At 40.4% G+C, this 72,089-nt stretch overlaps 1 protein-coding gene, 1 long non-coding RNA gene and 1 pseudogene across 2 annotated transcripts; 2 read left to right on the forward strand and 1 right to left on the reverse strand.

The window, feature by feature from the left end:
* Window positions 1–10,702: 10,702 nt before the first annotated feature.
* LOC130459846 (uncharacterized) lies at window positions 10,703–12,141 on the forward strand. The gene is made up of 4 exons (XR_008919520.1): window positions 10,703–10,852; window positions 11,566–11,635; window positions 11,737–11,835; window positions 11,937–12,141. It is a non-coding gene; the product is annotated as an uncharacterized lncRNA (long non-coding RNA).
* Window positions 12,142–37,045: 24,904 nt separating this feature from the next.
* On the reverse strand, window positions 37,046–37,146 carry LOC130460406 (uncharacterized; annotated as a pseudogene).
* Window positions 37,147–38,607: 1,461 nt separating this feature from the next.
* LOC130471569 (uncharacterized) lies at window positions 38,608–39,533 on the forward strand. The gene is made up of 2 exons (XM_056841771.1): window positions 38,608–39,111; window positions 39,225–39,533. Exons 1-2 carry the CDS (start codon window positions 38,608–38,610, stop codon window positions 39,531–39,533), a joined length of 813 nt encoding a protein of 270 aa, XP_056697749.1.
* Window positions 39,534–72,089: the final 32,556 nt, after the last annotated feature.

A 72,089-nucleotide genomic window follows, 5' to 3' on the forward strand; every position in this document is an offset into this window, starting at 1 on the left:
ATTAAATTCCAGAATCGGAAAAACGTATCGGAAATAGGAAACGAGCGACGGACCATTGCATGAAGCATAGGCCCATCGCTCGATGAGCCAAGCGCAGCGCCAAGCACCAAGGCCCAGCGCCAACGCAAGCACACCAGGCACACAGACCCAGCGCGCCAGCGCCAGCACACAGGCCCAGCGTCCAGTGCGAAGCTGTGCTGGCCTTGTGCGGGCTGTGCGTTGCTTGGGCCATGGCTCCAAGATGCTTGGGCCATAAGGCTGCGTGCATACAAGACCTTGCTGGTCGGTTTGCTCGCCTTGGAAGCAGCCGTCTAGGCCTAGCATTTTCGAAAAATTGGTTTTTGGTATAGTTCCAAGACTTTCCTAAAATCGTTGTAGGGTTTTGGCTCTTAGGGGTTTTCCTATTTCCTATAAATACATGGCCTATGGGCATGAATAAACTCATCAATTGAAACACAATTCAATACTCTTTTCCTATCACCTAAAGTGAGATCCCGAAACCATAAAACTTTATATTATATCGTAGTTCGTACGATTTAAGGCGAATCCCAAAATACTGTGGACTATCTACGGAGGGAAGATGTTTGGCGTTCTAACTTTTTCTTGTTCAGTTCGGGAGCAGCAAGGGAAGACACACATCACAAAGTGTGTTCACTAAATTATGCTAAATGATTACGTGCATTTATTTTGGATTATGGAATTTATGGTTTTTCCGCATGACATTAGAGTGTTCATAACCTAACAGTTGTATCACGAGTCTCTAATTAATTGCATAATAATTTAAATTAATATGGATTAATATTATAAAATTTTAAAGAAATAAAGGGGTGAGTTAATTTGGTATAATTAATTGCAAATTCATGCGATTATTAATCAATATGTTCGCAGGATTTTCGGCAGTTTTGTCAATAATGCTCGGAATTTTATGTTTTTATAGCGAATTCTGCATGTAAACGACGTTTTAAAATTTTAACAAAAATCATGATTTTGTGCCGAACCCAGAATTCCCAAATGCGAAGCCTTACTATGACTTTTAGGAGGTTTTAGTTTTTCGGATGCATAATTATGATTTTAAAGATATTAAAAATTAATTTTTGTGAATCTTGTTTAATGATTTTGAGTTAATAGAAGACCAGCTGCATAAGATTAACAATTTTAAGTTTTAAATTCGTTAATTATGCTACCTAATTCGTAATTATAAATAATTTGTTGAATTTCAAATAATTCGGAATTTGTTTTGATTTTCATAATTAATTAGTAATTTAATTGGGATCTTAACACTAAAACACCACCTAAAATTTGTTAATGTTTGAATCTTTAAAATTTTATGAAACCTTATTTTAATCCCTAAAGTATATCGGAAATTATTTTAATTAATGCATTTTCGATTAATCACTTAAAATTTTATGAAATTAATACGATTTATTAATTGTAATAAAATTTCGAAATATATAAAATATTGATTTTATAGATGTTAACGAAATTGCACGCACGAAGCAATGGATAGCTTAATGTTACCCTTATGGGGTGTTGCAATGATACGGTCATGCGACTACAAGCAAAGGAGCTCTTCGCCCATGCGGTACCATAACAAAGAGCAAGGCACAAGCACGCACATGGGCTACGAGATGTGGGTGTGTGCGAGTGAACAAAGGCGAAAAAGCAACACGCACAGGGGTGAGCGAGCGACACGCTGAGCAAAGGAGCTCACATGTGCGCAGCGCCCAGCCCCTCTGACTGGCGCGCGAGCAAGCGAGCGCTGCTCCTTGCTTCGCTGCTGTGTCTGATGGATCAGCGCGGGCCAGCGAGCGCTGGGCGAGCCAGCGAGCGATCACTCGCTGCTGTCTGAGCTGTGCGCGTGTGGGCTTGGTGAGGCGTGGGATTCGTGCTCATGGCCTTGCCTTGGCCCAACGTTCGATTTAATTTTCGTTAAGCGACGAATTTAATTTTATTTAATTTCGTGCTTATAATTTTTTCTCGGAATTTAATTTTATTAGTTTAATTATTATAATTAATTTTATAATAATTATTTAATAAAATTAAAACTTTGAATAAATTATGATTAATTTATTTTAATCAACTAAAATTAGTCAAAAGCTATATAAAATATTAATATACGAGCTTTAAATTTTTAAATAAATATGTGGTTTCCGATTGGACATGGAAAGACATTTTTATGTTTAAAAATTAGTAAAGCATTTGATTTTTTGTTTGAGTGGGAGCTTTTATTCATGAATGGTTAAACTCTTAATTATGTCCTTGTTACCTTAGGATTAATAAACTCGATTAGAACTAATAAGGTCAAATAATTGGTAGATTTTTGAGCCTTAATTAGTTGTTGCAATTATTATGTGATGCATTTTTCTGCTAACTTGCTAAGTGGGCCATTCATTGTTAAATGAATGGGTGAATAGTATATTGTAAATATATTGTTTTGCAGGTTGCGAAAAGTGACTAGTATGGCCCAAATAGGATAGAAAATATGGTCTGCGTACAATTAATTTTGAATGTAAAATATGGTCAAAAGTACCATGGTTTTTATTTAAATATCGTCTGCGTACCATTAATTTGTTGTACATCCTATATGGTGAAAATGACGCCTCCCATAGTGAAATTCAAGGACGGAGTTTCCAATCCATTTTCAAGACGGAGTTTGAAGATTGAAGCTTCAAGATGAAGTTGGGCCATACTAGATCACAAATTTTATCTTATGCATGTTTTGAGATATTTATTGCTTTGCATATGTCTTAATATTTTACATGAGATTGTGATTTAGCTATGTTGCATGCTTAAGGATTTTAGTTCGCTTAAAATCTAACCAACATAGTAAAAGCCTTAAGTTCGAAAGTTTAAAATTGAGTTAAAAGGTGTCATTCCAAAATAACACTTACTTTCTCACCTTTATGTCAGGTTAGTGATAGTTTTCCGCTATAGCGAGGTGTCACTTCTTGATTTTATTGGGGTAAGGTACACATTAGTTGTGAGTACAAGTTGATTTTGGTTGAACTCAACGATATATATAAGGAGTCCTTTTATGTCGTGGAAAATGGGATAGGTTTTTCTAATAAGTACTTAGACGTACCTATCAAACAAGAATAGTTCCTAGACTATTAGCAATGGATTTGCTTACCTAAAAATTACTTAGAATTAAGACAAGAAAAGCATTATTAGTTCTTTAATGGTTTTGAGGATCTTGGATTCATTTTATTCTCACCTAACGGAACAAATACAATTGAATACAATGCTTAATAACTTTGAATTAGGCATGATTGATTGAATTTAATTTTATTAAGAGCATGTATTTATGGTTATTTACTTGTTTATTCTTTTTAATTGTAGTTTTTACTATGGCAAACAACAATTCATTCAACATTCGGTCAATACACGAAAAGGAGAAGTTAAACAGGAAAAACTTCCTTGATTGGCAAAGGAACTTGCAAATAGTTCTTATGCATGAAGGAAAGGAGTATGTCCTTGTAGACACCTAAATTGTGTCTCCCCTAATGGGATGATGACGATACTATTACCCTTGCTAGGTGGTTGGTGCAACTTTGTGCGGAAGTCCCAATTGCTATAGTATATTCCAAAATCGAAAATCCAAAGTCTAATTCCCGAGCCCATTCCCATTACGGAACTCGGTACAAAATTCAATTTCCGAAAATCAATTTCAAAATCCAAACACAATCTTACCTAATGGACCTCTCCATTGGTTTTACAAGGCCCTTTCCAGTCAAAATGACATTAAGCAATCCAAATTCGGGCGCCGACCCACAAAACCTAGCATGCTGGGCCCCGTCCCGTAAAACCGAGTTCAAACACAAAATCCAAATTCAAAATGGCTTGTTTTTAGACGCAAATCAAGCCTTAATCCCCAAGAAATCACTACGTGCCAAGGTCGTACAAACCGTACCAAGGCCACGTCACCTGCGCCAGTCGCAGCTGGCTTTTGGATTTTAGCCGCATAATCCCCTATTTAAACCCTCATTTCCCAAGAATTTGGGGAGGGAAGATTATCAACATATCGTCGTAATCTCAAAATTATCTCTCAAAATAAAAATACAAAATCAAGTTATAATCTACAATTTCCTTCACAATTCCAAACATTTAAGCAATTGGGAGCACTAATCGGAAAGCTAAATGTAGGCGGGTATTTTTCGTACGTTGCTTTCCCTTCCTACGGGGCGGTGTTAGGACCTTTTTATTTTTGTACTTTGAAGGAGTCGCCAACAAACATTGTTTAGGGTCTCGTTTGGAAAGACCAAAAAGATGACTCTATTAGGATAAGGCTTTGAATCTTCGAAACGGATGGGTGAGATCTGGGCAAGGTAATGAGATGCTTATTCCGCGAGCTTTAGAAATAATTCAAGTGCGTGACACAACATTTTCGAAAAATACCCTAGTTTAGACTATGTGGGTTTGAATTTAGAACAAATAGAATTTCTACTTTGTATTGTGGCCACTTTTCTTTAAAGTTAATTTAAGGGAACCTAAGATCGGTTTGTCCAAGAAATTATCTTTGTTAAGCGTGGTGTAGCCTTGTATTTTGTTGAATTTAGCATGTAAGGTGATGAAAGCGATAAGCAAGTAAAGCAACATCACAATTGAAAATAAGTGCGGAATTAGTAAAATACAAGACCTCCTAGAAATGGACTAGGAAGTAGAACCACATTGCCTAGAAGGACTAGGCAAGTAAAGTTGCATAATTGAAAGTGCGGATTTGAAATGCGGAATCGTAATTTCGTAATTGAAAGGTGCGGAATTGAAAGGTGCATAATTGAAATTGCGGAATTGAAATTGCAATATTGAAATTGAACTTAAGCACATGAGATCCGAACGCCAAACGTCTACTGAAAAATAAGTGCGTCCGACACGGATTCAAAGCTAAAAAATCTCAACTTAAGGATGGATTGTTCACCCAAAGTATCCTAGATTTTGCGCATAGAACATGAATGGTTTGAAACTTGAAATATTGAACTTGAAATGTTGAACTTTGAAATATTGAACTTGAACTTGAAACTTTGAATTTGAACTTGAAACTTTGAACTTAAGAGTTTTGAATCTCAAAGATCGGACCTTTTAATATTGAAAAGGCTTAATCTTTGATATGCTCTTACTTTGAAATAATCCTAATTTAGGGAAGTGATTATGAACAACCCTAAACATTATTGGATCTAGAAACTTGAACTTGAAATTTGAAAAGTGGAGTCTTGAATCTCAAAGACTAAACCTTTAAACATTAGAAAGGCATTATATTTGTTTACTCCATATTTTGAAGATGATTCTAGTTCAAGGAAGTGATTACAAACAACCATGAACATCATTGAATCTTGAAAGTTTGCATTTTGTGTCACATAAAGTTTGGATTTTGAAAGAAATGTATGATTGTTGTAAGTGACATTTTTAGGATTAAAAATGGTAACTTACTAATCACTTTTGAAAGAGAAAAAAAATCAAAGAAACATGATTGATTATGGTGGGATTCGGAATTACCTATTGAGGCTTAGGCAAGAATTCCGTTTAGAGATCCCAATTGCTTAGAACTTGAAATATTGGATGAGATTTTGAAGGTTTTTTGGATTTTGATTTGAGTTGAAATTTTTATATTACGACGTTGTGTTTTGATTTTTTCCTCCCCATAATGTTCACAATTAGGGGTTTTTATAGGAGGATTTGCTGCTAAACGCCAGCCAACGCCAGCGCAGCACCAGCGCTAGGCGCTGCTGACGTGGCGTAGATGCTGCCAAAACAAGGACGCGGGCTTCGTCCTTGCATTGTCTTGTCTTGATGTACCTTCGTACTATTTGTACGAAGTTGGCACGTAGTGTTGCTTGGGGATTAAGGCTTGGTTTGCGTCTAAAACCAAGCCGTTTCGGGTTTTTGAATTTCGGTTTTACGGGACGAGGCCCAGCTTGCTCGGTTTTGTAGGTCGGCGCCCGAATTTGGATTTCTTAATGTCATTTTGACGGGAAAAGGCCTTGTAAAACCAATGGGATAGTCCATTGGGTGAGATTGTACTTGGATTTTGAAATTGATTTTTGGAAATTGTATTTTGTACCGAGTTTCAGAATGGGAACGGCCTCAGGGATTGGATTTGGCTCTTGGATTTTGGAAATGTTCTTAGCAATTGGGACTTCCGCATGGATTTTTTCCATCCGCCTAATAAGGATAATGGTATCGTCTTCATCCCAATGTGGAGACACAAATTAGGTGTCTAAAGAAGCCCCCACTTTGACTGAGCGTTCAGTTAGGAAAGCGCAAGTCAAAGTACTTCGAAAGGCACGGAGGATGATCAAGATGTTCTGCAATCAAGACCATTCTTTGTACGCCGGTACCTGCACAAAATAGGTGTTAGAAAAAAGTATAGAGTCTACCTCCGTCGGTTATGACGACTCTGATTTGTACTTGTACTGCTCTTCCGTCTTTGGTCTAGGATGGAGCTTGGCATCGAAAATTTGGAATCTTGAATTTTTGAATCTTGATTTTTGAATTTTGAATACCCGGAATTGATCCGCTGGGGTTGCGCTTTACTGGGGATGAGAGCTTTTTGGCTCTCTTGATTTTGAAATTTCGGCCGACTTTCCTGGAGCTTGGGTCCGTTGGGAGTCGAACGCCTGAGTCGTTGTATTTTTTGGACTTTGTATTCTTGAAATTCTCATCTGTTTGTGCTTGGAGATACGGGTATATACCCGTATTTTCGAAGGATAGCATGATTTGACGTTTTGATGTGTGTTGCAGAAAACCGTAGCAGCAACTGACGTGCAATCAGCACGGGAGAGCGCGCGTTGAAGATTCCTGCGCATGCAGCAGGCAGCGCTGGGCGCTGTGCTCCGCGTTCGGCGCGGGGTTGTGCTATAAAAGTGTTGGAAATTCTCATTGGGAAACACAAAGGGAAAAAAGTGAGTGAAAATAAAGAGTTCCACATGGAAAAAACTCTTCATATTCTCCTTGTTTATTAATTGGGGAATGAGTGTAACTCTTGTTTAACAAAGTGTGAGGGTTGTATGGGTGGACACATCACACACACGTGCGCGCGCCGGGCCGGGCTCGGGCCTCGGGCCGTGGGCCGTAGGCCTTGGTACTAGGTACTTGGTACTTGAGCTCTTGGGAATGCTGTTCGCGGGCGTGGGGTGGGTTTTATGGGTCAACCCTATTCTTTTTGGTAACTGGACCGTTTTGGTTAAGTCACTGTTAGGGAATCTGTATTGATTACGTAACCGTTGGATTAATTACCATTAATTGCGTCAGTTACAACATTGATTAAATCTGACCGTTTTTGGCTGTTACAATCCTCATTGATTTCAGCCGTTTCTGTCTGTTGCCTTGCTTTGATTCTGATTACTTAAATCAGAATTTCGGAGTCTTTCAAAACACAGAAATTCATTCACACAAAATACGAAAATACATTTCTTCTCTCAAACAAAAAATTGCTCTCGGTTTTGGGCATATGTTATGACTCCATCCGGCTTTGTGAGTGCACACAACGTCGGAGTTGCGCTAATCCTGGAGGGCGACCGCATTCTGTTCTACTGCACCGGGAGGTAGCGCGGAATCGGCTTTTAGAACACTGGGTGTCCACGCCGCAACAATTGTTCTTCGTTCAGTTCATCGAATCAGATAAATTTGTTATAATTTTTGGTTTAATTGCAACAATCTAAAAGACGATTATTATGGCTTTGACTTCGAAATCCATGATTCCTGATATGTCTAAGTTAGAACCTCTTGATGGCAAGAATTATAAACGTTGGGCTGTTAGGATGCGATTCTATTTAGAACAAATTGAGATTGCTTATGTGCTTGATGATGTTGTCGAACCTGATGATGAAACTGAATTGCATGCTTTTGAGTTGAAATTTGCTAAAGATGATAGGACATGTAAGGGCATGTTGCTGCATCATATGTCGAATGCATTGCTTGATATCTATATGCACTAGTGCAAAAACGTTTAATTGCATCGCTGCATTTGCATCGCCAATCTAAACATGTGACGCAAATGACAAATTTTAGCATAAAATTTAGTCATTTGCGTCGCAGCTTTATTAAACAGCGAGGCAAATGACTCTAAAATGCTCACAGAGTCATTTGCGTCGCAGATTAGTAAAACAGCGACGCAATTTAATCAATCAAGTGCGTCGCAGTTTCATTAATCTGCGACGCAAATGACTCTGAGAACATCTTAGAGTCATTTGCCCCGTAGTTTAATAAAGCTGCGACGCACAGGTGTTTGTGAATTTAATTTTTTCTCAAATTCGCGCTCACCTTTTAATTGTTTTCTTCAATATTCTGACTTGCTCCAAATGACCTAAATCTATCCAAACCAGTTAAGCCCAAAACTTCCGTTCTCACCGGCTTCACCCTTTCGTTTACCAGCTTCACTGCCGTCGTCTTCCCTCCTTCTGCGTCGTTCTCTCCTTCCCCTGCGCCGTTCAACTTGCTGTTCGTCCTCCTCTTCAACCTGCTGCTCGTTCTCTTCTTCCCCTGCGTCGTTCAACTCAAACTAATCAGTGTCGCTGCTCCGTGTTAACGCCGCCTTCCATGGCAGCCGCCCACGCCGCCGCCCACTCCTCCGCTCCTGGTCACTGTCTTCTCTCCTCTCCTAGGTATATTTAAAGATTGAATTTTAATTTTGATATTAAGATTGAATTTTTGTGGATATTGAATTTTAATTGTTCATTTTAATTTTAATTGTGCATTGTCTCTTGACTGTTAAGGTTTTGAGTTCGTTTGATTTTTGACGGAAAAATGCGCTGATAATTCTTAGAATTTCGTTGTTTAGAATTTTACTTTTTTGGCATTGGACTGCTATTCTGTAGGTTTTAGGCACGGAATTGCTATTATTTTGTGAGATTTGGATGTATTTGGGAGAAATGTGTTATGATTTTGATTGTTGTTTAAATTAATTTTCAGCTTTACCCTTATATCCTTGTAGTATTGGTCTTCTGACTTGTATTGGTCTGGTTTCCTGAAAAAATCAAAATGTTGAGAGTGAAGTGCAATTTCTCTTGCTGCAATATATTTTTTATATCATCAAATGTATGGATAATATTAATGCAATTTGCCAAATTCTGTTGCTCTTATTTTTGTACTCCATGTTTTAATTGGGAACTTGTGAAGAAACCCTTTCGTTGGCAACTTGGCATTATTTTCTTTATTTTTCTTTCAGGTAAAGAGCTTCACTATTATTTTCCGTTATGTTAAATACTAGATGTTGTTAAGGTCTCGTAAGGATTTTCATGTTGTTGCCACAGAAGCTGTTTGGTAATATGTGCTTGAATATTACGTATACTACCTCCGTAGATGCTGAAGATAACATACAAGAGTTGTTTGTGTTAGGTGTAGAAGCAATCCCGGATTGACAGAGGTTTCCTCTAGTTCTGTTGGCTTCTCCTTTTTGTGTTCTTGTTTTATTTATTTTCTTCAAATTTTGTGAAGACTTAACAAAAGATAGTTGTCGAACACTTGCATATCATTGCATTGAACATGATCGAACACTGTAATTTTCAATTGCTGTTGGTAATTAGATCACGAAACTGGTGATTTGGCAATTAGACATGTAACCAATGTATAAATTTCGTAGTTATGAAGTGGACTCGGAGCAGTTGTCTTGGCATATGCTCTTTTTGGTGATTAAATTTTCTACACGACCTTTCTTTCTGTGGAAATTTGGAATTACTTATTAGTTACAATCGTTGTCAGAAACTCTGCGGAGTTGGATGTTTTAATAGTGATTTATCGCTTTTTAAATTGGAGTTCACTCTTCGAATAATCTATAATATGTAGACAGGGCAGTGACGTGTCTGTGAAGGATCTTGACTACCTTTTGTCTCTACTTGAGGAAAAGAAGAGAAAGATGGCCGGAGCAAGAAGAAGTTAGGGTTTGAAGCCAGTAAACTCGCTAAGAATACAAGGAAATGGTTAAGATTGAAGCCAGTAAACTCGCTAAGAAGCATCCACGATGTCTTGCAGATGGAATGAGCTACTAGGACGGTGGTTGACTGGTACTTTCATTCCGGCAGAAATATTAAAAGTACAAGAGGTTGTGTCAATGAGATCAATCAGTATATTTCGCAACATAATCAGCTTTTGTTGGATCACATAACTGACCTTACTTTGGAGCTCTCTGATGCCCAGTTTGTGTTCTATGATGTTTACCAAGGTTTCATGCGTATCTTGTCCAACCCTAAACACTATGGTAAGCACTTTCATTACATTACATTGGTGGAACTGTTTTTAACCTATGATCTTGTAACAATGCTGGTTATAATGTTGTACAATACTTAGTGTTACTTGTGCAGTTATATATGCATAATTATGTCTCTAAGCTGATTCTGTTGTGATGTTGGTAGTGATGGTATGTGACATATTTCATCCCTTGAGCGTCCGAGCACTGGTGAACATAACTTCAGCAGCAGCAGCAGCAGGTGTTCTGGCAACAACAGTTATCGATTACAAGCTAGAAGCAACAGCAGCTGTTCTGGCAGAAGTAGAAAGCAGCAATTCTGGCAGCAGCTGCAGTTGAAACCAGAACAAAACCAAGCCAGCCTAAAGAGTGTTTATTTTCACCAGTTGCTGGACTTTCTTGAAGTTCTCTGCCTGAACTGTGACTATCACCGTTTGTAATGCATCCCATCTTTGTATTGAAAGTCATATCTTTATTTGTCATAGATTTGATTTCTAACTTCTTCCATTTTTATATCCAGGATAGAGATCTTCTGTCATGATATCAGTGTGCATATTCCTCATCATATCTCTCCTAAAATTCTAAGTCACGCACACAATCAAAATATCTACAACTATGGCGAAACCAAGAAACACAAGCAGATCCACAGTCACTTTAATCTGGTCTTCTCATCTGGTAAGCTTCACTTCATCCCTTTTTCTTATTTTGATTTTCGTAATTTGTGCACAATTGTCAAATTAGAATGTGGATTTAATATTAATTGATTGGGTACAATATTCTGATACATAATTTGTAAAGAGCCTTAGAAAGTTGTAAATAAGCATATTAAACGTAGAATAAGTTTGAAAACATTCCTTAGGTTCTTTAGTTCAAAGTTGGGTTCGAAAACTTCATTTTTGGCTAAAAATGACCTAGAACGACCCAATTAGCCTTAAATGTGAAATAATAGATTGTAAAGAGCCTTAGAAAGTTATAACTATGCATATGAGACGTGTAATAAGTATGAAAACATTCCTTAGGCTCTTTGGTTCAAAGTTGGGTTCGAAAACATCATTTTTGCCTAAAAATGACCTAGAACGACCCAATTAGCCTTAAATGTGAAATAATAGATTGTAAAGAGCCTTAGAAAGTTATAACTATGCATATGAGACGTGTAATAAGTTTGAAAACATTCCTTAGGTTCTTTAGTTCAAAGTTGGGTTCGAAAACATCATTTTTGCCTAAAAATGACCTAGAACGACTCAATTAGCCTTAAATGTGGCTACTACGTATATAATTGCATTTACATGTGTAAACAAAGTATATAATTTCACTTACATGTAAAATATTCTTTGCATTTACATGTGTAAACAAAGTATATATACTTGCATATTTTATCGAATGTGTAGTGCTTTTCGGAGTTACAAGAGACTAGGTGGACAATCTAAGGGAACTAAATTAACATGGATTCCAGCACAGGTATAATTAGTTTATTATTTACCTAAGAAGCAAGTTTTTCAAAATTATAGCATACAATGTGATAGAAATTTTACTTGTGTTATTTATTTTAATGCATTTAGTGTGCTCAACAACCGGGATCACTAGATTGTGGCTACTACGTCATGCGTTTTATGTACGACATAATAATGAATCATGGTAATAGTCAAGATCTTACTAAGGTATGTTCTCATAAACTATGTACTTTATATAATAAATTGAAGTACACAAAACTATTATATTGATCGATCGTTGATAAATTGAATTATTTACACTTTTTTAGGATTTTTCAAGAACATTGCCTTATTCACCGGAGGAGATTAATGAGGTGAAAGATTTTTGGGCAGATTACTTCATGAACAATGTCGAATTTTTAGCTTAATTTTTAATATGAACTTGATCTCTAGCTAGCTACGTACCTTTGTTGTAATAATTTTATGTTTGTTGTAACATGTTGGTTGATCTATGAGGAATTTAATTGCCTTTTATTGGGAACGTTAATTACGTTGTAAACTTTTGTGACAGGTATTATTTATAAATGTATTCCCGGTATTGGGAATGAAGCGTCTAATTTCAAAGACGATCATGTCGGAATTTCCAACTACAATATTAAAAAACGAAAATTATTTTTTAAAAAAATAAGTCATTTGCCACGCACGTTAGCTTAATGTGCGAGGCACATTTGCCACGCACATTTGCTTATTGTGCGACGCAAATAAGGGTCATTTGCGTCGCACATTTAGCTAATGTGCGTGGCAAATGACTTTTCAACATGGTGCCTGAAAAGTCATCGATTTTTCGATTTTTCGATTTTGTTAATTTTTCATTAAAAATTAAAAGTATCGGACAGTAATTCAATTAAAAGGTCAACCTAAACTACTCGGAATTGCTTGAAATTTTGACACAATGTTTCTGGGTACATTCTTGATCTATGGTAAAATTCTCATATTTTTCCGATTAGTATAAACCCTAATTTTTCTTTTCCCCAATTCGTAAAATTTGCAACCCTAATTGAATTTTAATTAATTTTGATTTAATAATTCGGTTAATTGGGGAAGGGGGTATAATTTCATGGGTCAGTGGCAAATTTAAAAAATTATTGGATTAAAATTTTGAATGGTTTCGTTAATTTTAATCGCACTTAAACCAAATTATTAATAATCTGAAATTTAATTGTTTATGAACGATATAAAGTTTCGGATTTTATTAATTAAAATTTCAAACTTTAAAGTTGATTCGATCGTTCTTGAAAGTTTGAATATTGTTAGCCCTTGATTTATTAATTTTACGAAATTGGATTGTCGTTAAAGTTTATTAAATCGTTAAAAATCGTTGTTTTTCGAAAATAAAAATCGTAACTTTTTTGAAAAAAAAAATTAATGCAAGTTCGTGAATTAAATTTAATTTTAATTAAGTTGGTCCGTATTACGAACCAAAAACACGAACATGAGCATGGTGGAAGTATGGCTCGTCGAGCCATACGAGGCCATTGTGCTCGACCGAGCCATACGACACGGGCAGCAGCAGCGAATGCTGCGTGCCTCGTGCGCGCTAGGCGAGGAAGGGGCAGGCGAGGTAGCTTGCGGGGCTGCGACGAAGCGAGGCGCAAGCCTTGCGACGTCTAGCACACACGATGCACAACACACAGCGCAGGGGCAGCGATGCTGCGGGTACGCGCGCGCGCGTGAGCGATGGGGCGGGGTGCGCGAGCTCTGCTCGTGTGCTCTTGGGCCTCACGCGAGGCGGGGCTGGGCGCAAGCCTAGCCTGATTTAGCAATTGGACTTTTTTTTAAATCGTTTAATTCGTTGGGATTCGTATATTTGCATTAATTTTGGTTAACGGGATATTTAATTTAATATTTTATTTGCTTGGGCCGGGCCGCGAGTTTTAATTTAATATTTCATAATTAATTATCCGGAATTATTATTGGTTTGAGTGGGAGCCACTAAATGAAATTAAAATGAAATAATTATTTTAATTATTTTCGTAGGTCGCACTATTTTAATTAAATTCAATTTTAATTAGAATAAAGTCTAAGGATTAATAATTTGGAAATTGATTAATCTTTTAGGACGCGTTTATGTGAACGTGAATTTTAATTAATTCACGTAAATACTTGCATATTAACATGGGCCATTCGTTTTAGCACACGAATGGATGAATGCGTAGAATGTATATTTTATGCAATGCAGGTACTCCAAGTGACTAGTATGGCCAATTTAGGATAGTTAAATACGGTCTGTGTACCGTTCTATCTTTGAATGTAAAGTTTTAAATATGGTCTGCGTACCATGGAAATTTTGATGTAATTTATTATTTTCAAGTATTTCTAAGTTTAGAACTTTAAGTTAGCATTGAATGAAGATTCAAGACGATGCCAAGCTAGCAAGGAGGTGATGAAGATTGGATGCTTCAAGACAAGATGTTTTGGGCCATACTAGATCACCATTTATTTATGCAATTTAATATATATATATTATGCGTGAATGTATGAATGTATGAATGCTTTGCATGAACAGGTTGTTTCCTATGAATCGATTAGTTTTAAGTTCACTAAATAATCGAACCAACATAGAAACAACTAGGTCCAAGTAATATTGAGTTTAAAAATTGCCTTCCAAATCAACACTTACAAAAATCTAGGGATCGTAGGTTTACGTTAAAGGGAGGTGCTATTTTAGTTGACTTAGGTGGTAAGGCGTCCTAAAGGAGCACGTTGATTGTGGTTGCAACTCAAACAACAATGGCATTAAGTTGTGGCAATGGGATAAATTATGGCATTAATTTATTAACCAAGAGTAATTTGGAGATTACTAGCAATAGGTTTTGCTTACCTAAAATCTTAAACTACTTAAGACATGCTAAAGCTGCTTAAGGATTTAGGACTTTTGGGGTCTTGGAATCGTTTCATTCATTTTGGACCATGTTTTTGCTTTTTGCATGAATGAGATGTTTTTAATAGCTTTAATGATTGCATGTTTTTGCTTTTATTTCAAAGTTATTGAATTGTATGAATGGTTATTTATTGCATATTCTTTTCGATTGTAGTAATCAAAATGGTCGCAAACATAACAACAATCATATCAGCTGAAATTCTGGGTTTCGAGTTAGACTTAACTAATTTTCTTGAATGGAAAGAGAAACTTGTCGAAGTTTTGAAAGTTAATGGCATACACTATGTCATTGAACAACCTTTCCCTAGCTATGATGCGCGAGGCATGACTCCTGAAAGGTACAGAAGTTGGGCACTTCACAAGTACCTTGTCACGGAGTTCATCCTTAAATCTATCCCTGACAGTTGGAGAGGAAGGTTCATTACCTTTGAACCTCAAGCTCTCCTAAGTAGCCTCGAGGATAAATTTGCGGGTTTTCGACCCTTGTGCCAAACTTGTGGCAATGGGGTCGACGAATTGGCTAATTCGATGAGCCATCTCAAGCTCGTAACCCCACGCAAGTCGTGCCTAGAAATCCAACTTCTAGAGGCACAAAAGCGCATTTACTCTGTCAAGATGGACAAACACACATCAATTCGGTCTCATGTGGATGTGATGTCTGGATAATTTTTCACAATTGAGAGACTTGGTGGTTCCATCAAAGAGTCGATAGCTATTGCACTAGTGTTGAATTCTCTTCATAAGGATTATGAGGGTTTTAAGATGCACTATCTCTTTCATCAGAAAGAGAGCACATTCTGTGAACTTGTGGAATTGCTCGTGAAATTTGAGAGAATCCTTAAGTTCAATCAAGACCCTTTGAATGTGAGGTGCACTAAATTCAAGAAAATAGGCACGGGAAGAAAAGCAAGGCTACATCTTCGTCCACTCCCGAAGGGCATCTGGCGCCTTCCAAGAGCAAGATGAAGAGTGTTATTCCAGTAGGAACACGCACAAGAGGGGGGGGGGGGTGAATTGTAATTAGAACTTTGATAAAGTTTCTTTCGGAACTTAAGAAACAATCAAGGAACTGAGAATAGAGAAGACAATAACAACAATTGTGAAAACTTCTTGACACTAATCAAGAAGAGAATTCTTTTATTATAGTAATGCCTCGATTACAATAATCTCTCCAACACAAGTTCCTCTCAAACTTGTGTTCCTCACAGTAATCTACTCTGATTACAGCTCTTTCACTTCTCTCTCTCAGACTTAAACTCTAAGTCTCAACAAGATAACTCTATCCTTACTAATACCAAATACAATTCGTGTTTGGATAACTCTAGATATTAATGATGCTTTGGTGTATATATGTCACTTAGGAACTTAGGATTAACTAGGACACAAACTGTTTTTAGAAAAATCTTTGACAATGCGTTTTTAGGAAAGCAAGAACTCTTAGAAAGTTTGTGTGTTTTTTTCAGAAAACTTCTTGGCCTTATATAGAGTTTTGTCCTTAGGGTTTGTTACCTTCAAAAACTCAACTGCCAACAACTGACACTTTGATTTTCACGTCCCTAGACTTGAGGAACAAGGGGAGACCACTTCCCACACAACTTCCTCAACTGCTGGACGTGTTTAAGACTATGTCAATCACTGAAAAATGTTTATTTATTTTGTCAAAATATTTAGGAGAAGTTTTAGGAAGATAAAAACTGTTTTTATTTAAGTAACAGAATGTGATGAAAATCTTATTTTTATTAAACAGGAAAAGATATTTTATTTAAAGTATTTTCCTTAAAACTGTGTTGCTTGATATTTTGACAAAAACACACGAGTAATCCAAGTTCCTCTAGTTCCTTATATACTACTTAACATATTAACATATTACATATAATCTAAGCAAGATAAACTACCTAGACATATATGTCTTTCCTTTGGTGAGGCATTCAACTCTGAAGCTTCACTTGTTCCAGCTCAGGAACATTAATGAGTTCCTCTTATGTTTAAATAGGAACTCGTGGCCATGAGTCTGTAATAGTTCTTGTGAATATTCGGAACTCTTGTTATGTAACTGTGTTGCTCCTCTTGTAACTTCAAACTGGAACAAATACAACTTCCAGCTCTGGAACTCCAGTGACTGTTCCAAGTGTACATCAGGAACTTCACCATCTGATTCAAGTTCCTATCCTAATAGAAACTTGGGCATTTACCTGTTCAAAGTCATTTAGCAACCATAATCAGGAAGTTTGCAATATGTGTGTGTCATCAACCAAAACTTAGGAACAACAATATTCCCCCTTTTTGGTGATGACAACACTTGCAAACTTTTTACAAAGAGAGTAAGTACAAATAGGAACTTATACAGACTATTGTGAAACAGAACATAAAAATTGAAAAACAAAAGAGAAAGATTAAAGAGAAGAAAGAAAGAAAGAAAAATAAACTTACAGAGAGATTCAGAGAGATTGATGCAGGAACTGGGATTGAGTGTGCCTTGGAAGTTTGCACCCTTGACTTCCCCCTGTTGACATCAACAAAAAGCATAGCACGAAATATAGCCATTCCAAACACAGTGCCCCACGATCAACGTTTGGCAAGTTAAGCTAGCCTCAAAGTATTAAACCAACTCATACAATAAATTGAAAGCAAGAAGTAATGATCAAAACTAGAAAGCACAGATAGGTGTAACCAAGCAAGTCAAAATAAGATGGAACAAATACCCAAGTTTGAAAATTATACAAACCAAAAGCAAATTAAAAAGATTGTTCCATGGCAAAAGATAAAAGAAACATGGGATAGGGTGATTAGGCTTGGGATGGGGAACCAGAACCAGCAGTTTCTTCTATCACAGTCTCCTCAAAAGATTCCAGATTGTTGATCTTGGTGAGGATTGTGGCACGAGTTGCATTGGCTTGTTCTGAGTAGTGGTGAAGAGTGGTTTGGAGAGTCTTGACACTGGTAACCAATGCACCTATGTGGGCCTGCATTGAGCTAATCCTGTGATCTGTTCCCTCCTGCAGTTCCACCAGACGAGCAACTGTTGCCTTCAGCTCCAATATCTGATCATCCTTTGTGTTCCAGGCACCCCCATGATCTTGAACATGTTCCTGTTCAGATGGAACACGACGAGCTTTGGACTTTTTGGAGGATCTGGGTGTCCTTTTTCTTGGCCCAACAGTTTCAGGCAGTTCCTCTTGATTTAGTGGAACAACATCCTCCTCTATGGGCATCTCCTTGACATCCCCTTCCTCATTTATTTCCATGAAGACAGGCCCTCTTTTCTTGTTCTCCTTCATTGCCACCCTCAAGCTCTTTCTTTTTCCTTGGGATCCTACACTCTTCCTGTTCCCTCGAGATAAAGGGACCTCTATTTGTTCGAGTTCCTCCTCCTCCTCCACCTCTTCTTTAACTACAGTTCCTTCCTGATCTTCCTCATCTTGTTTCTCTTCCTTTCCAGCCCTAATGACTTTACCCTGAACCACTTTAAGATTGAATAGATGGAGCATTTCAAGTTGAAGGATTTGGGTGGATTTTAAGGGAATCACAAAGTATGGGCTAAGGTCAACTGAGAAGCTTTTGAAGATTTCTGTAAGAAGGGAGGAGTATGGAATTTTGAATTTGGGGATACAGGTGGATAAGTGTTTGATCATGATTGCAGGAAAGTTTATGGGAATTTTCCTTTCAAGACAATACATGAGACATGAATCAAACAGACTTGCTATGTTCCTTTTCTGAGTTCGAGGAACTACACCTCTCCACACAATATTAAACAGTAATTTTTGAAGAGGTGAAAAGCAGTTGTGTGAGGTGGAGGTGGATACTTTAGAATCTCCTCCAATGGAACCAACTATATCTTTCTCATCTACATTATCTATGGTCACTGTGATTTGACCTTTGAGCCACATATCAAAACCCCTATTGGGTGTACCAAACAGCTGTTCCAGATAAGAGGCATCAAATTCGATGCGAGTTCCATTCACTTTACTTGAACATACATTATCAACACATGCAAAGTTCTTGCAGAATTCTTTCATAGCTTCAGGAATTAAGGGGGATTTGGCATAGGTACTCAACAGACTTACCCATTTTTGTTGTTCAAGGATTTCCATCAACTCTTTAAATTTCGTGGCTTCACACCATGTTGAGTTGATTGCGAACCCCTCGAGCAGGTTGTTTTCCTTTGCAGTGAGTTTCTTGGACCCTTTTGCTCCCCCCTGAGTTTGAGCATTCTCCTCTGTTTCCTCGATGTTTTCACCAGAAGCTTCCACTCGTCGTTTTTTGGATTTTCTTGTGGAGGATCTAGGGTTTGAGATTGGGGATTTCATTTCGATGTCAGTGTCGGTTTGTTCCCCCTGAGTGATTGCGAGCATTGGATTGTGGGATCGAAGAGGAATTGGCGATTGAATGGGTGAGGTATCCATGGGAACTGGAGATGAAGGGTTTCTCTTTCGTTTGAGGGAAGTGAGATCAGTGTTGTTGCTTGTGAGAACCATGGTGAAGGTTTTTATAGGTGAAAGGAGAGGTGATGTCAGTGGAGAAGGCGTGTGGGAGAGAGAGAAAGGGGGTTGCATGGATTGAATGTGGAAAGGGAAGAGTTTCTCCTATTTATTGCCAATGGAACCGTTCCAAACATTCTTTGAATATGGGTATTCGGTTTTGAATTTTAAAAAATAAATAAATAAAAATAAAAGGAAAATGTAGAAAAAAAATTGTGTTTGACTTTGACTTGCTTAATTTCGTATCTCTGACTTAACTAGTTTGAAAGGAACTGCTTACCTTGCTCATTTGGAGTGTGAGTGAATTTGCCACGATGGTAAGCTTCAACTATGTTTTCACACAAGATTTTGTGTTTGTAATAGTCTATATGTACCATGATTTTTGCTTTTGCCTTAGAGGAACTTCAATTTAGCAATTACCTTAGCTTGATCATTCCGAGTTCCATTCTCATTTTCTCATGTTTCTCTCTGTTCAAAGGCTTAGTTAAAATATCAGCAATTTGGTGATCAGTTTGGCAAAAATCTAATTTGATCAAGCCTTTCTCAACATTATCTTTAAGGAAATGGTGTCTAATGTGGATGTGTTTGACCCGGGAATGATGAACCGGATCTTTTGAAATACAAATAGCACTAGTGTTATCACAATAGATAGGAACACAATCATAGATAATACCAAAATCTCTTAGCTGTTGTTTTATCCATAGAATTTGTGAGCAACAAGCTGCAGCAGCTACATACTCAGCTTCAGCTGTGGATAGAGCAACAGTGTTCTGTTTCTTGGAACCCCAAGAAACCATGCATGGACCTAGGAACTGTACCATACCTGATGTGCTTTTTCTATTCACTAAGTCACCTGCATAATCAGCATCCGCATATCCTCTTAGCTCGAAAGATCCACTTCTTGGATAGTATAGGCATAGGTCATCAGTTCCTTTGAGATATCTTAGTATTCTTTTCACCGCAGTTAGATGGGACTCCTTTGGATTTGATTGAAATCTTGCACATAGTCCTACACTAAAAGAAATGTCAGGTCTACTGGCTGTTAAATACAATAGTGATCCAATCATACCTCTGTATTTCGTTTGATTCACACTTTTCCCATTTGGATCAGTGTCTAATCTGGTAGCAGTTCCCATGGGAGTGTGATTTACTTTGGCTGATTCTAGCTCATATTTCTTTAGGAGTTCCTTCACATACTTTTGTTGGTGTATCATGATTCCTTCCTCGGTTTGCTTGATTTGTAAACCAAGGAAGAAATTGAGTTCCCCCATCATACTCATTTCAAATTCACTGCTCATCAAGCTTGCAAAATCCTTGCACAAATTTTCATTAGTTGCTCCAAATAATATATCATCAACATAAATTTGAACTACTAACAAGTCAGTTCCTCTAGATTTTAAGAATAAGGTTTTGTCTATTCTACCTCTTTTAAAATCATTTTGAAGGAGGAACTTTGATAATCTCTCGTACCAAGATCTAGGGGCTTGTTTTAGTCCATAGAGAGCCTTATCTAATTTGTAAATATGATTTGGAAATTCGGGATTTTCAAATCCAGGGGGCTGTTCCACATAAACATCTTCCTCTAAGAAACCGTTTAAGAAAGCACATTTAACATCCATTTGATAAAGTTTAAAGCCCATGAAAGCAGCAAAAGCAATTAAGATTCTAATGGCTTCTAATCTAGCAACAGGTGCAAATGTTTCTTCAAAGTCAATACCTTCCTGTTGGTTATAACCTTTGACCACTAACCTTGCTTTGTTCCTTATGATTGTTGCATGTTCATCTTTCTTGTTCCGGAACACCCATTTCAGCCCTATCACCTTCTGGTGCTTTGGTTTGGGTTCCAAGTGCCATACCTTGTTTCTTTTGAATTCATTTAATTCTTCTTGCATGGCTATGATCCAGTCAGCATCCTCCAGAGCCTTAGTGTGATTTCTTGGCTCAAATATGGAGAGGAACGCGTGGAATGCGCAAAAGTTCCTTAGTTGTGCCCTTGTCTGAGTTCCTTTTTTGATGTCACTCACAATGAGTTCCATTGGGTGGGACTTTTGATGCTTCCAAGGTTTAGGTTGAAATTGAGCTACTGGTGTTGTGGCATTTTCGTCAGTTCCTTCTATGACCTGAGTTTCCTGTTGGTCATTGTGGGGTTCCTCTGGTGTTGTTTCTGGATCTTCTTGGTTTTCTGCTTGTTCCTCTAGTACGGGAACTTCTTGATTTTGTTGAGCAGTTCCTCTGGCTGTGTGTTTGCTTGGTTGGAACTCCTCATCATTTTCTGCAGCACGAGATAAACCAATCTCGAAAAATTCTTGTTCCTGTACTATATCAGTTTTGTTAGATTCATCAAATATTATATGTACACTTTCCTCAACACACATAGATCTTTTGTTATAAACTCTATAAGCCTTGCTATTCAAGGCATATCCTAGGAACACTGCCTCATCGCTTCTTTCATCAAACTTCCCCAAGTTCCTTTTTCCATTGTTGTGGACAAAACATTTGCTACCAAAGGCTCTAAAGTAAGAGATGTTGGGTTTTATACCTTTTAGTAGCTCATAGGGGGTTTTGTTTAGGATTGCTCGAATCATAACTCTATTTATAATATAACAAGCAGTATTGACTGCTTCAGCCCAGAAGTTCCTAGGCAGGGAACTGGCTATTAACATGGTTCTTGCCATGTCCTCTAAGGTTCTATTTTTCCTCTCAACAACTCCATTTTGTTGTGGAGTTCTGGGAGCTGAGAAATTGTGGTCCATACCTTGTTCCTTGCAGTATTCATCGAATTTGTAATTTTCAAATTCTGTTCCATGATCTGATCTTATATGGATCAGTTGATGACCTGTGGTTTTCTGAATTTTCTTTGAAAATGTAACAAACTCATCAAACGTTTCATCCTTGCTTGTTAGAAATATGACCCAAGTAAAGCGAGAGTAATCATCAACAATAACTAATACATATTTTTTCCCACTTCTGCTTTGAATTCTCATTGGTCCACATAAGTCCATATGGATGAGTTCCAATGGTTTTGTGGTGCTTACCAATTTCTTAGATTTAAAGGAACTTCGTACATGCTTGCCTTTTGCACATGCATCACACACTTTATCAGTTAGGAACTTGATTGAGGGGAGTCCTCGAACCAGTTCCTTTGATCTTAGTTTGTCAAGCAGAGAGAAACTAGCATGTCCAAACCTCCTGTGCCATAGTAGGGAATTTTCTTCAAGGGCACTGAGGCAGGTTAGATTGTTCCTGGGAACTGTATTGAGATCCACAGAATATGTGTTCCCTTTACGAGTTCCTTCCAAAATAACCTTCCCAGTGTTATTGTTTATGATTTGACAGTTTTCAGAAGTAAAACTTACAGAGTTTCCTTTGTCACAGAATTGAGAGATGCTTAGTAGACTGTGCATCAAACCCTCGACTAAAAATACATTTTCAATGGCGTAGGAACTTGACCTTCCAACTTTTCCAATTCCAACAATTTCTCCTTTCATGTTGTCTCCAAAGGTCACAGTTCCTCCATTGTAGGCTTCTAGTGAGAGGAATTTAGATTTGTCTCCTGTCATGTGTTTGGAACACCCGCTGTCGAGATACCACGAGCTGTTCCCCTTCACTAGAATCTGTAAAGAGATCAAAGGTTAGTTACAGGAACTCGGGTTTCCTCGAGTTCCTTTTCAACTATAACTTCAGACTTCTTGACCCATTTTTGCTTTACATAATTTATGTTTCTTTGATCCTGTTCCTTCATCTTGGAACACTCAGTACTTATATGACTTCCACTTCCACATGAGAAACAGACTTTTACACTAGGAAGATCCACATACTTTTTCTTATGACTAGTTTTATGGTTAAAGCCCAATCCTTCTGTTTTCTTAGATTGAGCATTCTCAATCCATTTGGGAGGAACTTTAGGTGGTTGTCTCTGTGCCCTGGCCATGGATAGTTCCCTTTCCAGTTTCTCTTTTTGTTCCTTTGTGGTGATCAGATCTTTGTTTAAATTTTCTAAGTCGATGTTAAAAACTCCCATGTTGATCTCCAAGGATTTTGTAGGATCTAAACTTAGATTAAACATCTTATATTGACTGAGTTGAACTTGTAGAAGGATGTTTTCATTTCTAATTTTTTCGAATGACTCATTAATAGAGGTATTTCTATCTAGTAATTCAAAGAACCTGCCTTGGACATCAGATCTAATATTGTTCAGATAATTTATGTGGTCTTTACTGAGTTCCAAGGCTCTATCACTTTGTGCTTTTAATATACTTAGCTTTTTGTAATCATCTAGAGTTTCTAGCAACAGTTCAATTAGTTTTGACTTTGAGAGACACTGAAGAGTGGAGGAACTTACTTCTTCTGATGGAACTTGATCAGTTCCTTCTGTTCTAGCCATAAGGCAGAGATTTGCAGTTTCTTCATTTGGTTGTTCCTCATCGTCTTCTGAGTCTGTTGCTTCGCCCCATGCAGCTATCATGGCCTTCTTGAAGTTTGGTATGTTGAAGGTAGACTTGTTAAAGAGATCTTTGACCTGTTCCTTCCCTTTTCCTCTGGTCTTTTCGTTCTCCCACAGAGGGCATTCACGAATTTGATGATCAGTTTCTCCACATTTGAAGCAACCTTGCTCAGTTTTGGAACTAGTGATTTTCTTGGCAAAGTTCCTTCCTTTCTGGTTTCCTGGTTTGAAGTTCCTATAGAGCTTTCTCATTCTTCTGACCAGCATGGCAGCCTCTTCTTCATCTGGTTCAGATTCATCGAGTTCCTCAGCCTTTAGAGCAAGTCCTCGACTTCTTGAGCTCTCAGGAACAGCAGCTCCAAGATGCAATTCGTGTGTCATCAAGGAACCAGCAAGTTGTTCAATGTTGAACTTGGTAAAGTCCTTGGTCTCAAACAGTGCAGTGACCTTTGTTCTCCAACGATCATCTTGTGGCATGCTTCTTAGTATTTTTCTTACCTGTTCATCTGTGGGAATGATTCTACCAAGAGAAACTAATTCATTGGTTATGTTAGTAAATCTAGTGAACATTTCTTGAATAGTTTCTTTTGGAAGCATTTCAAATCTTTCATATTTAGACATCAAAAGGTCAATTTTGGAACGCTTAACTTCATTAGTTCCTTCGTGGGTTACTTGAAGTAGTTCCCAAATCTGTTTTGCGTTCTTGCACCCCATGACTCTGTTGTGTTCATGAGGTCCAAGCCCACAATGCAAGATTTTGACAGCCATGGCATTCATCTCATATTTATCAAAGTCTTCTTTAGAAAATTCAGACATTGGTTTAGGAACTACCTCGTTTTCAGCATTGGTCTTTGTTACCTCGAAGTCTCCAACTTCAATTACACGCCAAACTTGGTAATTTTCAGCTTTGATGAATATCTCCATTCTATTCTTCCAGTATGAGTAGAACTTGCCATTGAACATAGGTGGCCTTTGTGTCGAGTAACCTTCTTCCAGTTTCTCTTGTGAGTTCATACTTTCAGGAACTTGACTCAAACAGGGTTTCCTGTGTTTTAGTGAGTACTGGCTCTGATACCAACTGTTATTCCAGTAGGAACACGCACAAGAGGGGGGGGGGGTGAATTGTAATTAGAACTTTGATAAAGTTTCTTTCGGAACTTAAGAAACAATCAAGGAACTGAGAATAGAGAAGACAATAACAACAATTGTGAAAACTTCTTGACACTAATCAAGAAGAGAATTCTTTTATTATAGTAATGCCTCGATTACAATAATCTCTCCAACACAAGTTCCTCTCAAACTTGTGTTCCTCACAGTAATCTACTCTGATTACAGCTCTTTCACTTCTCTCTCTCAGACTTAAACTCTAAGTCTCAACAAGATAACTCTATCCTTACTAATACCAAATACAATTCGTGTTTGGATAACTCTATATATTAATGATGCTTTGGTGTATATATGTCACTTAGGAACTTAGGATTAACTAGGACACAAACTGTTTTTAGAAAAATCTTTGACAATGCGTTTTTAGGAAAGCAAGAACTCTTAGAAAGTTTGTGTGTTTTTTTCAGAAAACTTCTTGGCCTTATATAGAGTTTTGTCCTTAGGGTTTGTTCCCTTCAAAAACTCAACTGCCAACAACTGACACTTTGATTTTCACGTCCCTAGACTTGAGGAACAAGGGGAGACCACTTCCCACACAACTTCCTCAACTGCTGGACGTGTTTAAGACTATGTCAATCACTGAAAAATGTTTATTTATTTTGTCAAAATATTTAGGAGAAGTTTTAGGAAGATAAAAACTGTTTTTATTTAAGTAACAGAATGTGATGAAAATCTTATTTTTATTAAACAGGAAAAGATATTTTATTTAAAGTATTTTCCTTAAAACTGTGTTGCTTGATATTTTGACAAAAACACACGAGTAATCCAAGTTCCTCTAGTTCCTTATATACTACTTAACATATTAACATATTACATATAATCTAAGCAAGATAAACTACCTAGACATATATGTCTTTCCTTTGTTGAGGCATTCAACTCTGAAGCTTCACTTGTTCCAGCTCAGGAACATTAATGAGTTCCTCTTATGTTTAAATAGGAACTCGTGGCCATGAGTCTGTAATAGTTCTTGTGAATATTCGGAACTCTTGTTATGTAACTGTGTTGCTCCTCTTGTAACTTCAAACTGGAACAAATACAACTTCCAGCTCTGGAACTCCAGTGACTGTTCCAAGTGTACATCAGGAACTTCACCATCTGATTCAAGTTCCTATCCTAATAGAAACTTGGGCATTTACCTGTTCAAAGTCATTTAGCAACCATAATCAGGAAGTTTGCAATATGTGTGTGTCATCAACCAAAACTTAGGAACAACAAAGAGGAATGCTTCTCCTTCCACATCGCAATGCTTCAATTGTAATGAAATTGGTCATTACAAGCGAGATTGCCCCAAACTAAAGGAAGAGAAGAAGGACGGAAACGTTGCTTCTCCTTCAGGTATGTATGTGATACATTGTAATCTTGCTAATTCTACTTCTTGGGTATTAGATACTGGTTGTGGCTCACACTTATGTTCCAATTCACAGGGACTAAGGAGAAGTAGAAAGCTTGATAAAGGCGAGATGGATCTACGCGTGGGAAATGGAGCACGGATTGCTGCATTAGCCGTAGGATCTTATTTTATTTCTTTGCCTAGTGGGTTTGTTTTGGAACTAGAAAACTGTTACTACGTTCCTAGTATTACCAGAAACATCATTTCCGTTTCAAGTTTGGATTCTAAAGGTTTTAGTTTTCAATTTAAAGACAATAGTTGTTCTTTTTCTTTGAATGGAATGTTTTATGGTTCAGCACAACAAGAAAACGGTCTTTATGTGCTAGATACGAGCAAACACATTTATAACATAAATACCAAAAAGGCTAAAACTGGTGATTCAGATCTCACATTTCTGTGGCATTGTCGATTAGGCCATATAAACATAAAGCGCATGGAATTACTTCAACGGAAAGGAATTCTAGAATCATTCGACTTAGAGAAGATTGATCAATGCGAATCTTGTTTACTTGGCAAAATGACAAAGCAACCTTTCTCAAAGGTGGGAGAAAGAGCAAGCGAACTACTAGGGCTAATACGTACGGACGTATGTGGGCCTATGAGTACGAAAGCTAGAGGTGAGTTCAGCTATTTCATAACGTTTACGGACGACTTCTGTAGATATGGCTATATTTACTTAATGAAGCACAAGTGTGAATCGTTTGAGAAATTCTGAGAATTTTGAAATGAAGTAGAGAATCAACATGGCAAGAAAATCAAAGCTCTAAGATCGGATCGAGGAGGTGAATATCTTAGCAACGAGTTTGATGACCATCTAAACGAATGCGGTATTCTTTCTGAATTGACTGCTCCGGGAACACCTCAATGGAATGGAGTGTCGGAACGGAGAAATAGGACCTTACTCGATATGGTCAGGTCAATGATGGGTCAGGCCGAACTTTCTTTATAGTTCTGGGGACATGCGTTGCAAACTGTAGCACTCACACTGAATCGTGCTCCGTCAAAAGCTGTTGAAAAGACTCCATACGAATTATGGACTGGGAAACTTCCAAAGTTGTCTTTTCTGAAGATTTGGGGTTGCGAAGCATGTCAAGCGATTAATTTCGGATAAGCTACAACCTAAATCTGACAAATGTTTCTTCGTTGGGTATCCAAAGGAAACTATGGGGTATTATTTCTACAACAAGTCAGACAACAAGGTATTCGTTGCTCGTGACGGTGTCTTTTTGGAAAGAAATCATATTTCCAAATTGTCAAGTGGGAGAATAATAGACCTCGAAGAGATTCGAGACAAACAACGAACTCAGAACTCTTTAGAAGCAGTTCAAGTTGATGAACCTCCAATGTCTTTAGAAGAGCCAGTGGGAGTAGTTCCTCAAAACGTTGTTGCCCCTCGTAGGTCAAATAGAACTATTTTTCAACCGGACAGATGGACAGGCGTCCTCTTGACTGAAAACTTAGACGTTCTCATATTGGATAGTGATGAACCTTTGAATTACAAGCAAGCTATGACGAGCCCAAGCTCCATTAAATGGTTAGAGGCCATGCAATCTGAAATAGACTCCATGTCTGAAAATCAAGTATGGGATTTGGTTGATTTGCCGGATGGGTTCACACCTATCGGATGCAAATGGGTCTTCAAGTTGAAGAAAGACAAAGATGGAATTTTATACATATACAAGGCTAGATTGGTAGGAAAAGGTTACAGGCAAGTTCACGGCGTTGACTACGATGAAACCTTTTCTCCAGTCGCGATGCTTAAGTCTATTCGGATAATCCTTGCGATTGCCGCTTTTCATGACTATGAAATATGGCAAATGGATATCAAAACTGCCTTCTTGAACGATGTTCTTGAAAAGACTGTGTTCATGGCACAGCCGGAGGGTTTTGTCGATCAAAAGAACCAAGGAAACGTATGAAAGCTTAAGAAGTCCATCTATGGACTAAAGCAGGCATCAAGGAGTTGGAATAAATGATTTGATGAAGCAGTCAATAAGTTTGGCTTCATCAAGAATCAGGACGAATCTTGTGTATACAAGAAGGTCAGTGGGAGTAAAATTGCATTCCTAGTCTTGTATGTTGACGACATACTGCTTATTGGAAACGACATTCCTATGTTGGAGTCTGTAAAGACTTGGCTTGGGAAGTGTTTCTCAATGAAGGACATAGGAGAGGCACAGTACATATTGGGCATCAAGATCTATAGGGATAGATCTAAGAGGATGATTTGACTAAGCCAAAGCATTTACATTAATAAAGTGCTAGCTAGGTTCAATATGATGGAAGCCAAGAGAGGCCATCTACCCATGTCACATGGCGTATATCTAAGCAAGAATCAGTATCCCAAAACATCTGATGAGCGTAGAAAGATGAGTGGAATTCCATATGCTTCGGCTATTGGATCCATCATGTATGCTATGATTTGTACAAGGCCGGATGTTTCGTTCGCATTCAGTGCAACGAGCAGGTACCAGTCGGAACAAGGTGAGGCGCATTGGACTGCTGCCAAGAACATCCTAAAGTACCTGAAAAGGACTAAGGATCAGTTTCTGGTTTATGGTGGTACAGATGAGTTGATTGTTAAGGGCTATACGGACGCAAGCTTTCAAACCGACAGAGATGATTTCAGATCACAGTCTGGGTTTGTGTTCTGCCTCAACGGCGGAGCAGTAAGCTGGAAAAGTGCTAAGCAAAGCACTATTGCGGATTCTACAACTGAAGCCCAGTACATTGTTGCCTCAGAAGCAGCAAAGGAAGCTGTTTGGATTCGGAAGTTCATCGAAGAACTTGGTGTTGTGCCCTCCATTAAAGGACCAATGGCTTTGTATTGCAACAATAGCGGAGCCATTGCTAAGGCAAAGGAGCCTAGGAGCCACCAGAAGTCCAAGCACGTACTGCGGCGATTTCATATACTTCGAGAGATCGTTGAAAGAAAGGAAATCGAGATTCGCAAGGTTGGAACTGACGACAACGTCGCGGATCCATTGACTAAACCGTTGCCACAAGTGAAACACAACGCACATGTAACAACCATGGGAATCAAGCATGTTGGAGAATGGCTTTGATTTTCTAAGTATTGTTTTAGAACATCTGTTAGATCTATGTTTAAAACAATTGGTTTAACCATTTCATATTTATGAAATTTATTTATTTCATATTTATTTAATTGTGGTTTAGAAATAAATGATAAGTCCATGTGATTCAAATCATTCAAATGGGATTTCAAGATGGATTCTTTGACAAAGAAACACCCATAAGTGAACTTGAATATTGAAGTCACCAAGGATACCTAATCCAGGTCATTGAAAGGTGGACGACCAATGACTAATGAAGATTAGATTGCAAGTAGATTACTTAGTTCTGTTTCTTGAACTAGAGTGACTGGATGTCAGAATCTTTTGCATAAATGCTTATTGGATCTTGTATCAGATTGACCATGAGAACGCTTTAAGAGATTAAAGTCATGTCATAGGTAGTTCTCATTAATGGTGATTAGAAACCGTTCCTCAGAACATGAGCGATTATGTCTGCTCGTTTGAGAATTAGTTCGCTTTGATACTAGCTAAACGTCGCACCGTAAAAGGAGGCTATAAAAGCAGTTATTGGGCGTACTATGAATCAAAGTGAGTGTTCATAGATTGCAAGAATGGATTGTCCTCCTATCTCTGATAGGATATGGTGTTGTTGTGTAACAAGGCCTCTCAGAGAGTTAGATACTGTAAAATGCATGGCCGTGCTCAGAATGGTTGGGCTTAACCTTCTGCAAAAGTTTGACAGTTGAACTCTGTAATCCGAGAAACACTTCTGGACCTAATAAGGATGGCTTGGATCTTACCTTATGTTCAGTAAGTAACACTAAGTGACAAAGGAATGTGGATGCACACTTGTCTGAATGACAAGTGGTAGATTGAAGGAAATATGTCCTTCACCCAAGGTGCATTAAGTATAATACCAGGGTTCAGATTAATTGCGAACAATTAATTCAGTGAGATCAAGTGATCGGAATAGCTAGCTGGAGCAATGCTTCCGATCAGTGAGTTCTAATGGATATTGAACTCACAATTTACTCTTGACTGAACCTACAAGGTCACACAAATGACACGTAACAGATCACCAGATTATACGATACGACCTTTGTCGGAATCGTATATCGTATCGCGAATATTCGTAAGCTGGGCGACACGAATAAATCGTATACGAAACGATAAATAATATATTGGAAATATATTAAATCGCGAATACGAAGGGCATCGGAGTTGCCGGCCCGTCGAGCCAAGCACGTAATCGTGCAAGGCCCAACGAGCCAGCAAGCTCGCGAGCCAAGGCAAGCGAGGCAAGCCCATTGTGCGCAAGCACACAACAGCAAGCAGTAGTGCACAGCACGACGAGCGAGCAAGGCCCACGACCCAGCTGCTCGGCGCGCGCGCTGTGGGCTTCGATCTGCAGTGTGTGTCGCTGGGCACGGGCGTGTGTCCGTTGCTTGGCTCGCACGGCTTGCTAGCCGGCCTTGCTTTTTGCTTGGTCGGTTAGTAAGGTTAATGATATAACCTTACAACCTTGTTTCCAACACACACACAATTCTTACACTCAAACCCTAGAGACACAGAGAATCTTAATTCTCTCTGTGCCTCCAAAGTGAGTTCTTCCCAAAAGCAAAGTATCTTGGTCAATTATCGAAGCTACGATTATCAAGACGGATCTGATCGTGTCGGTGAACCAAGTAGAGGAACGACAAGTGGAGTTCTTTATTCGTGTTCGTTGACAGATTATTGTGTAAAATACGCTTCGAATGTAAGTTTGCTTAATCTGTGCTTTATACATGTTTCCTGGCTTTGGGGATTGTTCCACACATGTAATTATGTTTAACTGTATTCCCCTACAGTGGTGAGTATGACCCTAATACTCTTAAGGCATTTTGTGAGCAGAATGGGATCATTTATGAGACAACGACTCCCTACACACCCGAGCAGAATGGGATTGTTGAAAGGAAGAACAGAACATTGAAGAACATGATGAATTCTATGCTTATTAGTTCTAGGTTTTCTGATAACATGTGGGGGGGAGCTATATTATCTGCTTGTCATATTTTGAACAGGGTACCTCACAAGAAGCTAGACAAGACTCCATATGGAAGGGTCGTGCACCTAACCTAATTAAGTTACTTGAAAGTGTGGGGGTGTCTAGCAAAGGTGGCTATACCCAGCTTCAAAAGGGACAAGATTGGTCTTAAAACTGTGGATTGTATTTTTATAACTTATGCTTACCAATGTGCTTCATATCGCTTTCTTGTTAAGGGTGCTAACAATTCTTATGCAGGTGGTAACATCATTGAGGCAAGAGATGCCGAGTTTTTTGAAACTATATTTCCTTTGAAAATATCTTGTATCAATGATGTGCCTTCTTCTAGCACTTCTTCCAGTATTGCTGTTGCTGCTCCTCCCACCTCTAATGTGAATTCTGAATTGGAGCCAAGGAGGAGCAATAGGGCAAGAAAGGAAACCAGTTATGGTGATGATTTTATTACTGCCTTCTTAACTGAACCTTACTTGATTGATGATGACTTTGTTTATGTCTTTATTTTGGAAGATGATCCTAAAACATATGAAGAGGCTATGAAATCTGTTGATGCAGTATTTTGGAAAGAGGCAATAGATAGTGAACTTCAGTCATTCCTAAGTAACAACACTTGGGAGTTGGTTGATTTGCCTAGGGGTTGCAAGCCCATTACTTGTAAATGGATCTTTAGGAAAAAATTGAAATCTACTGGATCCATTGACAAGTATAAGGCTAGAATTGTGGTAAGGGGATTCACCCAAAGGCATGGTGTTGATTATTTTGATACTTACTCTCCTGTCACTAAAATTGCTACTATTAGAACTTTGATTGCTCTTGCTTGCATTCATGATCTTGATTTGCATCAAATGGATGTTAAAACTGTATTTTTAAATGGTGATTTGGATGAGGAAATTTACATGGTTCAACCAGAAGGGTTTGTTGTTCCTGGTCAAGAGAATAAGGTTTGTAAATTAGTCAAGTCTTTGTATGGGCTTAAGCAAGCTCCAAAGCAATGGCATGACAAATTTGACAAGACTATGAAAGGTAATGGGTTCCATGTAAATGAAGGTGATTCTTGTGTTTACTCTAAGCATGATTCCGATGGTTGTGTGATTATTTATCTTTATGTGGATGATATGTAAATTTTTGGGACTAACTTGGATCGTGTAATTGAGACAAAAAGTTTTCTAAGTTCTAAATTTGAAATGAAAGATATGGGTGAGGCAGATGTGATTTTAGGAGTGAAAATCAAGAGAACTCCAAATGGCATTTGTCTTAGCCAAGCTCACTATGTTGAAAAATTACTTAAAAAGTTTAACTCTTTTGACGTCGATCCAGTTAGGACTCCCAATGATCCAAGCATCCACTTAAAGAAAAATAATGGTGATCCTGTTAGCCAATCTGAATATGCTAAGATTATTGGTAGTGTTATGTTTCTGATGAACTACACTAGACCTGACATTGCTTATTCTGTGAGTAGATTGAGCAGGTACACTCATAACCCAAGTCATGAACATTGGGATGCTTTGAAGAGATTGCTTAGGTACCTTAAGGGTACCACGGATTGGAGTTTGCACTACTCAAGTTTCCAGGAGTTTTGGAAGGCTATTGTGATGCCAACTGGGTTTATGGCAATGATGAAATTAACTCTACCAGTGGTTATGTTTTCACCCTAGGGGGTGGAGCTGTGTCTTGGAAATCTTGTAAACAATCTTGTACTGCTATGTCTACTATGAAATCTGAGTTTATTGCTCTTGAATTGGCAGGTCATGAGGCAGAATGGTTGAGAAATGTGCTTGCAGATATTCCGTTGTGGGGGAAGCCAGCTCCTTCAGTTGCACTTCATTGTGATTCGCAAGCGGCTATTGATGTGGCAAACAACCATGCCTACAATGGGAAGAAAAGGCACATTCGTTTGAGGCACAAGGCGGTCAAAGAATTGTTGTCAAGTGGGGTGATATCACTAGACTATGTAAAGTCTGAAATGAACATTGCGGATCCGTTAACTAAAGGCCTGTATAGAAAACTAGTTTTGGAAACATCGGAAGGGATGGGCTTGAAGCCCATTGAATGAATTGTAAAATAATGAACTTCTACTCACAGAGTTCAAAGGACGACATTATGTTATAACTCGGAAGCACAAAATTTTATTTTGTTGTCCATCCCCTAGATGTTATAATGTGCTTGCTACAATCGGAAAGAGGTTGAGCATACGGCTCTTAATGAACCCATACCATATGTTTGGTGGTGTGAATGTAGCTCACACTTGATGGGATTCACCTACGTAGGTGTGGAAGTTTGGCCGCTTCCTATGAGAATTGCGATATGGGCTATTCTCTATAGCACCTATGAGCATATCCAGGTCGGACGTATGGCCAGTAGAAGGCGTCACTGTATTCGCGGAGTCAGAATGTCATACATATTCAGTTACGTGCTTTAAGTGACGGGTTTCCAACTCCCTATCAAGTTCAATACGAAAGTCAATTAGTAGGAAAGAAATCATAGCTTAAATGTCACTAAGTGTTAATTCAAGTCGAAAGACATTGGCACCTATTCAATTGTTTTGTTTTGCCCAAAACCAATATCCTTCTCCTTTTTTCCTTTCTTTTCCGCATATTCGAACCTGTGGGGGATTGTTGGAAATTCTCATTGGGAAACAGAAAGGGAAAAAAGTGAGTGAAAATAAAGAGTCCCACATGGAAAAAACTCTTCATATTCTCCTTGTTTATTAATTGGGGAATGAGTGTAACTCTTGTTTAAGAAAGTGTGAGAGTTGTATGGGTGGACACATTAAACACACGCGCGTGCGCCGGGCCGTGGGCCTTGGTACTTGGTACTTGGGCTCTTGGGAATGCGGTTCGCAGGCGTGGGGTGGGTTTTGTGGGGCAACCCTATTCTTTTTGGTAACTGGACCGTTTTGGTTAAGTCACTGTTACGGGAAGCTGTATTGATTACGTAACCGTTGGATTAATTACCATTAATTGCGTCAGTTACAACATTGATTAAATCTGACCGTTTTTGGCTGTTGCAATCCTCATTGATTTCAGCCGTTTCTGTCTGTTGCCTTGCTTTGATTCTTATTACTTAAATCAGAATTTCGGAGTCTTTCAAAACACAGAAATTCATTCACACAAAATACGAAAATACATTTCTTCTCTCAAACAAAAAATTGCTCTCGGTTTTGGGCATATGTTCTGACTCCATCCGGCTTTGTGAGTGCACACAACGTCGGAGTTGCGCTAATCCTGGAGGGCAACCGCATTCTGTTCTACTGCACCGGGAGGTAGCGCGGAATCGTCTTTTAGGATAGTGGGTGTCCACGACGCAACAGTTGTTCTTCGTTCAGTTCATCGAATCAGATAAGTTTGTTCTAATTTTTGGTTTAATCGCAACAAAAAGCACCCCTTGCCGTGCCATTTTGAAGAACACTCTCTTGCATTCTCTTGCTTCATTCTCTCAAAGGTCGAATAATCTATCTCCTTGGTCTTGTTCTTGCGTTGTCCATGTAAGTATTTCATGTTTTGCTTATGAAAAAATCTCCAGGATTGCATTTTGATGAGCGACATTTATGTCGCTCTTAGCTTAGGATTTTATGTTAGTTTTTATACTTTTTTATAGTTTTTTTTAGCTTTTGGTGTGAATTTTATAAGTTTCGTTCCATCTTGTGCTTTATAGGTGATTATGATGAAAAGTAATGGAAAACAAATAGAATCAAGCCAAAACAGGGCTTGTGCGATCGAGTGCTGGTTTGTGCGCCCGAGCAGAGGAGTGCAAATGGCATCACGGAATATCCAGTTCTATGCGGTCGAACGTGCTCTGTTATTCGGTCGCAAAGGATTGGTTTTTGGAGGCAGAATGTCTCAAAGTTGGAAAGCGACCGCACAGGTCTACTACTCGACAGCACAGGTTTTGTGCGATCGAATATGCTATGTTGTTCGGTCGCACATGATTGATTTTTGGAGGCAGAATGTCTCTAATTTGGGATGCGACGGCACAAGGTTATCTACTCGACCACACAAGATTTGTGCGCCCACACAAGGCCTTTCGTTCGAGCGAATCATGCTGCAGAGGAATTATGAGCCAAAGAAACCCCATTCGACCGAACAGGGTTCTTCGTTCGGTCGCACATGACGAAGGAAGTGTTCTTCACTGCCTTCGCTCGCACAGGTCCTAGTGTTTTCTCGAACGATTCTTTTACGTTCGGTCGCACAAAGGGTCTGTGCGACCGAATGGTTGCGCGGGCTGCTCTTATTCGAATTTTGGCTTGTATTTGGGGAAACTTATAAATAGATTTTTCGATTATTTTGTTAAGTGCAGAATTTTAGTTGACAATTTTAGATTCTCAAAGTTAGTTTTTCAGCATTTCTAGAGAGAGAAACTCTCCTCCATTGAAGCGTCAATTTGTAATTCTCTAAACTCTTCTTCTACTTTTGTGCAACTCAATTTCAATTTCTCAATTCTTGCTTTTGTTGTGATTGTTGATTGTTCTATAATTCCTTCAATTCTTGAATTCTTCTTGATTTTACTTTAGTTACTTTGATCTTTAATTCTCTTGTTGATTGTTCAATTGATTGTTCTAGTCTTTGATTCTCTCTTCCTAATCCTTCAATTTCATGCTTGCTAGTGTAGAATTAATGGATTTTATGATTTTTAGAATGGCTAGTGAGTAGATTTAGGTTAGGGAAAGGGGAGAATCTATGGGCTTAATTAGGGGAACTTGATGATTTGATTGATGAATGATTGATGTGATTAAATTGATTTAGTGGTAGGATTTTCCATGATCAAGTGAGTAGTAGTTGTAAATGCTAGTTGATTGAATTAGATTGGAATGTATGATTTAGGTTTGGCAAGACATTGTGAGCCTAATTCATGCAAGTGAATGATAGTTCCTATTAGGCTAGGTTGCTTCGCGTGCTCTATCCGAGAGGTGACGAGTACGTCATTAGTTTTCATTCCCCTATGTGTTATTTCATTGCATCATTCATGATTACTAGATGGTAGTTCATTTCCCCCGATTTCCCTAGACTATCCCCAACTCCCTAACGTTTAGCTTCCTTGATTCAATCTTGTTTAATTGTTAGTTTAGCATCTTAGTGATAATTCAAATCAAACCTGTTGTTCGAATTAGCTTGACATTTAAACTCGAGAACCATCGTTTCTTTGGGACGATCCCTTTACTTGCCACTATAGTTCATATAGTTGGTTAGTCTAGCGGTTCTATAAATTTTGTTTGATTGCGGCGTTGATCTTTCAACGACGGTAAAACGCCTTATCAAAATGGCGCCGTTGCCTGGGAAAATTGTTGTTTTTGAGTTTAATTTGAGACTAGTTCATCATTAGAAAATACAAAAAAACTTTGCAATTTAGTTTAGCTTTCTTTTTTCCTTGGCATTGCTCACGGTTTTTCTTGAGTTTGTATGCTTGTTAGGGGGCGTGCTCGTCAAAGGACCCTCCATCCTCTTGACCTCGAATTGGAGAGGACACTTAGGAGACTAAGGCGTGTACGGTCTAGCTCATCAAGGCATAACAGATTCGAATCGTTGAGTGTTGGTGAGGAACCACAAGAGAGTGAGCAAGTTTTTGAGAATATGGCACTCCCGGTTAAGAACTTGGGAATACCGGGGGCATTCGAAGCTACATGCGGTATTCAAGCCCCCACAACGGGTGCCAACAACTTTGAGATCAAGCCCGCCTTAATCAATTTGGTCCAAAGCCACCCCTTTTGTGGGAAGAGCAATGAATCACCTCACGAACATCTTAAACAGTTCGAGCACTATTGTGACACAATCAAGCACAATGGTGTCACAGCGGATTACGTGAGGTTGACATTGTTTGGGTTCTCTCTACTTGGGCGAGCAAGTGATTGGCTTGAAAAGGAGGTCAAGCCCAACTCACTTCGCACTTGGACCGAGGTGACGGGTGCATTCTTAAACAAGTTCTATTCGCATGGGAAGACGGCAGAGTGTCGCCACAAGATTCAATCCTTTGAGCAAAGGGGAGATGAGTCACTCTTCGAAGCTTGGGATCGTTTTAAGGAGTACCAAAGGGAATGCCCTCACCATGGGATCTCTAAATGGTTGTTTCTTCAAACATTGTACTTGGGGTTGAGTCCAAGTTCAAAGACAAGTCTTGATGCGGGCGCGGGAGGCCCCATCATGAACAAAACTGAGGATCAAATAGAGGAAATCATTGAGGATGTAGTTCAAAACTACCAATCTTGGCATTTAGGCACAAGGAATTATGATGGGAAAGGTAGGAGTGAAGATGGTAAGGGTTCGGTGTACGCCATAGAGCAAGCACGGATGATAGAGAAGCTTGGCTCGGGATTGGAGAAGCACAAAACCACACCAAGTCAACCGCCATCACCGTCTACAATCCCATCTCCTTCGGCCACTCTTCTCAATAAGGGGAAGAGCAAGGTTAGTTCTTATGATACAATGCCTCCGGGCACCTCCTTTTGCGAAAATTGCCAAGACTTTAGTCACTCCCCCAATGCATGCCCCTTAGTTCATAACTTGTCATTTGTGGATTATGGCCCTTCGTATGAAGACGATTTTGATGTAGAGTATGCTAATGCCTTAAATGAGAGGTCTAGGAATGATAACCCTAACAATCTAAATTTTTCTAGGCAACCTAGATGGCCCTCTATGTATGGTTCCCACCAAGGCTATGGCCAAGGAAGTGGGTATGATAGCCAAAATCGAGGTGGCTATAGAGCACAAGGCTATCAAAGCCAAGCGCCCTATGGTCAATCTCAATATTTTGGCAATCAAGGCCAATACAACCAAGGGAGTTATAATCCCAACCATCAAGGTGGAGGGGGTTATAACTACTCTTATGGGCAATTTAGGGGTGCCTCAAGTGGGGGTTATCCTTTGAACTCGGGAGGTCCTTATGGTGCATCTCAATTGCCACCCCCCCAATTCAATGGACCGAGGACCTTTGGCAACCAATATCAAGAAAACCTTAGTGGTTATGACATTGCACCTCCACCACTCCCGCCTCTCAAGTCTAATCTTGAGGCTCTCATGGAGTCGTTTGTGGGGGCGCAAGCCAAGAAGAATGTCGAGTTTGAGGATGGATTCAAACAATCCAACACTCACTTGAAGATGATTGAGACCCAACTTGCTCAACTAGCTAGCACCATTAAAGAGCAACAAGTGCACACAAGTGTCCCACCCCAAGGTCGAGCACCTAAACAAATGTACTCGGTTGTGACTCGGATTGGGATGACTCTAGATGATGATGCTAGGCTAGTTGATGCACCTTGTTCTAGGGGTGAGGATCTTAAGGGGAATGAGTCTCCGGACTGTGATATTGCGGAAGAGGAGTCTCATGTCGATGGTGTGATTGATGGTGTTAAGTCGACGGGGACTACTCTTCCTCCTCTCCTAATTCCACCTCCCCCTCTCCTCAAAGAATTTCTGGAAATAAACTTGATGATCAATTTCACAAGTTTTGGGAAACCATTAGCAAGCTTTATGTGTCCTTATCTTTCACCGAGGTACTCAAACAAATGCCTAGATTCATGAGAGATATTCTTAGTGGGAAGAGAAGTTATGAAGCAAAGGAGAAAGTGCAACTCACGGAGAGTTGTAGCGCTCTAATTCAACACTCCTTTCCCCCAAAACTCAATGATCCCGGGAGTATTTCTATCCCTTGTAGCATTCAAAAGCTCAAATTTGATAATGCTCTTTGTGATTTGGGGGCGAGTGTTAGCATCTTGCCATTTAAGACTTATGAGAAGCTCAAGCTAGGTGATCTCTCTCCTACCGCTATGTCATTGCAACTAGCCGATGGATCGGTTATGTTGCCATTGGCTAGGATTGAGGATGTTCCCCTAGTTATTAGCGAGCTTACTTTCCTTGTGGATCTCGTCGTCTTGGACATTGATGAGGATGCACATACCCCCATTATCTTGGGGAGGCCATTTTTAGCCACCGCGGGTGCTCTTATCGATGTGCAAGGGGGACCAATCACCTTGAAAGCGGGAGACGCCAAGGCTAGTTTCAAGCTTGCAATTGATGAACTTGTTGCTCTAAGATGAAAAGTTGTATGAAAGTTGACACTCTTGCTTGTGTTGATCACAATCATTCTTGTGATATTGCTTCTAACAATCCTTGTGTTCTTAAGTGTGATTTTTAGATTGATAGGAAGGTGAAGAAGGATATGCACGAGAGCTCCTTTGTGCAAGGTGATCCCTGTGATGACGTCATTACCATTCCCGACACATTCGGGATGGATCTTGATGATGTAAAGTCTTTCACTCCGGTATCTAATGGTAAGAAGTGTATGAGCAAGAAGTCCAAGCAAGGCAATCCTATGCCTAAAAGGACATGGTTTGGTCCCCACTCAATAAGTGGTGGTTTGGGTAAGTTGTTTGTGCCCAAGGAGGCCAAGAAAGGTTTGTTGACTAGTGTTGACCCGAGGTTTGTTGTGTTTGACCCCCCTTGACTTTTGGGGGGGTCCGTCAAGCTAATGACGTTAAACGAGCGCTACCGGGAGGCAACTCGTGTATTTATTTCCTCTCTCGTCCCCCTATGAGCTTTGGGGGGATTCGTCAAGCTAATGACGTTAAACGAGCGCTACTCGGGAGGCAACCCGGTTGTCTAACTCCTAGTTTTAGTTTTTATTTGATTTTATGCTTTATTTTCCATTAATTAGCTTAATTTTCGATTAAAAGGGGAAGCTTGTGAGATATTTGCAAAATCATGTTTTGTGCCACCGAACAGGATTCCTCGTTCGATCGCACAAAACTGGTTTTTGAGGCAGAATGGCCAGGTTTTGGAAAACGATCGCACAACTTGAAAAATTCGATCGCACAGGTCTGTCCGACCGAACGACTTTTTCTGTTCGATCGCACAGACTGGCGGAGCTGTCTCTGAAGTCTTTAATTTGAAAAAATCGCGAGCCCCCCCCCCCCTTTCTTCTTCATTTCTTCGACTTCCTCTCATACTCTCCTCTCCATTGCTCTCTCCTCTCTCACTTACTACCACTACTCCTCATCAAATTCATTCACTTCCCTTCACAAATTTCACTTCCCATTCATCAAATACACTCAATCTCATTCATCCCAACCCCCAAAATTCCCAAATTTTCAGATTTTTGCAAAATCCCCAATTTCTAGGGTTTTTGTGAAATTGGTCATAAGTGTGTGTGTGGTGAATTGGAACTCTTGAGGCTACTTGGGATCGATCCTAGACCACTTCCTTGCTTGTGGTGATGATTTCTTTCCCTTAATTCTTGTATTTCATTCCATTCTCACCATGTTCATATTGTCTTTGATTTTTCTAAAATTTTTGATTTTTGAGTGTTTGTTGATGCATGTTTGTATTGTGATTAATCTTTAATTCTCTAGATGAGCTATGCATGTATTATTTCTTGTTCCATTTAAGCTCTAGACTTTTTGAGATGATTTTGTGAGATTTTGGGTTACTTTGATTATACTTGTTTGTGGAAGTGTTAGTTGATTGATTATGGTTGTTAGTGTGGATTAATGTTGTTAGTTCATCTTGTTGAGAAGTTGGTATAATTTTTGGAGCTTGTTGAAGAATTGATGGAGATAGTTTACCCTTAGCTCTTGTAGTTGTTTTTTTGTCCTAGATTGTGAACTAACTTAGTTTACTCTTCTTTGTGTGTCTTGGTTTGTTCTCTTTGTTTTGTAGATTTTTTCTTAGCTTCAACTCATCTCAATGGCACCAAAGCGCGCAAAGAAGAACCCCACCGCGACCGCGACCACCTCTTCATCAAAGAGGAAGGCACCAACTCCGCCGAACATGGAAACTTACGGAATTGAGTTCGCCGAGCAAAGGTCTTGGGACTTCTTCGAGCTCCTTTCCAAAAGGACAATTAAGCCCACCAAGGTCTTCCATCGGGAGAGTGTTTGTATCTTGGGGGTCGAGGCCGAGGTTGACAAGTTGATCAAGGGCCTAGGGTGGGAGGAGTTCACAAAGATGAGTGCCCCAACCTATAAAAGGTTGACATTGGAGTTCCTCTCCTCGGCTCGGAAGAACCTTGTAGAAGATGAGGATGGTGATAATGTGGTGGAATTGAGCTTCCAAGTGTTCGGTCGCCAATACAAGTTGAACCACAATCAAATCAATGCCCTCTTCTCCATCGACTCGGAGTATGGTTTCATCACGAACCCAAGGTCCGAATGTGCTAACAACTATGATGAAAATAGTTGGTGGAGAGAGCTCACCAGAGACGACGGGGATTTCTTCTCCGCCTCGCCCAAGTCTTCTTCATTTCATCATCCGGCCATCCGCATCATGAGCCGGCTCCTCATCTATTCCCTTTTCTCTAAGGGTGCTACCGGTGCTTTGTCGGGCACGGAACTTGGTGGCGTATGGTTGGCCACACAAGAGGAGCAAGGGGTACTTGATTTCGGGCAATTGCTCATTTCCCGGATCATCGGGGTTCGGGATAGCCACTTGAATAAATCCGAAATCCTCCTTGGCGGCATGCTCACTCTTCTTTTTCGGCTTCTACCGAACAACCCTCATGCCAAGGAGATGGCGGCTTTACCTCCCGTTGCCGGTGGTGAATTCTTAAACATCCGGGCGATGTATCATGCCACTTGGCTTCACTACACCACCAATGAGGCACAATGGATTTGGCTTGTGCGGAAGAACGATTGGTGCTTTCTTCCGGACCTGCCCATCACTTCATAGTCCCCTAATGTCCGCTTCTTGCTCTCGCGGCATCAAAAATTTGTCAAGGCCGCCGTCGCCACTACCGAGCCTACCGGTACCACTACCGAGCCTACTCAAGCTCCTCCTCGGTCTCCTAGTCCTCCTCCTCCGAATGTGGGTAATATACCTCCCTCCTCTCCTTTTGAAATGACGGGTTTGCAATCCACCCTTGCGACTATCTTACAAGGGCAAGAGGACCAAGCACGTGTCTTGGCTTCTCTTCCTCCTCAAGGGAGCCGCCCGGGGGATTTATTTCCCGATTTTGACTCGTCCTATTACGGTAGGCGGGTGTACGACTATCATGTTGACAATGGGGACTTTTCCCCCTATGTCAACTACCCTTACCACCCTCCCCAACAAGGGCCCATCCCTAGTTGGAATGAGGAGCGTACACCCACCTACCCGTATTGGACGGGTCCATCCCAACCCGGTGTCACTCCCCCCTCCTTTCCTCCCTATGACTATACTATGATGGGCGGTAGTGACTACCGTGGTGACCCTATGTACCCCACTACCCCACCGGTGGATCGGCCTAGTGAGTGGCCCGAGGATTTCACCGGGTGGCCTAGGGGATACATGGGTTGTTAGGATGGCCCCCGAGGAGAGCCACCCCATGGCAACTACCCCCTTGTGCCCGAATATGGTTGGCCGCCCTATACCGACGCTTCGGGTCCCAATGTGGACCCCACCTACAATTTCACCCCGTTCACCGGTGACGCGGCTCGTGCCTATCGTCTTGAGCGGGATGAACATTGGAGGATTTATGATGCAAAGGGTAAAGGGCATGCCCCGGGCCCTTCTTCTTAGAGTTCACTCCATTTCTCCCCCATCTTGATGTGATGGTATGCTTGTGATTAGCTTGGGGGAGAAATGCGGAGTAGGGGTTTGCTATGGGGAGTGTTTGATGTTTGTTGGTGTGATCTTCTTGCCACTTCATGTGGTTGTATATATGATGATGAGTTTTTGCTTGTTTTGTTTTTGTTTTGGCCATTTGGCCTTGTCTACTAACATTTTTCTTAATTGTTTTTTAGTGTTCTTTGTGGCATTGTTTCGATGATGTGGGTTCATGCTTTCCACCTATGCCTTTTTCGTCGATACTTTGATGAGTTTGTTCGATTTTTACCGGTTCTTTGCGGGGCTTGCTCCCACGACTGTTCCGGTAATATCCTTCTAACTCAGATGCATTCTTTGGGACGGGCATCTTGCATATGGGGCATTTGGTTGGATGGGTAGTTGTGCCCCTCCTTGCTTAGTTTTAGGCCTTGAGGACATGGCCTAATTCTTGCTTGGGGGGAGTTTTGTTGTGTAGTTGCCTATTTGTGATGCTCATGTCTTGGAAACCATACCGTTATTTGCACTTTTATATGTTAGTTTCTTTGTTTTTAGTTTGATTTTAGTTTCTTTTCTTTTCGTTTGTTTTGTTTTCCTTTTTGGTGTGTTTTCTTATTCTCTTTCTTTTTCTTCTTTTTCCTTTCCTTTTGTCAAGGCAAGTTTTTCTAGGTTTTCTTAGGCAATATTCTTGATTTGGGCAAATGAAATTGGAATTTGTAGACTAGAATGCTTTTATTCCCAATTGGTAGATGTTTACACGGTTTTTAATGTCTTGGGTCGAATTTAAGATTTGGTGTTAAGAAAGTTGGTTAGAACTTTGGGTAGCATGCGTCTTGAACCCTTGGCTTGTGGTAAGATGGTGTCGATCTCTCTAGTGATTTGAAACCGGAGAGAGTGGTATTTGCTCCCATGTCAGGTTCATCATCAAATTAGCACAAACACATATTCATATATTTTGATTGGCATGGATCCTTGGCATTGACTTTCTTACTTCCCGAATTTGACTATTTCCTTCCTGAAACCACGACCGAACTACTTTAGGGGACGATAGAGGCATTTCTTTCGGTGACTATTTTTCTTTTTAGTTTAGGACTTTATTTTCTATTTTTCATATATTTTTGTTTGCATTTGCCCCTTTGCTAGCCATTTGAGCCTTGACCCTTCATTTCTTATGAGCACATTACAAGCCTAATAGCCTTTGTTTTATTTTCACCCTTAGAAGTGATAGTGAAGCTTTGTGTTATGATGCTTGGTAGTTTTGAATGATTATGCATATTTGAGGAATGATGTTTATTGGTATGAATGGCAAAGTTTGGGAAGTATGTTGTATATAGTGAATAAATAAGCAAAAGCAAAAGTTTTGAAAAAGCCAAAAATAGAGAAAAACAAGGCAATGAGAAAAGTTTCAATTGAAACACAAAAAAAAAGAGAAAATCAAATCAAGAAAAGTGAAAAAAGAGTTGTAGTTTAGATTTGTTTTTGAATAAGCTCGGGGGTACCCCAAATAAGTGGTATGAGTTTGTATTTGGTTCAATATGCTTGAGTTGAGTTCTATAATTACGCTTCACTTTAGGTATGAGCACCAAATTACCAAATTTTTTCCACACCTTACCCCTAGCCTACGTTACGCCCTAAAAGTCCTCTTGACCCTTTAGAGTTGAGTCATTGTCGGTGGAGGGAGGATTTGGTCAATTTTATGGAATGGGATTGTCATGCTAAGATGTCGGGTAGCCTATCTTATTTTCTCCGGCGCCTTCGCGGTGTCTCGAGACGCTACTCTCAAGGGTGGAGAAGATCTAGAGATTTGACGTGGTATGCTCGGTTGAAGGGGAATTGATTAGTGTTCACCCTTAGTTCACTTTGCTTGGCACTTGAATCTTTCACTCGGTTTAGGACATTAGTTAGCGTGTACTCATTTATTTGATTGGTAATATTAGTGTTCTTTTATACTCGTTCCATAATAAAGGCCCTATCTTGGATTTTGTAGTTTAATTTCTTTTCTCCTCTTTTCTTTTCTTCTTCTTTTCTTTCTTTCTTTTCTTGGTTTCTGTTTTTCATTTTAGTCTTGCCATGATTAAATTTTCTACATTTTGTTTTTGGTAGGTTTTTAGAATTCGATTAGTTGCTCATTCTTTCTTAGTTGAGTTTAGTTTGCTAGAGACTAGCAAACGCTTAGCTTGGGGGAGTTTGATGAGCGACATTTATGTCGCTCTTAGCTTAGGATTTTATGTTAGTTTTTATATTTTTTTATAGTTTTTTTTAGCTTTTTGTGTGAATTTTATAAGTTTCGTTCCATCTTGTGCTTTATAGGTGATTATGATGAAAAGTGATGGAAAACAAGTAGAATCAAGCCAAAACAAGGTTTGTGCGATCGAGTGGTGGTTTGTGCGCCCAAGCAGAGGAGTGCAAATGGCATCAAGGAATATCCAGTTCTGTGCGGTCGAACGTGCTCTGTTGTTCGGTCGCACAGGATTGGTTTTTGGAGGCAGAATGTCTCAAAGTTGGAAAGCGACCGCACAGGTCTACTACTCGACAGCGCAGGTTTTGTGCGATCGAACGTGCTCTGTTGTTCGGTCGCACAGGATTGATTTTTGGAGGCAGAATGTCTCTAATTTGGGTTGCGACCGCACAATGTTATCTACTCGACCGCACAAGAGTTGTGCGCCCACACAAGGCCTTTTGTACGAGCGAATCATGCTGCAGAGGAATTATGAGCCAAAGAAACCCCATTCAACCGAACAGGGTTCTTCGTTCGGTCGCACATGACGAAGGAAGTGTTCTTCGCTGCCTTCGCTCGCACAGGTCCCAGTGTTTGCTCGAACGGTTCTTTTACGTTCGGTCGCACAAAGGGTCTGTGCAACCGAATGGTTGCGCGGGCTGCTCTTATTCGAATTTTGGCTTCTATTTGGGGAAACTTATAAATAGATTTTTCGATTATTTTGTTAAGTGCAGAATTTTAGTTGACAATTTTGGATTCTCAAAGTTATTTTTTCAGCATTTCTAGAGAGAGAAACTCTCCTCCATTGAAGCATCAATTTGTAATTCTCTAAACTCTTCTTCTAATTTTGTGCAATTCAATTCAATTCAATTTCTTAATTCTTTCTTTTGTTGTGATTGTTGATTGTTCTATAATTCCTTCAATTCTTGAATTCTTCTTGATTTTACTTTAGTACTTTGATCTTTAATTCTCTTGTTGATTGTTCAATTGATTGTTCTAGTCTTTGATTCTCTCTTCCTAATCCGTCAATTTCATGCTTCCTAGTGTAGAATTAATGGATTTCTTGATTTCTTGAATGGCTAGTGAGTAGATTTAGGTTAGGGAAAGGGGAGAATCTAGGGGCTTAATTAGGGGAACTTGTTGATTTGATTGATGAATGATTGATGTGATTAAATTGATTTAGTGCTAGGATTTTCCATGATCAATTGAGTAGTAGTTGCAAATGCTAGTTGATTGAATTAGATTGGAACGTATGATTTAGGTTTGACAAGACATTGTGAGCCTAATTCATGCAAGTGAATGATTGTTCCTATTATATGCAAGCTAATCTAGCTTAGGATTATGCGAAAGCTTTTCTATAGGCTAGGTTGTTTCGCGTGCTCTATCCGAGAGGTGGCGAGTACGTCATTAGTTTTCATTCCCCTATGTGCTATTTCATTGCATCATTCATGATGACTAGATGGTAGTTCATTTCCCCCGATTTCCCTAGACTATCCCCAACTCCCTAACGTTTAGCTTCCTTGATTCAATCTAGTTTAATTGTTAGTTTAGCATCTTAGTGATAATTCAAATCAAACCTCTTGTTCGAATTAGCTTGACATTTAAACTCGAGAACCACCGTTTCTTTGGGACGATCCCTTTACTTGCCACTATAGTTCATATAGTTGGTTAGTCTAGCGGTTCTATAAATTTTGTTTGATTGTGGCGTTGATCTTTCAACGATGGAAAAACGCCTTATCACATGTAGCTTTGATTTTTCTTGTACTTGGAATGATACTTGTAGGATACTAGGCCTCTTGAATCTTATAGAAATTGTTTGATAGCCATTTGAACTTGAACTGTTGGAACTTGTAGATTTGAATTTTTGAATTTTGAAATTTTTCTTGAACTTGTATACCTGCTTCGGCATAGATAGCCTAGGCGTTGGTGTAGAACTTGTATTCCTGCTTCGGCATGGATAGCCTAGGCGTTGGTGTAGAATTTGTATTCCTGCTTCGGGATGGATAGCCTAGGCATTGGTTGTAGACACCTACTTTTGTCCCCATTCCCGAAAGGGAAGGTTCGATGATGAAAGCATAAATCTCCACTTGACAACGCATCTCCTATAAAATAACGAATCTCGATCACTCCTTTTCATTTCACCTGAAACCTGCTATTTATAGAAACCTGCTATTTATGGAAACCTGCTAAAAATAGTAACTGCCGTAGTGGGTAGTTGTTAAAAGTGGCAAGTCATAAAAGATAGAAACTTGTCAGAATTAGGTGTTGCACTCCAACATAAATCCTAAATGAGATAGAAATTGCGAGAGAATCCTATTCCTAATACGATTCGAAAATAAGAGTTACGTATTAATTAAAATCCTAACGAGCCTAGAGTTCGTAACGGGCCCAGACGCATTCCGTCATAAAATTAATACGCACTAAAAGACTCCATTAAGTCTCATACACTCCGGATTCTAAGAGTCCGAATCTGACAAAGAAACGGCCCAAACATCAATTTCAACGCCCAGACCTGGGCGCTGAAATTGCCTGGATCCTATATTCAACGCCCGGAGCTGGGCGCCGGAATCATTGACGCCCAGCCCTGGGCGCTGAAAATACCCGGTACGTGTTTTCTCCTAATTCCTCGTGGATTAGAGTTCTACAATTCTATCTTTCCACGAACTCTTTTCTATAAATAGGGCCCTAAGCTCGACGTGGAAAAAGAACAACACACAATCATTAATTTGAGTATTGACTCTAAACCCCTAATCCTAAGCCTCACGCTACAAAACTGATCACGCGTGCTGTCGCAATCGATCCATAAATCGAACAGAACATATCCTGTCCCATAATTTGAGATTCGTTAAATAAAAGGAGAAATAGCAAAGTCAAAGTGGTTAGTTTTCTGAGAACCGTGACGCACCTCTCAAGGGTGCGTCGTAATGTGTACCTTTTCTATGATTTAATTGCTTTCCTCGCCCTTTTATGAACTGTTAAACTAACTAAATCTGATTGTTCGATCACGCCTAATAAATACGATATTTTTGGGAAATTGGATTATCATGCTAGGTCCCTTAAAACAATCTAAATCAGATTATCGCGCTCGATCTAGTACTATATGTTGCATATTGTTAAAATCAACTCAGATTAGTTTAATAGTTAACACACGTCCCTTCAATTATTTATGCTGAGCTAGTAAGGATATCCTGCCTCTGGAGTTATCGAAGAGCGAGTACTCCTGTCGGTAGTTACAGTCCCCCGAACCCTCAATCTCTACCTTGCGGGTGTATGTTGAGAGATCCCTACACCAGGGATCACAAGGGAACCTACGACCGTCGTGGTCAAACATAATTGCACTCCCTTTATGTCACGATAACCGGGTTTTGTCAGTTTTTCTCATTGTCGTTAAAAACTGAATGGCGACTCCTATATTACTAGTCAATTGGGTGTAAACTCACAGGAAATCCAATTACACTTGATTTGACAAAAAGAAACGTCACACCCACGAGGGACAAGGTCACGCATTCGCCTCGTGCTTTTTCGACCCCCTCACATTGGTGTAGAACTTGTATTCCTGCTTCGGCATGGATAGCCTAGGCGTTGGTGTAAAGGTCCCTGGCTGAGTCTGTGTTTCCACTGGGGATTTTTTTTGAATTTTGACTTTTGTACGGGCTAGTATAGGATAGCCCCCAGTTTAGAATCTTGATATTTCGTATTTTGCATGATTTAGAATGCCTTGTCACACTCGGAGAAAGCTTGCCGAGCGTTCGGTGGTTCGAGCTGCTTATGAAGATGCTTCGGATGATGAAACAGCCGCGACTAACGTGTCGGAGGGGGGCATGGTTCCCCAGAGAGTACCCACCTTCGTTGGCACTGGTTGGAGTCCTTCCGATCTACTGTTTCGACCGGAGTTTCATTTCTCTCAGCGGCTGGAGTCCTTCCGATCTAGTGTTTTGCTGGTTTGGTGAGTCTTGTACTGTGCCTTGTGTTTTGAACTTGTATAGGTTTTGAACTGACCGTCTCATCCATAGGCTGATGGAGATCCGTTGCGCACTTTTTGGTCCTTGTCGGACCTTCATGATGTTTTTCCGGCCGTCTGTGCTGACGAGGAGGCCGTGGAGATCTGGTTGCAAACGGGCCTGGTTGATTTCTGGCGTGCCATGGAAGATACTCGGAGGAGAATGGGGATCAAGCCCCGGTTACAGGCTTTGCTGGAGCGGTGGTGGGATACCACCAACACCTTTCACATGTCATGGGGGGAGATCACTATCACCCCTCTTTAGTTTGCTATGATCACGGGTCTTCCCTTCTCTGAGAGGAACGTGACTTTTGATTCGGAGCTGACATAACGCTCGACTGTCACCAGGGGCTTGCTCGACCCTGTTGTTGACTTGGCGGATGATAATACCCACGCTTCTGTGACAGTGGTCATGGCTGCGATCCGTAGCGTGGATGTATCTGCGGGGCAGAGGGTTCGGCTCTTCCTCTTGGCTCTGATGAGTAGAGTGATGGCCCCTAGCTGGAGTAGTCGGGTGCATATTGGCTTCCTGACAGCTTTGCAGGATTTGAGGGCCGTTTCGAGCTACAACTGGGGTGGTCTGGCATATAGCCACCTTTTGTATGAGATGAAGTGGGCCTCCCGGACTGCGCCGGAGAGCGAGCCCAGTATTGCTGCCTTGTGGAGTGTGCTAAAGGTATTTGAGACTCCTCGTACTTTGTATTTTGTACTTGTATGTTTGTATCTTGAACTTGACTGATGCTTTATTTGCTTTTTGAAAGATTTGGATTTACGAGCACTTCCTGACTTTGGCCCCGGTTCGTACTAGGGATGCGGCCTCTTGGATAGGAGCGGTGCGCAGGAGGGTGCCTTTGGCGGCCTCCCGCAGAGCTTTGAGGGTGTTACCCGTTGTTGAGGTAAACTCTTGTACTGTTTTGTCTTTATGTATTTGTACTTGTATAGATGCCTGAGTTGTCTGCTCTATAGGTGATTTGGCGTCCCTTTGCTGGTGCGCCTATACCTATTTCGGCTACTCGTGCACTCTAATTTTCTGGGCGGCGGGTCTTGCTCCCGGGGGTGTATCGCCATATGTGGTACTTGGGGGAGCGAGTGTCCCTTCAGCACAGCATGGGGGACCTACTTGTCCCTAAGGACCCACCGGAGTCCATGTTGGCGCCAGACGAAGAACTCGCCCGGCTCTATTTGAGTGCTAGGGGTGATGCTGTTTGCCTCCCCTGGAGTTATTTTTTAGATATGAGAGGTCGCTATGAGGACTTCTTGAAGAAGCTTGCTCCACCAGTACCCTTCATACTGCCGGTGAGCTTTTGAATTTTGTATCTTGTATTCTTGAATTCTTGTATTCTTGTATTCATGAATCATTCTATGAATGTTTGTAGGAGGAGGAGGTCGACCCCGAGGACATTCCCTATGCTGATAGGGTCATCCTCTATGAGAACTCGGATGGAGACCAGTTGGAGGTGACCGTCCCTGTAACTTCTCCTCCGCACCGGAGGTCGTATGATGCTGTACTGGAGCATTATGCAGCTGTGAGTACTGTTGTATTTGCTTGAAACTGATTGTAATCTTGTATCTGGAAATTGATCTTGAAATTTGTATGTAGGCTCCTCGGGTGAGAGTGCGTCGCTGGAAGCTTCTGATTGATTCTTTTGCCAAGCTGACCTAAAAGCTTTCTGGCCGGGACAGAGAGGTGCTTTCATTGACTGTGAGATTTTTTACTCTAGAAATTCGAACTCGAATGTCTGATTCTTGAATTTTGTATTACAGGAGTGTCGTCGAGGTCGCAGAGTTTCCGTTGACAGGGAGCCCCAGGTGGAGATTTCGTTGAGGCAGGAAGGACCGAGCTTGGATCTGGGACAGGGGTCCGGTGCTGGTACTTATCAGAGGCATTCTGATGCTGATAGGGGAGCTGCCCCTTTTGTATATGCTGATCCCACCAGGCATTCTTTTGGGGGTGCGAGCAGTTCGAGGCCTTTTGTTCCTCCTCCTGGCTACTACTTCGGAAGGAGTGGTCCTCAGCCTTGGGGTGTGGATGCTCGGACTTACTGGCAGGAGATGCAGAAGATGCGTCAGGCCCAGATGTTTGGGGCACCGCACCAGTTCATGGCGATGCCGCCGCCTTATCAGTACCCTTCCCCTCGGCAGGGAGTTTATCCTTCTCCCGATACTCTTCGTATCTAGGAGCAGGAGCCTGGTACCCCTGGGACAGAGCTGGATCAGGATCTGGAGCGTTACAGGAGCCGAAACACAGGCAATGAGCTTGTGGTTGACATTACGGCTGGTGATGACTCGGACTGACCCTGCATGGTAGCGAGTTCGAGCTTGCCTTGGTTGGATTTTTGTATAGATTGTATTTTGTATGGTTTTTGTATGGTTGGAAATTGGATTTTTGTATGGTTTGGATTGGAATTTTGAAATTTTTGTATGGTGTGGAATTTTTGAATCTTGTATGGCTGAATATTTGTTTTTTTTATGGTTGAAAATTGAATTTTGTATGTGCTGTGTGTGTTTTTTTGAAATTTGTAGCTATATGTATGCATGCAAAATTGAAAAAAAATTCCCATTTTTTCGGGTGTATATATATACCTACTATAAGCCCCCACTTTGACTGAGGTTTTTTGGTTAGGAAAAGCGCAAGTCAAAGTATATTCAACTTTTTCTAATGCATATGCAGACTCGACTTATGACGCCGATGTAGGACTAGAATGCTTGAATTTTGAACAGATTGACCCAAAATCGGCACGAAGTGCTGACTCGAATTGCTTGAAATTGCGCGGCTCGTGGCTTTGGAATCTTGAATAATTGAGGTTGTACTCTGTTGTCCGAAGCACTAAAGAGTGCGTACTCGGAATCATAAAGGGGACGGTGGCCTGGTCCTTTGTTGCAGGCCTCTGGCGCCAGGGTACTGTCTTGAGTGATGATTCTTGTATAAATAGGGAGCTTTTCGGATCATTCTTTGCATCAATCCTTCCCTGCTCTGCCTTGTATACTGCTTCCTTACGAAAAGAAAGAAGATGGCCCTGTCTTTTGAAAATGCCTTTAACTCTTGGCTTGGTTCGTTAGGCAAGATGGAGAAAAGGGAGCTCGATGGAATGCATCTTGGGGTGCTTGCCTCCTTCAGGTTTGTAAAGCTTGATGTGCACTTCATTCTTGCTGCTTTGGAGGCTTGGGATCTGAATCATCATGTCTTCCTCTTTGGAAATAATGAGGTATGTCCCCTCCCTGAAGAGTTTAGTGCCATATTGGGGTGGCCCATTATGCCGGAGCCATGCATACCTAGTGTTGAAGAACACTTTTTCTTGGGTTTTGAAAGATATTTGGGCTTGAAGCCCCTACTTTTGAGTGCTGTTGTATATGGCAGAGGGGTGGATTTGTCCCTCCTTGTCACCTATTTTGCTGGGCTTGATGTCCCCAAGGCTTTCCGCTTGGGGGCCTTGAGTTTTTGTATCTTTGCTCGCTTCCTCTTTTCGAAACAGGGGTTTGGCAATGGTGATGCCTCCGTAATAGAGATTGTAGAGCAGTTTGCTAGTGGCCGGGACCCAATGCCGCTCGTGGTTGACGAAACATTGATGGGCCTTGGTATGCTGAAGTCGGACCCCTCTTCTTCGCCGTCGGGAAGTCCGGTATTACTCCAAGTAAGGATCTGGAGCTTTCTTGTATATTGAATTTGTACTTGTATTTTGAACGTTAAATTTTGAATGTTGAAATGCTTTTGTTGTATATTCCCCAAGGTCTGGCTTATGGAGAGGCTCATGCTGGTGGCTCCACCGGAGAACATGGAAAGCTATAATAGAAAGGGATTCACTGTGCGGCGCATGGTGTATGGCCGACTTTCATTGGATGAGTGGCGATGCATACTCTCTGGGATTGAGTCTTGTATAAGGTGGGTAGTTCCTTGGTGGGGAATTGCTGCTATGAGACATGCCCCAGGTTCTACTGCTTTGAGGGTGCCAAGCCTCACAATCCTGGTCTTCTACTTGCCTGCTAGAGTTATGAGACAGTATGGCATGAAACAGGAAATCTCGAATTGTGTTGAAGAGAATCCGAAACCTGTTGCTCTTAATGCAAATTGACTTGAAGTTTGGAGGCGGTATTGGGTCGTCAAACCATTCTTGAGTGTTCAAAACCCACCTGAGCCAGTCACTCTGTCTGCGGGTTATGTTGTATGGATGAACGACCCAAGCCAGAGGGACGTTTCTTTCTCCGGACCAGCTAGAGTCTGAGGTTCTAGAGCTAGACGCCCGGCATCAACTGATTATGAAGGAGGTGACGGGAGTGTGGTCCGTCCGGTGCTTGACCGATTGGAGTCCACAGGAGGTTCGTCATCCTACCGTCTTGGAAGTGTAACAAGTTCCTTCTCCCGCGGCCTGGGCAAGGGGAAGATTGATGATTGATTGCGGGAAGAGCCAGGGGATAGTACTGAAGGTGCCAAGACTCAAGAGCATAGCCGCCCGACCCTAGATCTTTGTAGGCTAATGTGTTTGAAGTTGTATTGGAAGGAATTGTATTTTAAGAATGTGTTTGGAAAGTGGGTTTAGAAAATGTGTTTAGGAAGTGAAAAGGATTTTGAACTTTGCTTCACTTGATCCTAAACTTGTATTTGAATTAGCTTTGAAGCCCTTAGAGCCCAATAAAGAGTTATTGCGTTAAATTCCGCTTGAACATACTTTGCTTTGAATTGGCACATTTGGAATAAAGACAACAACAACAATTGAATTTTGAATTTGATTTTTAGGATGCCCTTAATTGAGGAAATTTTGAATTTTTTTGTATTAGTGGTCGGGCCTCGAAATGAGGTTGCCTACGTGTCCCGTTAAGGAATCAGGCCGGACGTAGTTCTAACCCTTACAGGACTTTTGAATTGGATTTTGAATTTGAACATTGAACTTAGACATAGAAGTTCTTGAGTTGATCGACGTTTGTCAGAGATCGGAATTCTGTTCCGTCGACATCTGTTAATTCGACTGCTCCCCCGGAGAGGATTTTCTTGACAATGTATGGTCCTGCCCAGTTGGGTTTCCCCTTGGGTCCATGACGCTTTTGCGAAGGGCTTTCAGGACAAGCTCGCCTTCCTTGATGTTTCGGGTTCTGACCCTCTTGTTGAAATGTGTGGCCACTAGGCGCTGATAGACTTGTACGTGGTGAGCGGCTTGAAGCCGATGCTCATCAAGCATGATTAGCTCATCATACCTTGCTTGTACCCATGCAGCTTCTGGGATTTTTCTTTCGAGGACTATTCTTAGAGAAGGTATACCAGCTCGATAGGTTGTACTGCCTCCATTCCATAGACCAGTGAGATTGGGGTTGCACCAGTTGAAGTGCGAATTGAAGTTCGATACCCCTACAATGCGAAGTGCGGCTTCTGGGGCCAGTCTTTGTAATTGGTTGTCATTTTCATGATGATGGTCTTGACATTCTTGTTGGCTGCTTCGACTGCCCCGTTAGTTTGCGGGCGATAAGGCGAAGAACGATGATGTTGAATTTTGTACTCGGTGAATAGATCTTCACACTCTCCTTGAAAGTGGGCTCCCTGGTCGCTAATGAACTCGTAAGGAACTCCGTATCTGCATATGATGTTTTCTTGTATGAACTGGGCCACTTTCTTGGAACCCAACACTGAACTAGGGGACCTCTTGTATGGAATGCCGCCTTCTATGACGAAATTGGCTGATTGTAATCGTAAAGCCCTTTGATTCTTTCTTGAAAAGTGTGGAGAATATTCAGAATGTTGTAGATACCTTTGAATGTATGTAAAACAGGGCTCGTCTCTGTCTGGCTCGATGTCGTCAATAGCATGGACATATGCTGCTTCTTGACGTGTTTCTATTGTAAGTGGCATTTCAGCCTTGCCATTTGGAATGCTGATCATTGAGGCCAGCTTTGCCAGTGCATCGGCGAATTGATTCTTCTCTCTCGGGAGGTATGTATAGCGAAGCTCTTCTACCTGCTCTGATAGCTTCTCGAGATAGGATTGGTATGGGGCCAAACTCTCGCTCCTTACTTTCCATTTGCCGGAAATTTGATTGATGATTAGGGAGGAATCCCCGTAGACTCGAAGTTTCTGGACACCCAATGCTAAGGCGGTTTCCAGGCCCATAATGCATGCTTCATATTCCGCCGCATTGTTTGTGATGTTGAATTGCAGTTTTGCTGATATCGGAATGTAGGTGCCGTTCGGGGCTACTAGAATTACTTTAACTCCACATCCGTTCTGATTTGAAGCACCGTCAAAATGCATCGACCAACTGTCATCACTGGTCATTAAGATTTGCTCGTCGGGTAAGTTATAATCTTCCTCTTCTGCCACGACAGTCGGGCAGGAAGTTTGAGACTGCTGAACCCTTGATAGACTTTTGCGGGGTGTATTTGAGATCGAATTCTTCTAGCATGACCAACCATCTGGATAATCGTCCGCTGAGAGCTGGTTTTTCGAACAAGTACTTGAGAGGATTTGCTTTGCTAATTACATGCACTGTATGGGAGAGCATGTAGTGTCGTAGTTCTTTGTGGCCTAAACCAAGGCGATGCTGAGTTTCTCGAGCTGAGTGTATCTGGTCTCGTACTTGATTAACTTTTTGCTGATGTAGTATACGGCGTTGTCTTTGCCTTCAATTTCCTGGGCGAGCATGGCCCCGACTGTTGATTCTGTTGTTGTAAGGTAAAGCCTGAGGTTAGTCCCTCGCATGGCTGGCTTTAGCACTGGCGGATTGGAAAGGTAGTCTTTGATAGTATTGAATGCTTGCTGGCAATTCTCGTCCCAGACTTTGGGTTCGCTTTTGCGGAGCTTTTGAAATACCGGTTCACAGATCATAGTGAGCTTTGAAATGGACCTACTGATGTATTGCAGCTTGCCGAGAAACCCCTGAATCTCCTTTTCATTCGTTGTTGGCTTCATCTCTTGAATGGCCTTGATTTTCGAAGGATCAGCCTCGATGCCACGAGAGCTGATGACATATCCGAGTAACTTGCCTGACGTTACCCCGAATGCACATTTTTGAGGATTGAGCCTCATGTTGTATTGCCTAAGCCTGTCGAAGAACTTTCGGAGTACTGAGGTATGCTCATGTCGCTCTTTGGACTTGACGATCATGTTGTCAACATATACTTCAATTTCCCTATGAATCATATCGCTCATGATTGCTGTGGCTGTTCTTTGATAAGTTGCCCCTGCGTTCTTCGGTCCGAACGGCATAACTGTATAGCAATATGTACCCCACTGAGTGATGAAGGTTGTTTTCTCCATGTCCTCCTCTGCCATGGGAATCTGATTGTAGCCTGCATACCCGTCCATAAAAGAGAGTAAGGCATGATTTGCGGTGTTGTCGACCAAAATGTCGATGTGAGGCAATGGAAAATCGTCTTTAGGGCTAGCCCTGTTAAGATCTCTGTAGTCCACACACATTCGTACTTTGCCGTCTTTTTTTGGAACTGGGACGACATTTGCTATCCATTCTGGATATTTGGCTTGTCGAATAAACCCGGCCTCTAGCTGCTTAGAGACTTCTTCTTGAATTTTGAGGGAAACGTCCGGTTTCATGCGACGGAGTTTCTGCTTGATGGTTTTTGAACCTGGGATGAGGGGAATTGTATGCTGACCGATGCTTGGATCAACCCCTGGCATATCATGATAGGACCATGCGAAGACGTCTATGTACTCTGAAAGTAGCTTGATAAGATCATCCCGCTCTGCTTGAGATAGAGTTAAGCCCATCTGAACTAGTTTTGAATCACTGCTGTTAGAAAGGTTAACTTTTTCTGTTTCCTCGATTATGGGCGTCCTGTTTTCATGATTTTCAATAGCTTTTAGTATTTCAAGGTAAGTTTCTTTTGAAGCAAAGTTGTTTGGATTAGAAGTGTGTTTTGAATTTGGACTTGAAGAATAAGAGGAAATTGAAGTGTTATTGAAATCAGCAATCATTACATCGACAATTTTGACTTGAAGCTCCACCTTTAGAGGCTCTTGATGGATGCAAGACTCTAGCCCTAGACTCTTAGACTCGTTACTAGACTTTAAAATTGAAAGACAGACTCTGGACTTGAACAAAGACACTAATCGTAAAGATAGTTCTCGGGGTATTCCCAAACTTCCAGGCCATCGTCATCATCATCGTAGACGTGGCTACATGCACAGATCTGCGAGACTTGATCCCAGACTTGGCCCCACGTGCTATACGGGAATGTACCGAAGCAGCCTTTGCATGAGGTATTGAGCCCTAAGAGGAACATTCTCACCATTTTTCCCTCTGGCAGCTCAGGCTTGATTGTACGAGCAGAGATTTCCCACCTGTGGTAGTATTCTTGAATGCACTCGTCCTTTTCCTTGCGTAAAGCCGGTTTTTTCTTGATGTAAGTGTCCCGGAAGCTCGAGTCTTTGAGGGTGAGGCAGGAAGGGACGTCCAATATATCCTCGAACCAAGGCTCTCCAAATAGTAGATCGAAGTAGGCAGTCACATCGATGACTAGAAATTCAGCACTGTTGTAGTAGGTGTCGAAGGAAAATATCAAATCGAGGACTCCCAGGACTTTATATGTGACACCTTGGAATTTGACGGTCTGCTGGGCAGTTAGCAGGAGATCGTAATCGGAGAAGCCCAAAGCATTTAAGGTGGCGAGGGCACATATGTTTTCTTGAATGTCGGTGGTTACCCTAGGTTCGGGGATCACCTAGTTTTGAGCACTTGGAAGGAGATGGCAGGTGCTTGGAACCATTATATCGTGACCTGGCTTGTATATTGTAGAGATTAGGTTGCATGGAAAATCCTCTCCTTCTTATTCACAATTAGAGGAGATGGCTTGCACCGAGGGAGTTTGTTTGGCTCCCGGAGGTAGTGGTAGGGTCTTGTTGTCGACCATGTTCTAGATCAAATGCTTAAGCTTGTAGCAGTCTTCGATGTCATGACCCTTCCCTTGATGGTATTTGCAATGTGCTGCAGGACCCCAGCTCTTGGATCTCTTGTCGACTGGAGGATCGGATGTAAGACCGATTGGGGTGATGACTTGCTTTTTGACCAGTCGGTCAAATGCCTCGCTGTAAGACATTCCGAGGTTAGTAAAGACCCGTTGTGGTCTGCCTTGAAAGTTGCGCTGATTGGTGCTATTCTTGAAATTGTTCGGCTTTGGAACTTGAGGAGCTTCTAGGGCGTTGACCTCGTGGACCTTGTGTGTTACTTCAGTTTTCTTACCCTTCCACTTTTCAGCTTGTGGAGTTGGTGCTAATGGTGCTTTCATCAGGTCGTCCTCTATTTCGACCCCAATGTCATATGTTCTCTTGAAGCTTTCCAAGCCTCTAGGTACTTCATGTGAGTATTGTATTTTGGAAGAAGTCCAGCAATAAAGATCTTGACCAATTCTCTCTCGGAGGGTCGAGTCACCATTTGGGACGCCATTTCTCTCCACCGGTTGAGGTAATTAGTGAAACCCTCTTGAGGCCCTTTCCTGAGAACCTCTAGCTCCCTTAGAGTAGTTTGAAGTTGAATATTGGGCTGATACTGCTCCTTGAATGCTCGAGCGACCGCTTCCCATGTACCGGTTTGATGCTCCTTGAGTGAGTAATACCATTTATGGCAGACAGGTTCCAGAGACATAGGGAATACCACGGGGTATAGCTCGAGTTCGACCCCCTTAATGGCCATTGTTGCTCTGAAGTTCTTGAGATGATACTTAGGATTGTCAGTTGACTTGAATTTCGGAATGTCATTGGCGGAGAATTTGTCTGGCAGATTTGCCTTCCCCTTGAGGTTGTCCTCCATTGAATTGTCAAAATAGTTCTCTTGATTGGTGACCTTACTGACCAGGCTCTCGATTTTTTTGGTTAGGTCATCGGTGGGTGCAGCCTGTTCCACAATACCCATTCGGTTGCTTATGCTTTACACATTGGTGCTGAGGCTGGCGACAGCGGCTATGAGCTGGGTGAGTTGATTGGGGGCAGACATTTGGACTAATTCTTGAAAGGGACTTGAAGCTTGATTTGTAGAAGGTGAGCTGACTGCTTGCTCGATACCGGCTATGAGTGAGGCTAGGGCTGATGGAGTTATCTTCAACCTTTCTCCTCTTCCGCGAACCCATAGGATCTTTGGACTCCTATTGAGGACACATGACATGATTTAGAACTTGAACTTCCCGACACATGATATGATATGCATGCAATGAATGAGACCTAGACTTGACTCTAAGTGCCACTCCGAAGATTAGGGATTTTGGATTTTGTATTTGTATTCGGGATTCGCGACCCGTTGGAAATATTTGAGAGGAGCTTCATTCTTTTGTGGAGGCTTTCTCCTTGTACTAGAACTTGGAATATTGAACTCGAGCTATTTTAGGGGGATTTTAACCCATTGGAAATTTGACTTGTAAGGGATTCTCAACCCGTTGGAAATATTTTAGGAGATTGGATATTGTATTATTTCAGGGGAGTTTCAACCCGATTGAAAGGGAATTGATTTTGTATTGTTTCAAGGGGATTTCAACCCTTCAATATTTTAGGGGAATTTCAACCCATTGGATCTTGGAATATTTTAGGGGGATTTCAACCCGTAGTAGAATTCGAAGTATTTTAGGGGAGTTTCAACCCATTGGATCTTGGAATATTTTAGGGGCATTTCAACCCATTGGAAGTGTTTTGAGGGATCAAATTTGTATTATTTCAGGGGAGTTTCAACCCATTTAATAGGAATTTTGAATTTGTAATTGGAAGCGAAGGAAAGCAAGGATTTTTTGTAGCTTCAAGATGAATTTGAAGTTTGAATTTGATTCGAAGTTTGAGCATTGAAATGGGAAAGAGGCACTTTTGTATAGAACATGAGGTGTTTGAATTTGAATATTCCGGCATCGCGCCATCATGGAATTTTGAATTTGAAATTGAATGAGGAAAATTCGGCATTACGCCATCATGGATTTGGAAAGTTTTGAATATGGGACTTGAGATTAGAAATTTTGAACTTGAGGTTTGGAATATGGAATGCAAGAGTCGGCATTACGACGACATGAATTTGAACATTTGAATTTGAGGTTTTGAGATTGAATTTGGTGATTTTAATTCGAGGTTTGAAGGCTTGAAAGTTTTGACTAGAATATCCGGCATGATACCGTTGGATTTGAGTTTTGAATTTGAAATTTGATGTTTGAATTGGAAAATCCGGCATTATGACGCCGTTGGATTTGAACTTGAATTTGAAATTTGAAATTTGAATTGGAAAATCTGGCATTATGTCGCCGTTGGATTTGGATTTTGAATTTGGAACTTGGAACTTGGAATTTGGATTTGAAAATCCGGCATTATGACGTTGTTGGATTGAATTTGAAATTTGAAACTCGGAATTTTAATTGGAAAATCCGGCATTATGACGCCGTTGGATTGAATTTGAAATTGAAATTTGAATTGGAAAATCCGGCATTATGTCGCCGTTGGATTTGGATTTGGAACTTGGGATTTGGACTAGAAAATCCGGCATTATGACGCCGTTGGATTGAATTTGAAATTTGGCATTTGTGCGTGAGGCGTGTTTTAGGGTTTTGAATCAAATGGAGTGGCACTCCTTAAAGACCTTAAATCGGCGATTTTAGATGCATGAGGCTTGAATGATGCTCCTAGGGGGTTGGTTTCCTAGTTGGAGGCTAATGGGTTTTAGCAAGCTAGAACTCGAGGTTAGCCATTCACGCGTGCAAAGACGCCCACACAATGCACAAGTAGCATGTTGTCACACTAACATGAATATGAATGCGACATGCAAAGTTCTCAACCTAAGGTCGGTCTATGTTTTGTATGATGCAAGTGGTCGGCTTTGGGTGTCAAAAAATACTCGACTAAGAGGCGGATCCGGCGACAACGTGCACATCCACCTAAGGGACGTGTGTGTCGGCAGACGACCTCCATACTTGACATCGGGAATGTCAAGCAAATGCCAAGTTTCGGTAGGCGCGGAAATGGTCACACACTTTAGTCGGGTACCGTATGGAGAGTCACCATTTCGTTGCCCCCGGGCCTAGCCCGAATGTAGAACACATTCGTTTGGGCAAGGTGGAAATTCTTTTTGCACGAATATGGTTTTCAAAAAATGCATGAAATGCCTAGAAATTAAAAATTGAAATCGCACTTGAATATTGCATTTGAAAAGCTCGTTTTTCGACATTCGTTCAAAAGGTTTGGGAGAGTCCTTCAAAATACATAAATAGACTGACTCCCACTTGAAAACTCGAGCAACATAGGCAACAAGCCACTGTGAGCCACTGTCCTAGATGCAGGCAGTGGCGTTTGGCGCAGGTGGCTGCGCCTGGCGCCAGTGCTGGCATCCAGTACTTAAGCAGATTAGTGGCTTGATGCTCAAAGTCTGCTCATATTTTCCAAGTTGAAATCAGGAACTCCCTAGTGGAGTCGCCAGAATTGTAGTCGGGCATTTTTCGTACGTTGTTTTCCCTTCCTACGTGGCGGTGTTAGGACCTTTGTATTTTTGTACTTTGAAGGAGTCGCCACCAAACATTGTTCAGGGTTTCGTTTGGAAAGACCAAAAAGATGACTCTATTAGGATAAGGCTTTGAATCTTCGAAACAGATGGGTGAGATCCGGGCAAGGGAACGAGATGCTTATTCCGCGAGCTTTAGAAATAATTCAAGTGCGTGACACAACATTTTCGAAAAATACCCTAGTTTAGACTATGTGTGTTTGAATTTAGAACAAATAGAATTCCTACTTTGTATTGTAGGCACTTTGCTTTAAAGTTAATTTAAGGAAACCTAAGATCGGGTTGTCCAAGAAATTATCTTTATGAAGCGTGGTGTAGCCTTGTATTTTGTTGAATTTAGCATGTGAGGTGATGAAAGCGATAAGCAAGTAAAGCAACATCACAATTGAAAATAACTGCGGAATTAGTAAAATACAAGACCCCTAGAAATGGACTAGGAAGTAGAACCACATTGCTTAGAAGGACTAGGCAAGTAAAGATGCATAATTGAAAGTGCGAAATTGAAATGCGGAATTGAAATTGCGTAATTGAAAGGTGCGGAATTGAAAGGTGCATAATTGAAATTGCAGAATTGAAATCGCAATATTGAAATTGAACTTAAGCACATGAGATCCGAACGCCAAACGGCTACTTAAAAATAAGTGCGTCCGACACAGATTCAAAGCTAAAAAATCTCAACTTAAGGATGGATTCTTCACCCAAAGTATCCTAGATTTTGCACATAGAACTTGAACTTGAAAGGTTTGAAACTTTAAATATTGAACTTGAAATGTTGAACTTTGAAATATTGAACTTGAACTTGAACTTTGAATTTGAACTTGAAACTTTGAACTTAAGAGTTTTGAATCTCAAAGATCGGACCTTTTAATGTTGAAAAGGCTTAATTTTTGAAATGCTCTTACTTTGAAATAATCCTAGTTTAGGGAAGTGATTATGAACAACCCTAAATATTATTGGATCTTAAAACTTGAACTTGAAATTTGAAAAGTGGAGTCTTGAATCTCAAAGACTAAACCTTTAAACATTTGAAAGGCATCATCTTTGATTACTCCATATTTTGAAGATGATTCTAGTTCAAGGAAGTGATTACAAACAACCATGAACATCATTGAATCTTGAAAGTTTGCATTTTGTGTAACATAAAGTTTGGATTTTGAAAGAAATGTATGATTGTTGTAAGTGACATTTTTATGATTGTTGTAAGTGACATTTTTAGGATTAAAAATGCCAACTTACTAATCATATTTGAAAGAGAAAAAATCAAAGAAACATGATTGATTATGGTGGGATTCGGAATTACCTATTGAGGCTTAGGCCAGAATTCCGTTTAGAGCTCCCAATTGCTTAGAACTTGAAATATTGTATGAGATTTTAATTTGAAGGTTTTTTGGATTTTGATTTGAGTGGCAATTTTTATATTACGACGTTGGGTTTTGATTTTTGCCTCCCCATAATGTTCAGAATTAGGGGTTTTTATAGGAGGATTTGCTGCTAAACGCCAGCCAACGCCAGCGTCCAGCACAGCACCAGCGCCAGGCGCTGCTGACGTGGCGTAGATGCTGCTAAAACAAGGACGCGGGCTCCGTCCTTTCTTTGTCTTGTATTGATGTACCTTCATACTATTTGTACGAACTTGGCCCTTAGTTATTGCTTGGGGATTAAGGCTTGGTTTGCGTCTAAAAACAAGCCATTTCGGGTTTTTGAATTTCGGTTTTACGGGACGAGGCCCGGCTTGCTCCGTTTTGTGGGTCGACGCCCGAATTTGGATTGCTTAATGTCATTTTGACTGAAAAAGGTCTTGTAAAACCAATGGGATATTCCATTGGGTGAGATTGTACTTGGATTTTGAAATTGATTTTTGGAAATTGTATTTTGTACCGAGTTCCGGAATGGGAACGGCCTCGGGGATTGGATTTTTGCTCTTGGATTTTGGAAATGTTCTTTGGAATTGGGACTTCCGCACGGAGTTTCTCCAGCCGCCTAATAAGGATAATGGTGTCGTCATCATCCCAATGGGGAGACAGAAATTAGGTGTCTACACTAACCTAGTCCTAAATAGGTAATTCTGAATCCCTAGTACAAATTTCCATCTTTATTATTTCAAGTTTTCCTATGATGTTCTTATGTTGTTCATACACACATTTGAACTAGGAAATGTCAAAAAAGGAGTAATCTTTGAGGGGATTTCATACTTGAAATTCCCCCTCAAATGATCATCCAAACTCCTTCTACAAATTTCATGTTTCAATCTTTATGCTTTGATTTCAAAAAACATGATTAGTAAGTTGAAGCTTTCACTCTCGAAAGTATTCCTTACAACAATCATCTTCAAATATTCAAAAACCCCAACTTTATATAAGTTCAAGGATGTTTGGAAAAGTGCAAACCCTTTTCCAAACTAGAACACATGAACCCTAATTTTTGATGTTCAAATGCAAGTCCTACTTTGTAGATTCAATGATGTTTAAGGTTGTTTGTAATCACTTCCTTAAACTAGAATCAATTTCAAGTTATGGGGCACATTAAAGGTGAGGCCTTTTTAACATTAAAAGGTCTAATCTTTGAGATTCAAGACTCGTAATTTTAATATTCAAGTTCAATATTCAAGTTCAATATTCAAGTTCTATATTCAAGTTCAATATTCAAGTTCAATATTCAAGTTCTATTTCAATAACCAAAATCAAAAATGCTTTATTATGAGCAACTCATCTAAAGTTGAGATTTTTAGAATTGAATCTGTGTCGGGCACACTTATTATTAAGTAGTTGTTTGGCGTTCGGATCTCAAGTACAATAATACAATTTCACTATTGCCTTTCAATATCGCACATTTCAATATCGCACTTTCAATACCGCAATTTTAATATCGCATTGTTAGGTTATGATACATATGACAATTCATAAATCATGCGGAAAAACCATAAAGCCAGGAAAACATATTATTTACACATAATCATTTAGCATAGTTTAGATTCATACTCTTCGTTGCGTGCCCTCCCTAGCCGCGCCCGAACCGAACAAGAACAAGTCTTTAGGACTCCAAGTGTCGTCCCTCCATAGATAGTCCACAGCACGTCCGGATCCGCCTTAAGATTGACCAACTAGAATCGCCCTTAAGGTACTTAGAATTTTCGGCACTTTATAGGCAATTGTATGACTGAATTTTGCTCTCAAAAACTCACTTTGAATACTTGAATGCTCGATGTAAATATGTGACCCTAGGCACCTATTTATAGAGTTATGGAAAAGGATTTGGAATCCTATTAGGATACTAATTTATTTAATTATAATCCTACTAGGACTCTAATTAAATAAACTAAATCTTTTAGGATTATATTTAATCATATGACAAATCCCGGTAGCTTTAGGATTCGAGTAGCACACAAACACACACGCACGCACAGCAGCCCACGAGGGGCGCCATGCGCGCGCGCGCAGCCCGCGAGCTCGCAGCCCACTGCCGCAAGCCCACACGCTGCCGTAGCCTTGGCGGGCGCTGGGCCTGCCTTGCGGTGGGCCTGGCGCAGCCTTGGCTGGTGCGTTTGTGGCGCGCTGGCTTGCTGGGCGATGGCCCGGCTTCGTGCTGGGCCTTCGTCTGGCAGGCCTCGTCCGATGCTAATTCGTACGATACGCTTCCGATTAATTTCCCGATTCCGGAATTCATTTCCGATACGAACAATATTCAATATTTCCGATTCCGGAATCAATTTCCGTTTCGAACAAATATTTAATATTTCCGTTTCCGGAATTATTTTCGATTCCGATAATATTTCCGATTCTGACAATATTTCCGTTTCCGGCAATATTTCCGATTCCGGCAATATTTCCATTTCCGATAATATTTTCCGATACGTACCATGTTTCCGTTTCCGGCAACATCTACGACTTGGATAATATTTATATTTCCGATACGATCCATATTTCCGTTTCCGGCAATATCATCGTTTCCGGAGTATTCATTTCTTGCTTGTGACGATCTCAGCTCCCACTGAAACCAAGATCCGTCGATTCCGAATATCCATAGATGGAGTATTTAATGCCATTAAATACTTGATCCGTTTACGTACTATTTGTGTGACCCTACGGGTTCAGTCAAGAGTAAGCTGTGGATTAATATCATTAATTCCACTTGAACTGAAGCGGCCTCTAGCTAGGCATTCAGCTCACTTGATCTCACTGAATTATTAACTTGTTAATTAATACTGAACCGCATTTATTAGACTTAACATTGAATGCATACTTGGACCAAGGGCATTATTTCCTTCAGTCTCCCACTTGTCCTTAGGGACAAGTGTGTATTTCCTAATTCCTTTGTCGCTCGATGCTTGCTCTTGAACATAAGGTAAGAGTTGTCATCCTTAATTATTATGTCCAGAGGTGTTTCTCGGTTTCAGAGTTCAACTGATCAAATAAACAGATAATCATAGCCTATGATTCATCCGAGCACGGCCATGCATTTCACAGTTTCTAGCTCTCCGAGTGGCCTTGTACAACTTTTAAGCATCTCATCCCGATTTATGGGAGGACAATCCCAATCTTGCGATCTTGAGATTAGACTTCGTTTGATAGGTGATTACCTGAGCGTTGCCTTTATAGCCTCCTTTTACGGTGCGACGGTTGGTCAACGTCAAAGCAACCAGTTCTCAAACAAGTAATCTCAAATCACTCAGGTATTGAGGATTTAGTGTCTAGTAATTTTAATGAAATTTACTTATGACAGATTTTCATCTCTTACAGTAAAGTTTCATAGGTCTTGTCCGATACTAGTCTTCCCAAAGTAAGTATCTATGCAAATGATTATGACATTGCCATGTCCACATAGTTCAAGAAACAGAACTACTAGTCATCTTGCATTCTAGTCGTCTAACGTTTTCTATGCGTCCAATTTTATAGAAAACTGCGACTAGGGACCATTTTCAACCTTTGACATTCAAGTTCACTTGATAGACATTTCTTAGTCACAGGACTGGTCCTGATAGTCTATCTTGAATATATCGTCAAATTGAAGGGACTCATCATTTAATAAACCACAAATTAAATGGAAAAATGAATTCTTTTCATTTATTGTGAATGATTAACCAATAATGTTTTACAAAGATTTAAACTCTAAAACTTTAAAACATTAAACAGGGTCATCAAAGCCATTCTCCAATATGCTTGATTCCCATAGCTGCAGTGTGCGAGTTGTGCTTCGCCTGCGGCAGAGGTTTAGTCAATGGATCTGATATGTTGTCATCAGTTCCGATCTTGTTTATCTCGACTTCTTTTCTTTCAACGAACTCTCGTAGAAGGTGAAATCTACGAAGTACATGCTTGACTCTCTGGTGGTGTCTAGGCTCCTTTGCCTGTGCAATAGCACCGTTATTATCACAATACAGGGCTATTGGTCCTTTAATGGAGGGGACTACACCAAGTTCACCTATGAACTTCCTTAGCCATATAGCTTCCTTTGCTGCTTCATGTGCAGCAATGTACTCCGCTTCAGTTGTAGAATCCGCAATGGTGCTTTGCTTAGCACTTTTCCAGCTTACTGCTCCTCCGTTGAGGCAGAAGACAAACCCAGTCTGTGATCTGAAATCATCTTTGTCGGTTTGGAAACTTGCGTCCGTATAGCCTTTAACAATTATTTCATCATCTCCACCATAGACCAGGAAGTCATCTTTGTGCCTTTTCAGGTACTTCAGAATATTCTTGGCAGCAGTCCAATGCGCCTCTCCTGGGTCTGACTGGTATCTGCTCGTAGCACTGAGTGCGTACGCAACATCCGGGCGTGTACATATCATAGCATACATTATTGAACCAATCAATAATGCATATGGAATCCCATTCATTCGTCTACGCTCATCAAGTGTTTTTGGGCACTAATTCTTGCTTAGAGTCATTCCATGAGACATGGGTAGGTAGCCTCGCTTGGAGTCCGCCATCTTGAACCTATCAAGCACCTTATTGATATAAGTGCTTTGACTAAGTCCAATCATCCTTTTAGATCTATCTCTGTAAATCTTGATGCCCAATATGTACTGTGCTTCTCCTAGATCTTTCATCGAAAAACATTTCCCAAGCCAAATCTTGACAGAGTTCAACATAGGAATGTCATTTCCGATAAGTAATATGTCGTCGACATATAATACTAGGAAAGCAATTTTGCTCCCACTGACCTTCTTGTATACACAAGATTCGTCTGCGTTCTTGATGAAACCAAAGTCACTGACTGGTTCATCAAAACGTATATTCCAGCTCCTGGATGCCTGCTTCAATCCGTAGATTGACTTCTTTAGCTTGCATATCTTTTTAGCATTCTTTGGATCCTCAAAACCTTCAGGCTGTGTCATAAACACAGTTTCTGTTAAAACGCCGTTTAAGAAAGCAGTTTTGACATCCATCTGCCATCTTTCGTAATCGTAATATGCAGCGATTGCTAACATTATCCGAATAGACTTTAGCATTGCAACTGGTGAAAAGGTTTCATCGTAATCCACACCGTGGACTTGCCTGTAACCTTTTGCAACCAATCTAGCTTTGAAAACTTCAAGTTTCCCATCTTTGTCCTTTTTCAGTTTGAAAACCCATTTGCTTCCAATGGCTTGGTAGCCATCTGGCAAATCGACCAAATCCCATACTTGGTTTTCAGACATGGAGTCTTATTCAGATTGCATGGCTTCTTGCCATTGCTTGGAGCTAGGGCTCGTCATAGCTTGTTTGTAAGTCGCAGGTTCATCACTTTCAAGTAATAGAACATCATAGCTCTCGTTCGTCAAAATACCTAAGTACCTTTCCGGTTGAGATCTATATCTTTGCGATCTACGCGGGGTAACATTTCTAGTTTGACCATGATTCTCACCAGATTCTTCTAAAGATCTCTGAGTTTCATCCTGAATGTCATCTTGAGCATTCTCTAGAGTTTGTTGTTCGACTCGAATTTCTTCGAGGTCTACTTTTCTCCCACTTGTCATTTTGGAAATGTGATCTTTCTCCAAAAAGACACCATCTCGAGCAACAAACACCTTGTTCTCAGATGTATTGTAGAAGTAATACCCCTTTGTTTCCTTTGGATAGCCCACTAGGATACATTTGTCAGATTTTGGATGAATTTTATCTGAAATCAATCGTTTGACGTATACTTCACATCCCCAAATCTTCAGAAAAGACACATTTGGAGGCTTTCCAAACCATAATTCATATGGAGTCTTTTCGACAGCTTTAGACGGAGCTCTATTTATAGTGAGTGCAGCTGTATTTAGTGCATGTCCCCAAAATTCTAATGGAAGTTTGGCCTGACCCATCATTGACCTGACCATGTCTAGCAAGGTTCTGTTCTTCCGTTCCGACACACCGTTCCATTGTGGTGTTCCAGGAGGAGTCAATTCTGATAGAATTCCACATTCTTTCAGATGGACATCAAATTCATAGCTCAGATATTCACTGCCTCTATCAGACCGCAGTGCCTTAATCTTCTTGCCTAATTGATTCTCTACTTCACTGTCAAATTCCTTGAATTTGTCAAAGGATTCAGACTTATGCTTCATTAGGTAGACATAACCATATCTACTGAAGTCATCAGTGAAAGTGATAAAGTAGCTGAAACCACCTCTAGCATTTGTACTCATTGGTCCACATACATCTGTATGAATTAAACCCAATAGTTCATTTGCTCTTTCTCCAACTTTAGAGAAAGGTTGCTTTGTCATTTTGCCAAGTAAACATGATTCGCATTTACCATAATCCTCTAAGTCAAATGGTTCTAGAATTCCTTCCTTTTAAAGTCTTTCTAAGCGTTTCAAGTTTATATGGCCTAATCGACAATGCCACAGATAGGTGAGATCTGAATCATCCTTTTTGGCCCTTTTGGTATTTATGTTATATACTTGTTTGTCGTGATCTAATAAATAAAGTCCATTGACTAATCTAGCAGATCCATAAAACATCTCTTTAAAATAAAACGAACAACTATTGTCTTTTATTAAAAAGGAAAATCCCTTAGCATCTAAGCAAGAAACTGAAATGATGTTTTTAGTAAGACTTGGAACATGGAAACATTCTTCCAGTTCCAAAAATAGCCCGGAGGGCAACGACAAATAGTAAGTTCCTACAGCTAATGCAGGAATCTGTGCTCCATTTCCCACTCGTAGGTCGACTTCACCCTTTCTTAACTTTCTACTTCTTCTTAGTCCCTGTGGATTGGAACATAAGTGTGAGCCACAACCTGTATCTAATACCCAAGAAGTTGAATTAGCAAGTATACAATCTATAACGAAAATACCTGAAGATGGAACGACTGTTCCGTTCTTCTGATCTTCCTTTAGCTTTGGACATTCTCTTTTGTAATGGCCTATTCCATCACAATAAAGACAGCTTGATGTGGACTTGTCCTGCTTTGATTTAGCATTGCCCTTGGACTTTCCACCTTTCTTGAACGGTCTCCTTCTAGCCTTGAGTAAATCTTTGGCTTCACAGTCCAGTATTATTTCAGCCTTTCTGACAAGGTGAACAAATTCTGCAACTGTTTCTTCTCTTGGTTCACTTAGGTATAGTTGCTTGAAGCAACCAAACCCACTGTGTAGTGAATTGAGCAAGATAGAGACTGCCATCCTTTCGCTTATTGGTGTTCCTAGTAGACTTAGGCGATCAAAGTATGAACGCATAAGATCCACATGGAACCTCAGTGGGACGCCTACCCTCTGTTTAGTGCGAAGGAGCTTAACATGTGTTTCTTGGACCTCCATCCTATAACACCTGTTGGGAGAACTAACCTTTAGACCAGACATTGATTCAATCAACTCATGGACGTTCAGGTCCCTGTCCTCCGTGCTTCCACGACAGATATCCCTCAGATTCTTGATGAGCGTAAAAGGTTCATAGGCTACAAACCTTCTAGCCCAATCATCAGGGATATTGTTCAGCATGAGACTCATAACCTTTTTGAGATCCGCATCCCAGGCGTAAAATCTCTCAGGGGTCATGTCTCTGGCATAGTAGCTTGGCATGGGATGTGACAGTACATACTCAACTCCATTGAGTTTGACTATTTCAACTAGCTTAGCTTCCCATTCAAGAAAATTTGCCAGGTTCAGCTTGACAATAAGCTCATAACCTATGATGATGTTTTGATTGTTGTTTGCCATATTTAAAAACTACAATCGAAAAGAATAAACAAATAAATAACCATTCACAGTTTCTCTTAATAAACTTAAATTCTAGCATACATGCATAATTCAATGTTTATTAAGCATTTTATTCAAGTTATGTGTTCCGGCAGGTGTGAATAAAATGATTCCAAGATCCTAAAATCATTGAAGAACTAAGCACAGTTGTCGACTTAATCCTAAAACATCTTAGGTAAGCAAAAGTCTTTTGCTAATAGTCTAGAAACTATTCTTGGTTGATAGGTACGTCTAAGAACTTATTAGGTAAACCTATCGATTTTGCCACGACATAAAAGGACTCCTTACTTATATCGTTGAGTTTCACCAAAACTAACATGTACTCACAATTATTTGTGTACCTTGCCCATTTAGGACCAATAAGTAACACCTCGCTGAGCGAAAACTATTACTAGATTGATGTAAAGGATATCCAAGCAAGTGTATATTTTGGCATGGCACCTTTTAACTCAATTTTTTTTAAGTTTGGAACTTAAGGCTCTTACTATGTTGGTTAGATTTTAAGTGAACTAAAATCCTTAATCATGCAACATAATCAAGCTTTTGATCTCATGCATTTTAAGACATATTTAAAAGCAATAAATAACTTAAAACATGCATAAGATAAATGTGATCTAGTATGGCCCGACTTCATCTTGAAGCTTTAACTTCAAAGTCCGTCTTGAAAATCTCCGTGGGAGGCACCATTTTCTTCAAATAGGATAAGCTATAATTAAAACTAATTACAACCATTTGATGGTACGCAGACCATATTTGAATTGAAAAACAACTTTGGTACTTTAGACCAATTACATTCAAATTAATGGTACGCAGACCATATTTTCTATCCTATTTGGGCCATACTAGTCACTTCATAACCTGCAAAACAGTACATATACAATATATACCATTCACCCATTCATTATCATGAATGGCCCACATAGCTGGTTAGTAAAACACATTATGCATCACGTAAACATTTGCAGCAATTAATCAAGGGCACATACAAATTGGAAACATACAAATTTAATTAAAATTTAAAGCTCATATAAATTTATAATTGAATCCAAAAAGTTTAATTTAATTTCAGTCGTATTTAAATTAATTCATGATTTTAATTTTAGTAAAATAATTAGAATAAATAAAATTTATTATAATTACAATATTCAAAATTAAAATCCAAGAAAATAATTTAAATTATTAATTTTAAAATTAATTAAAATTACGTAAACTGAAAATTTCAAATTAAAATTTCAAAACGATCCAATCGCAACGGAACAACCCCACGCAACGCACGCCCATGGGCCACACGCACACAGCCATCGCTGGCCATGTGCGCGCAGCCCATGCGCTGCGTCGCATCGCTGCTGCTGCTGCTGCTCTCCTTCGCAAGGCATCACGTGAGCTGGTGCTCGCTGCGCGCGCCAGCACTCGATGCACGCGAGCCATCGCTCGCTGCGCTCGCTCGCCAGCGCTCGCTTCATGCGAGTCAGCGCTCGCTGCGCGCGCTCGCCAGCGCTCGCTTTATGCGGGCCATTGCTCGCTGCGCGTGCTCGCCAGCGCTTGCTGCGCGCGCTTGCCAGCGCTCGATCCTGTGAGCCTCGCTCGCTGCGCGAGGCATCGACGCTGGGCGTAGCACTCGTGGCACGCGAGCTTGCGCTCGCTGCGCGCGA

This window comes from Spinacia oleracea, chromosome 4 (assembly GCF_020520425.1).
Source record: "Spinacia oleracea cultivar Varoflay chromosome 4, BTI_SOV_V1, whole genome shotgun sequence".
In the NCBI taxonomy this organism is placed as follows: Eukaryota; Viridiplantae; Streptophyta; class Magnoliopsida; order Caryophyllales; family Amaranthaceae; genus Spinacia; species Spinacia oleracea.

Excerpts from the sequence above, each read along its gene's own strand:
- LOC130471569 (XM_056841771.1), top strand. The coding sequence starts at position 38,608 with ATGAGAGATATTCTTAGTGGGAAGAGAAGTTATGAAGCAAAGGAGAAA. Across the intron at positions 39,112-39,224 it reads AGCTTGCAATTGATGAACTT|ATTGATAGGAAGGTGAAGAA; the intron begins GTTGCTCTAAGA and ends TGTGATTTTTAG.